Raw genomic sequence first — 72089 nt, forward strand, 5'->3', positions numbered from 1 at the left:
CATACACTAAATTTGAGGCAGTAAGCGTAAACTGCTCTCAGTTCAGTTCAGAGGCGCTAAATAAATAGTCAAATTACAATTTTCTACATGTAGAATATCTGATTTGTGAAGTGGTCTAAAAGCAATAACATGATGATATTACAGTATGATCCTCATACTACCTCCATACTAAAGCATAAGACTCATTGAGCCTATAAGAAATCACATTGAAGGATTATATGTTTCAGATGTGATTTAAAATCAGTTTAAGTCAAACAGAATTATCAATGGGAAAGCTTCAAACACTATTCAATCAATAATTTATAGGCATGAGGTCTGTGTTGTTAAGTGATGACTTCATGCAGCCTATACCAGCCAGAGAGTGACTACTACCTGCATTACTCAGTCAGTTTAGGTATTATTTTGAATAAATGATTATTCAATGAGCACATGACTAATATTACACATACTATATAAATAGATCATATTTACAATAACTGTTATGCCAGAGGTCATATAGGTCTAGAATGACATGAGAGTGACTAAATGATAACAGAATTTTCATGTTATGGTGAAGTACCCCTTTAAATTTACTCACTGATCTAAGCTAAATGAAGAATTATGACAACATTGTTGTTAGCAATGGGCATACCATGAGGTCCTACTGGACATGCAAAAGGTGTATCCTGATGATCCTTCTGCCTCTCTACTTTGCTCTGAATAACTATATAGTTGATTGTACTGAATCAGAATTTGCCATATTTAAATGTTGTTGTTTGTGCCTTACCATTATCATCAATCCTCAGATACTAGGACTGAAGGTGTGGTTATGTATGTGTGGTTGTGTCAGACTCTGCCAGTGTCTCATTTGAGTAACAGCAATAAATGAGATACTAGTGAATTATAAATACTGTGAAATGTAGAATTACAGCAGTATACAAGAAGTGATCATTTAATGGTCGAAATTGGGGTGGCAAGTGGAGTGGTAAAGCTTGTAGTTAGGGTGGCAGCTGCCACCTTTGTGGCCACGCCCCGGCTTGGACCAGCTAGAAACCAGCTTACCAGCAGGGACCCACATTTTTAATTTTTGGAGCATTTTAGTCATTTTTGCCCTGAGTCCCCGTACAGTTCTGACCCTTATTAAAAGATAATAATGAATAAAATAAAATAAATGAAACAGTTTTTCAGTTTCTCTTTCTGAAACGAAATTACCAGAAGGTACGGGTCATCATCCTGCTCCAAAGTCAAGTTTTTTCTCTCTTTCGTTGTTTAACACAAACATCAGAAAGTGCCCACCAAAATTCTTAAGTCATCAGAACACGACTGCCCCACTGATATTCAAATACAGTTTCAGCCAATCACGGTAAAGAAACGATCTTTTGAGCACCAATCAGCTTCTGAATAAACGTTCGAGGGGCGGAGTTACAGACTGGAAAACTCCTGAACGGCGTTCAATGAATAAAAATAAGATTTAGGGAAAGAAAGCCCAATGAATGACAACTTCAGAATACATGTGCTGCAAATAAAACCACGTCATGGCTTTGACAGAAACGGATCACAATGGGAAAAGGACCGGACTGATTAACGCTTTAAAATCTGGTGTCAGAAAAGAGTTTCCAGCGAAGGACGCGGAGTTCAGCACAGAGGGTCTCCCGAAAGCTTTCCTTCACAGTTTGCGGACTTTATTCGATATTCTTGACGATGGACGACGAGGTTACGTTCACATATCGGAGATTGAGAGTCGGTGGCGCGGCGCGGAGGCTCGGGATTTACCCGCGGGAGTTGTGGAGAGTTTGAGGCGGGTCACACCACATCACGGCTGTCTGAGTTTCGAGCGGTTCGTTGCGGGACTCAGAAACTCGCTGCTCACACAGCACTGCCAATCACAGCAGAGTCAATGTAAAGTTCGGCCACTCGGACCGAGTAACGGAATAAACACGCACCACAGCCGGCAGATGGGTCGGAACCGACACCACCAGGGTTCTGGATGTTCCAACAAATCCGCTGAATCTTCTCAAGCATCTCTGGGCTGTGGGGGGTTCGACAGATCCGGGTGTCAGCATCAGTCCAGTCAGATCCGATCCATTGATTCACTCGCTCTCGAATTTCCTCATGACCCAAACACATGTAAGTGTCTCGCTGTTTATGACATGAACATGTGTCAGTACAGACAGGATCACTTTCACCGGACAGGATCTCTTCTCATAGCATCAGGTTTAGAAGAACTCCTGCTGTCAACACATATATAATGTCAGATTTAAGAGCTATAATGTCAGATTTAAGAGTTATAATGTCAAATTTAAGAGCTATAATGTCAGATTTAAGAGTTATAATGTCAGATTTAAGATCAATAATGTCAGATTTAAGAGTTATAATGTCAGATTTAAGATCAATAATGTCAGAATTAAGATCAATAATGTCAGATTTAAGAGTTATAATGTCAGATTTAAGATCAATAATGTCAGAATTAAGATCTATGATGTCAGATTTAAGATCTATAATGTCAGATTTAAGATCTATAATGTCAGATTTAAGATCAATAATGTCAGATTTAAGAGTTATAATGTCAGATTTAAGATCAATAATGTCAGAATTAAGATCTATGATGTCAGATTTAAGATCTATAATGTCAGATTTAAGATCAATAATGTCAGATTTAAGATCAGTAATGTCCGAATTAAGAGTTATAATGTAAGAATTAAGATCAGTAATGTCAGATTTAAGAGTTATAATGTCAGATTTAAGAGTTACAATGTCAGATTTAAGAGTTACAATGTCAGATTTAAGAGTTATAATGTCAGATTTAAGAGTTATAATGTCAGAATTAAGAGTTATAATGTCAGATTTAAGAGTTATAATGACAGATTTAAGAGTTACAATGTCAGATTTAAGAGTTATAATGTCAGATTTAAGAGTTATAATGTCAGATTTAAGATCAATAATGTCAGATTTAAGATCAATAATGTCAGATTTAAGAGTTATAATGTCAGATTTAAGAGTTATAATGACAGATTTAAGATCAGTAATGTCCGAATTAAGAGTTATAATGTCAGAATTAAGATCAGTAATGTCAGATTTAAGAGCTATAATGTCAGATTTAAGAGTTATAATGTCAGATTTAAGATCAATAATGTCAGATTTAAGAGTTATAATGTCAGATTTAAGAGTTATAATGTCAGATTTAAGATCAATAATGTCAGAATTAAGATCTATGATGTCAGAATTAAGAGTTATAATGTCAGATTTAAGAGTTATAATGTCAGATTTAAGAGTTATAATGTCAGATTTAAGAGTTATAATGACAGATTTAAGAGTTATAATGTCAGATTTAAGAGTTATAATGTCAGATTTAAGATCAATAATGTCAGATTTAAGATCAATAATGTCAGAATTAAGATCTATGATGTCAGATTTAAGATCTATAATGTCAGATTTAAGATCAGTAATGTCCGAATTAAGAGTTATAATGTCAGAATTAAGATCAGTAATGTCAGATTTAAGAGCTATAATGTCAGATTTAAGAGCTATAATGTCAGATTTAAGAGTTATAATGTCAGATTTAAGATCAATAATGTCAGATTTAAGAGTTATAATGTCAGATTTAAGATCAATAATGTCAGAATTAAGATCTATGATGTCAGAATTAAGATCTATGATGTCAGAATTAAGAGTTATAATGACAGATTTAAGAGTTACAATGTCAGATTTAAGAGTTATAATGTCAGATTTAAGATCAATAATGTCAGATTTAAGATCAATAATGTCAGAATTAAGATCTATGATGTCAGATTTAAGATCTATAATGTCAGATTTAAGATCAGTAATGTCCGAATTAAGAGTTATAATGTCAGAATTAAGAGTTATAATGTCAGATTTAAGAGTTATAATGTCAGATTTAAGAGCTATAATGTCAGATTTAAGAGTTATAATGTCAGATTTAAGATCAATAATGTCAGATTTAAGAGTTATAATGTCAGATTTAAGATCAATAATGTCAGAATTAAGATCAATAATGTCAGATTTAAGAGTTATAATGTCAGATTTAAGATCAATAATGTCAGAATTAAGATCTATGATGTCAGATTTAAGATCTATAATGTCAGATTTAAGATCTATAATGTCAGATTTAAGATCAATAATGTCAGATTTAAGAGTTATAATGTCAGATTTAAGATCAATAATGTCAGAATTAAGATCTATGATGTCAGATTTAAGATCTATAATGTCAGATTTAAGATCAATAATGTCAGATTTAAGATCAGTAATGTCCGAATTAAGAGTTATAATGTAAAAATTAAGATCAGTAATGTCAGATTTAAGATCAATAATGTCAGATTTAAGAGTTATAATGTCAGATTTAAGATCAATAATGTCAGAATTAAGATCTATGATGTCAGATTTAAGATCTATAATGTCAGATTTAAGATCAATAATGTCAGATTTAAGATCAGTAATGTCCGAATTAAGAGTTATAATGTAAGAATTAAGATCAGTAATGTCAGATTTAAGAGTTATAATGTCAGATTTAAGAGTTATAATGTCAGATTTAAGAGTTATAATGTCAGATTTAAGAGTTACAATGTCAGATTTAAGAGTTACAATGTCAGATTTAAGAGTTATAATGTCAGATTTAAGAGTTATAATGTCAGAATTAAGAGTTATAATGTCAGATTTAAGAGTTATAATGTCAGATTTAAGAGTTACAATGTCAGATTTAAGAGTTATAATGTCAGATTTAAGAGTTATAATGTCAGATTTAAGATCAATAATGTCAGATTTAAGATCAATAATGTCAGATTTAAGAGTTATAATGTCAGATTTAAGATCAATAATGTCAGATTTAAGATCAATAATGTCAGAATTAAGATCTATGATGTCAGATTTAAGATCTATGATGTCAGATTTAAGATCAATAATGTCAGATTTAAGATCAGTAATGTCCGAATTAAGAGTTATAATGTCAGAATTAAGATCAGTAATGTCAGATTTAAGAGCTATAATGTCAGATTTAAGAGTTATAATGTCAGATTTAAGATCAATAATGTCAGATTTAAGAGTTATAATGTCAGATTTAAGAGTTATAATGTCAGATTTAAGATCAATAATGTCAGAATTAAGATCTATGATGTCAGAATTAAGAGTTATAATGTCAGATTTAAGAGTTATAATGACAGATTTAAGAGTTACAATGTCAGATTTAAGAGTTATAATGTCAGATTTAAGAGTTATAATGTCAGATTTAAGAGTTATAATGTCAGATTTAAGATCAGTAATGTCAGATTTAAGATCAGTAATGTCAGAATTAAGATCAGTAATGTCAGAATTAAGATCTATAATGTCAGATTTAAGATCAGTAATGTCAGAATTAAGAGTTATAATGTCAGATTTAAGAGTTATAATGTCAGATTTAAGAGTTATAATGTCAGATTTAAGAGTTATAATGTCAGATTTAAGAGTCTATAATGTCAGATTTAAGAGTTATAATGTCAGATTTAAGAGTTATAATGTCAGATTTAAGATCAGTAATGTCAGATTTAAGATCAGTAATGTCAGATTTAAGAGCTATAATGTCAGATTTAAGAGCTATAATGTCAGATTTAAGATCAGTAATGTCAGATTTAAGAGTTATAATGTCAGATTTAAGAGTTATAATGTCAGATTTAAGATCAGTAATGTCAGAATTAAGAGCTATAATGTCAGATTTAAGAGTTATAATGTCAGATTTAAGATCAGTAATGTCAGAATTAAGAGCTATAATGTCAGATTTAAGAGTTATAATGTCAGATTTAAGAGTTATAATGTCAGATTTAAGAGTTATAATGTCAGATTTAAGAGTTATAATGTCAGATTTAAGAGTTATAATGTCAGATTTAAGAGTTATAATGTCAGATTTAAGATCAGTAATGTCAGATTTAAGAGTTATAATGTCAGATTTAAGAGTTATAATGTCAGATTTAAGATCAGTAATGTCAGATTTAAGATCAGTAATGTCAGATTTAAGATCAGTAATGTCAGATTTAAGAGTTATAATGTCAGATTTAAGAGTTATAATGTCAGATTTAAGAGTTATAATGTCAGATTTAAGAGTTATAATGTCAGATTTAAGATCAGTAATGTCAGAATTAAGAGCTATAATGTCAGATTTAAGAGTTATAATGTCAGATTTAAGAGTTATAATGTCAGAATTAAGAGCTATAATGTCAGATTTAAGAGCTATAATGTCAGATTTAAGAGTTATAATGACAGATTTAAGATCAGTAATGTCCGAATTAAGAGCTATAATGTCAGAATTAAGAGTTATAATGTCAGATTTAAGATCTATAATGTCAGATTTAAGAGCTACAATGTCAGAATTAAGATCAGTAATGTCAGATTTAAGAGTTATAATGTCAGATTTAAGAGTTATAATGTCAGAATTAAGAGTTATAATGTCAGATTTAAGATCTATAATGTCAGATTTAAGAGCTACAATGTCAGAATTAAGATCAGTAATGTCAGATTTAAGAGTTATAATGTCAGATTTAAGAGTTATAATGTCAGATTTAAGATCTATAATGTCAGAATTAAGAGTTATATTGTCAGAATTAAGAACTATAATGTCAGATTTAAGATCAATAATGTCAGATTTAAGATCAATAATGTCAGATTTAAGAGTTATAATGTCAGATTTAAGAGTTATAATGTCAGATTTAAGATCAATAATGTCAGATTTAAGATCAATAATGTCAGATTTAAGAGTTATAATGTCAGATTTAAGAGTTATAATGTCAGATTTAAGAGTTATAATGTCAGATTTAAGAGCTATAATGTCAGATTTAAGAGTTATAATGTCAGATTTAAGAGTTATAATGTCAGATTTAAGATCAGTAATGTCAGAATTAAGAGCTATAATGTCAGATTTAAGAGTTATAATGTCAGATTTAAGATCTATAATGTCAGATTTAAGAGCTATAATGTCAGATTTAAGATCAGTAATGTCAGATTTAAGAGTTATAATGTCAGAATTAAGAGTTATAATGTCAGATTTAAGATCTATAATGTCAGATTTAAGAGCTACAATGTCAGAATTAAGATCAGTAATGTCAGATTTAAGAGTTATAATGTCAGATTTAAGAGTTATAATGTCAGATTTAAGATCTATAATGTCAGAATTAAGAGTTATAATGTCAGAATTAAGATCAGTAATGTCAGATTTAAGATCAGTAATGTCAGATTTAAGAGTTATAATGTCAGATTTAAGAGTTATAATGTCAGATTTAAGATCTATAATGTCAGATTTAAGAGTTATAATGTCAGAATTAAGAGTTATAATGTCAGAATTAAGAGTTATAATGTCAGAATTAAGATCAGTAATGTCAGATTTAAGAGTTATAATGTCAGATTTAAGAGTTATATTGTCAGAATTAAGATCAATAATGTTAGATTTAAGATCAATAATGTCAGATTTAAGATCAATAATGTCAGATTTAAGAGTTATAATGTCAGATTTAAGAGTTATAATGTCAGAATTAAGATCTATAATGTCAGATTTAAGAGTTATAATGTCAGATTTAAGAGTTATAATGTCAGATTTAAGAGTTATAATGTCAGATTTAAGATCAGTAATGTCAGAATTAAGAGTTATAATGTCAGATTTAAGAGTTATAATGTCAGATTTAAGATCAATAATGTCAGATTTAAGATCAATAATGTCAGATTTAAGATCAATAATGTCAGATTTAAGAGTTATAATGTCAGATTTAAGAGTTATAATGTCAGAATTAAGATTTATAATGTCAGATTTAAGAGTTATAATGTCAGATTTAAGAGTTATAATGTCAGAATTAAGAGTTATAATGTCAGATTTAAGATCAGTAATGTCAGATTTAAGAGTTATAATGTCAGATTTAAGAGTTATAATGTCAGATTTAAGAGCTATAATGTCAGATTTAAGAGTTATAATGTCAGATTTAAGAGTTATAATGTCAGATTTAAGATCAGTAATGTCAGAATTAAGATCAGTAATGTCAGATTTAAGAGCTATAATGTCAGATTTAAGAGTTATAATGTCAGAATTAAGATCTATAATGTCAGATTTAAGAGTTATAATGTCAGATTTAAGAGTTATAATGTCAGATTTAAGATCAGTAATGTCAGATTTAAGATCAATAATGTCAGATTTAAGATCAATAATGTCAGATTTAAGATCAATAATGTCAGATTTAAGATCAATAATGTCAGATTTAAGATCAATAATGTCAGATTTAAGAGTTATATTGTCAGAATTAAGAGTTATATTGTCAGAATTAAGATCTATAATGTCAGATTTAAGATCAATAATGTCAGATTTAAGATCAATAATGTCAGATTTAAGAGTTATAATGTCAGATTTAAGAGTTATAATGTCAGATTTAAGATCAATAATGTCAGATTTAAGATCAATAATGTCAGATTTAAGAGTTATAATGTCAGATTTAAGAGTTATATTGTCAGAATTAAGATCTATAATGTCAGATTTAAGATCAATAATGTCAGATTTAAGAGTTATAATGTCAGATTTAAGAGTTATAATGTCAGATTTAAGATCAATAATGTCAGATTTAAGATCAGTAATGTCCGAATTAAGAGTTATAATGTCAGAATTAAGATCAGTAATGTCAGATTTAAGATCTATAATGTCAGATTTAAGAGTTATAATGACAGATTTAAGAGTTATAATGTCAGATTTAAGATCAATAATGTCAGATTTAAGATCAATAATGTCAGAATTAAGATCTATAATGTCAGATTTAAGATCAATAATGTCAGATTTAAGATCAGTAATGTCCGAATTAAGAGTTATAATGTCAGAATTAAGATCAGTAATGTCAGATTTAAGATCTATAATGTCAGATTTAAGAGTTATAATGACAGATTTAAGATCAATAATGTCAGAATTAAGATCAATAATGTCAGATTTAAGAGTTATATTGTCAGAATTAAGATCTATAATGTCAGATTTAAGATCAATAATGTCAGATTTAAGATCAATAATGTCAGATTTAAGAGTTATAATGTCAGATTTAAGATCAATAATGTCAGATTTAAGATCAATAATGTCAGATTTAAGATCAATAATGTCAGATTTAAGAGTTATAATGTCAGATTTAAGAGTTATAATGTCAGATTTAAGAGTTATATTGTCAGAATTAAGAGTTATAATGTCAGATTTAAGAGTTATAATGTCAGATTTAAGAGTTATAATGTCAGATTTAAGATCAATAATGTCAGATTTAAGATCAGTAATGTCCGAATTAAGAGTTATAATGTCAGAATTAAGATCAGTAATGTCAGATTTAAGATCTATAATGTCAGATTTAAGAGTTATAATGACAGATTTAAGAGTTATAATGTCAGATTTAAGATCAATAATGTCAGATTTAAGATCAATAATGTCAGATTTAAGATCAATAATGTCAGAATTAAGATCTATGTTGTCAGATTTAAGATCTATAATGTCAGATTTAAGATCTATAATGTCAGATTTAAGATCAGTAATGTCCGAATTAAGAGTTATAATGTCAGAATTAAGATCAGTAATGTCAGATTTAAGATCTATAATGTCAGATTTAAGAGTTATAATGACAGATTTAAGATCAATAATGTCAGATTTAAGATCAATAATGTCCGAATTAAGAGTTATAATGTCAGAATTAAGATCAGTAATGTCAGATTTAAGATCTATAATGTCAGATTTAAGAGTTATAATGTCAGATTTAAGATCAGTAATGTCAGAATTAAGAGCTATAATGTCAGATTTAAGAGTTATAATGTCAGATTTAAGATCAGTAATGTCAGAATTAAGATCTATAATGTCAGATTTAAGAGTTATAATGTCAGATTTAAGATCAGTAATGTCAGAATTAAGAGCTATAATGTCAGATTTAAGAGCTATAATGTCAGATTTAAGAGTTATAATGTCAGATTTAAGATCAGTAATGTCAGAATTAAGATCTATAATGTCAGATTTAAGAGTTATAATGTCAGAATTAAGAGCTATAATGTCAGATTTAAGATCAATAATGTCAGATTTGAGAGTTATAATGTCAGATTTGAGAGTTATAATGTCAGATTTAAGAGTTATAATGTCAGATTTAAGATCAGTAATGTCAGAATTAAGAGCTATAATGTCAGATTTAAGATCAGTAATGTCAGATTTAAGAGTTATAATGTCAGATTTAAGAGCTATAATGTCAGATTTAAGATCAATAATGTCAGATTTAAGAGCTATAATGTCAGATTTAAGAGTTATAATGTCAGATTTAAGATCAGTAATGTCAGAATTAAGAGCTATAATGTCAGATTTAAGAGTTATAATGTCAGATTTAAGATCAGTAATGTCAGAATTAAGAGTTATAATGTCAGAATTAAGATCAGTAATGTCAGATTTAAGATCTATAATGTCAGATTTAAGAGTTATAATGACAGATTTAAGATCAATAATGTCAGAATTAAGATCAATAATGTCAGATTTAAGAGTTATATTGTCAGAATTAAGATCTATAATGTCAGATTTAAGATCTATAATGTCAGATTTAAGATCAATAATGTCAGATTTAAGATCAATAATGTCAGATTTAAGAGTTATAATGTCAGATTTAAGATCAATAATGTCAGATTTAAGATCAATAATGTCAGATTTAAGATCTATAATGTCAGATTTAAGAGTTATAATGTCAGATTTAAGAGTTATAATGTCAGATTTAAGAGTTATAATGTCAGAATTAAGATCTATAATGTCAGATTTAAGAGTTATAATGTCAGATTTAAGAGTTATAATGTCAGATTTAAGAGTTATAATGTCAGATTTAAGATCAATAATGTCAGATTTAAGATCAGTAATGTCCGAATTAAGAGTTATAATGTCAGAATTAAGATCAGTAATGTCAGATTTAAGATCTATAATGTCAGATTTAAGAGTTATAATGTCAGATTTAAGAGTTATAATGTCAGATTTAAGAGTTATAATGTCAGATTTAAGATCAATAATGTCAGATTTAAGATCAATAATGTCAGATTTAAGATCAATAATGTCAGAATTAAGATCTATAATGTCAGATTTAAGATCTATAATGTCAGATTTAAGAGTCTATAATGTCAGATTTAAGATCAGTAATGTCAGAATTAAGAGTTATAATGTCAGAATTAAGATCAGTAATGTCAGATTTAAGATCTATAATGTCAGATTTAAGAGTTATAATGTCAGATTTAAGATCAATAATGTCAGATTTAAGATCAATAATGTCAGAATTAAGAGTTATAATGTCAGAATTAAGATCAGTAATGTCAGATTTAAGATCTATAATGTCAGATTTAAGAGTTATAATGTCAGATTTAAGATCAGTAATGTCAGAATTAAGAGCTATAATGTCAGATTTAAGAGTTATAATGTCAGATTTAAGATATAATGTCAGAATTAAGATCTATAATGTCAGATTTAAGAGTTATAATGTCAGATTTAAGATCAGTAATGTCAGAATTAAGATCTATAATGTCAGATTTAAGAGTTATAATGTCAGATTTAAGATCAATAATGTCAGATTTAAGAGTTATAATGTCAGATTTAAGATCAATAATGTCAGATTTAAGATCAATAATGTCAGATTTAAGATCAATAATGTCAGATTTAAGAGTTATAATGTCAGATTTAAGAGTTATAATGTCAGATTTAAGAGTTATAATGTCAGAATTAAGAGTTATAATGTCAGATTTAAGAGTTATAATGTCAGATTTAAGAGTTATAATGTCAGATTTAAGAGTTATAATGTCAGATTTAAGATCAATAATGTCAGATTTAAGATCAATAATGTCAGATTTAAGAGTTAGTAATGTCAGATTTAAGATCTATAATGTCAGATTTAAGAGTTATAATGACAGATTTGAGTTATAATGTCAGATTTAAGAGTTATAATGTCAGATTTAAGATCAATAATGTCAGATTTAAGATCAATAATGTCAGATTTAAGATCAATAATGTCAGAATTAAGATCTATAATGTCAGATTTAAGATCTATAATGTCAGATTTAAGATCTATAATGTCAGATTTAAGATCAGTAATGTCAGAATTAAGAGTTATAATGTCAGAATTAAGATCAGTAATGTCAGATTTAAGATCTATAATGTCAGATTTAAGAGTTATAATGACAGATTTAAGATCAATAATGTCAGATTTAAGATCAATAATGTCCGAATTAAGAGTTATAATGTCAGAATTAAGATCAGTAATGTCAGATTTAAGATCTATAATGTCAGATTTAAGAGTTATAATGACAGATTTAAGATCAGTAATGTCAGAATTAAGAGCTATAATGTCAGATTTAAGAGTTATAATGTCAGATTTAAGATAAGTAATGTCAGAATTAAGATCTATAATGTCAGATTTAAGAGTTATAATGTCAGATTTAAGATCAGTAATGTCAGAATTAAGAGCTATAATGTCAGATTTAAGAGCTATAATGTCAGATTTAAGAGCTATAATGTCAGATTTAAGATCAGTAATGTCAGAATTAAGATCTATAATGTCAGATTTAAGAGTTATAATGTCAGATTTAAGAGCTATAATGTCAGATTTAAGAGTCTATAATGTCAGATTTAAGAGTTATAATGTCAGATTTAAGAGTTATAATGTCAGATTTAAGATCTATAATGTCAGATTTAAGAGTTATAATGTCAGATTTAAGATCAGTAATGTCAGAATTAAGAGCTATAATGTCAGATTTAAGAGTTATAATGTCAGATTTAAGATCAGTAATGTCAGAATTAAGATCTATAATGTCAGATTTAAGAGTTATAATGTCAGATTTAAGATCAGTAATGTCAGAATTAAGAGCTATAATGTCAGATTTAAGAGCTATAATGTCAGATTTAAGAGCTATAATGTCAGATTTAAGATCAGTAATGTCAGAATTAAGATCTATAATGTCAGATTTAAGAGTTATAATGTCAGATTTAAGAGCTATAATGTCAGATTTAAGATCAATAATGTCAGATTTAAGAGTTATAATGTCAGATTTAAGAGTTATAATGTCAGATTTAAGAGTTATAATGTCAGATTTAAGATCAGTAATGTCAGAATTAAGAGCTATAATGTCAGATTTAAGATCAGTAATGTCAGATTTAAGAGTTATAATGTCAGATTTAAGAGCTATAATGTCAGATTTAAGATCAATAATGTCAGATTTAAGATCTATAATGTCAGATTTAAGAGTTATAATGTCAGATTTAAGATCAGTAATGTCAGAATTAAGAGCTATAATGTCAGAATTAAGAGTTATAATGTCAGATTTAAGAGTTATAATGTCAGATTTAAGAGCTATAATGTCAGATTTAAGAGTTATAATGTCAGATTTAAGAGTTATAATGTCAGATTTAAGATCAGTAATGTCAGAATTAAGAGCTATAATGTCAGATTTAAGAGTTATAATGTCAGATTTAAGATCAGTAATGTCCGAATTAAGAGTTATAATGTCAGAATTAAGATCAGTAATGTCAGAATTAAGAGTTATAATGTCAGATTTAAGATCTATAATGTCAGATTTAAGAGTTATAATGTCAGATTTAAGAGTTATAATGTCAGATTTAAGAGTTATAATGTCAGATTTAAGATCAGTAATGTCAGAATTAAGAGCTATAATGTCAGATTTAAGAGCTATAATGTCAGATTTAAGATCAATAATGTCAGATTTAAGATCTATAATGTCAGATTTAAGAGTTATAATGACAGATTTAAGATCAGTAATGTCAGAATTAAGAGCTATAATGTCAGAATTAAGAGTTATAATGACAGATTTAAGATTTATAATGTCAGATTTAAGATCAATAATGTCAGATTTAAGAGTTATAATGTCAGATTTAAGAGTTATAATGTCAGATTTAAGAGCTATAATGTCAGATTTAAGAGCTATAATGTCAGATTTAAGAGTTATAATGTCAGATTTAAGAGTTATAATGTCAGAATTAAGAGTTATAATGTCAGAATTAAGAGTTATAATGTCAGAATTAAGAGTTATAATGTCAGATTTAAGAGTTATAATGTCAGATTTAAGAGCTACAATGTCAGAATTAAGATCAGTAATGTCAGAATTAAGATCAGTAATGTCAGATTTAAGAGTTATAATGTCAGATTTAAGAGTTATAATGTCAGATTTAAGATCTATAATGTCAGATTTAAGAGTTATAATGTCAGATTTAAGAGTTATAATGTCAGATTTAAGAGTTATAATGTCAGATTTAAGATCAGTAATGTCCGAATTAAGAGTTATAATGTCAGAATTAAGATCAGTAATGTCAGATTTAAGATCTATAATGTCAGATTTAAGATCAGTAATGTCAGATTTAAGAGCTATAATGTCAGATTTAAGAGTTATAATGTCAGATTTAAGAGTTATAATGTCAGATTTAAGATCAGTAATGTCAGATTTAAGATCTATAATGTCAGATTTAAGAGTTATAATGTCAGATTTAAGATAAGTAATGTCAGAATTAAGAGCTATAATGTCAGATTTAAGAGTTATAATGTCAGATTTAAGATCAGTAATGTCAGATTTAAGAGCTATAATGTCAGATTTAAGAGTTATAATGTCAGATTTAAGAGTTATAATGTCAGATTTAAGATCAGTAATGTCAGAATTAAGATCTATAATGTCAGATTTAAGAGTTATAATGTCAGATTTAAGATCAGTAATGTCAGAATTAAGAGCTATAATGTCAGATTTAAGAGTTATAATGTCAGATTTAAGATCAGTAATGTCAGATTTAAGATCAATGATGTCAGATTTAAGAGTTATAATGTCAGAATTAAGATCAGTAATGTCAGAATTAAGATCAGTAATGTCAGATTTAAGAGTCATATAATGTCAGATTTAAGAGTTATAATGTCAGATTTAAGAGTTATAATGTCAGAATTAAGATCAGTAATGTCAGATTTAAGATCAATAATGTCAGATTTAAGAGTTATATTGTCAGAATTAAGATCTATAATGTCAGAATTAAGATCTATAATGTCAGATTTAAGATCAATAATGTCAGATTTAAGAGTTATAATGTCAGAATTAAGATAAGTAATGTCAGATTTAAGATCAATAATGTCAGATTTAAGAGCTATAATGTCAGATTTAAGAGTTATAATGTCAGATTTAAGAGTTATAATGTCAGAATTAAGAGTTATAATGTCAGAATTAAGAGTTATAATGTCAGATTTAAGATCTATAATGTCAGATTTAAGATCTATAATGTCAGATTTAAGAGCTACAATGTCAGAATTAAGATCAGTAATGTCAGAATTAAGATCAGTAATGTCAGATTTAAGAGTTATAATGTCAGATTTAAGAGTTATAATGTCAGATTTAAGATCTATAATGTCAGAATTAAGAGTTATAATGTCAGATTTAAGATCTATAATGTCAGATTTAAGAGTTATAATGTCAGATTTAAGAGTTACAATGTCAGATTTAAGATCTATAATTTCAGAATTAAGATCAGTAATGTCAGATTTAAGAGTTATAATGTCAGATTTAAGAGTTATAATGTCAGAATTAAGATCTATGATGTCAGAATTAAGATCTATAATGTCAGATTTAAGAGTTATATTGTCAGAATTAAAATCAGTAATGTCAGAATTAAGAGCTATAATTTCAGAATTAAGAGTTATAATGTCAGATTTAAGATCAGTAATGTCAGAATTAAGAGTTATAATAACAGATTTAAGAGTTATAATGTCAGATTTAAGATCTATAATGTCAGAATTAAGATCAGTAATGTCAGATTTAAGAGTTATAATGTCAGATTTAAGAGTTACAATGTCAGATTTAAGATCTATAATGTCAGAATTAAGATCAGTAATGTCAGATTTAAGATCAATAATGTCAGATTTAAGATCAATAATGTCAGATTTAAGATCAATAATGTCAGAATTAAGATCTATAATGTCAGATTTAAGAGCTATAATGTCAGATTTAAGAGTTATATTGTCAGATTTAAGATCAGTAATGTCAGAATTAAGAGCTATAATGTCAGAATTAAGAGTTATAATGTCAGATTTAAGAGCTATAATGTCAGATTTAAGAGTTATATTGTCAGATTTAAGATCAGTAATGTCAGAATTAAGATCTATAATGTCAGATTTAAGAGCTATAATGTCAGATTTAAGAGTTATATTGTCAGATTTAAGATCAGTAATGTCAGAATTAAGAGTTATAATGACAGATTTAAGAGTTATAATGACAGATTTAAGATCAGTAATGTCAGATTTAAGATCAGTAATGTCAGATTTAAGAGTTATAATGTCTGATTTAAGAGTTATAATGTCAGATTTAAGAGTTATAATGTCAGATTTAAGAGCTATAATGTCAGATTTAAGAGTTATATTGTCAGATTTAAGATCAGTAATGTCAGAATTAAGAGTTATAATGACAGATTTAAGAGTTATAATGTCAGATTTAAGATCAGTAATGTCAGATTTAAGATCAGTAATGTCAGATTTAAGAGTTATAATGTCAGATTTAAGATCTATAATGTCAGATTTAGGAGTTATAATGTCAGATTTAAGAGCTATAATGTCAGAATTAAGATCTATAATGTCAGATTTAAGAGTTATAATGTCAGAATTAAGAGTTATAATGTCAGATTTAAGAGTTATAATGTCAGAATTAAGATCAGTAATGTCAGATTTAAGAGTTATAATGACAGATTTAAGATCAGTAATGTCAGATTTAAGAGTTATAATGTCAGAATTAAGATCTATAATGTCAGATTTAAGATCTATAATGTCAGAATTAAGAGTTATAATGTCGGAATTAAGAGCTATAATGTCAGATTTAAGATCTATAATGTCAGAATTAAGATCTATAATGTCAGATTTAAGAGTTATAATGTCAGAATTAAGATCAGTAATGTCAGATTTAAGAGCTATAATGTCAGATTTAAGAGCTATAATGTCAGAATTAAGATCTAGTAATGTCAGAATTAAGAGTTATAATGTCAGATTTAAGAGTCAGTAATGTCAGATTTAAGAGTCTATAATGTCAGATTTAAGAGTTAGTAATGTCAGAATTAAGCGTTATAATGTCTGATTTAAGAGTTATAATGTCAGATTTAAGATCTATAATGTCAGAATTAAGATCTATAATGTCAGATTTAAGAGTTATAATGTCAGATTTAAGATCAATAATGTCAGATTTAAGATCAATAATGTCAGAATTAAGATCTATAATGTCAGATTTAAGAGCTATAATGTCAGATTTAAGAGTTATATTGTCAGATTTAAGATCAGTAATGTCAGAATTAAGAGCTATAATGTCAGAATTAAGAGTTATAATGTCAGATTTAAGAGCTATAATGTCAGATTTAAGAGTTATATTGTCAGATTTAAGATCAGTAATGTCAGAATTAAGATCTATAATGTCAGATTTAAGAGCTATAATGTCAGATTTAAGAGTTATATTGTCAGATTTAAGATCAGTAATGTCAGAATTAAGAGTTATAATGACAGATTTAAGAGTTATAATGTCAGATTTAAGATCAGTAATGTCAGATTTAAGATCAGTAATGTCAGATTTAAGAGTTATAATGTCTGATTTAAGAGTTATAATGTCAGATTTAAGAGTTATAATGTCAGATTTAAGAGCTATAATGTCAGATTTAAGAGTTATATTGTCAGATTTAAGATCAGTAATGTCAGAATTAAGAGTTATAATGACAGATTTAAGAGTTATAATGTCAGATTTAAGATCAGTAATGTCAGATTTAAGAGTTATAATGTCTGATTTAAGAGTTATAATGTCAGATTTAAGATCTATAATGTCAGATTTAGGAGTTATAATGTCAGATTTAAGAGCTATAATGTCAGATTTAAGATCTATAATGTCAGAATTAAGAGTTATAATGTCAGAATTAAGAGTTATAATGTCAGATTTAAGAGTTATAATGTCAGAATTAAGATCAGTAATGTCAGATTTAAGAGTTATAATGACAGATTTAAGATCAGTAATGTCAGATTTAAGAGTTATAATGTCAGAATTAAGATCTATAATGTCAGATTTAAGATCTATAATGTCAGAATTAAGAGTTATAATGTCGGAATTAAGAGCTATAATGTCAGATTTAAGATCTATAATGTCATAATTAAGATCTATAATGTCAGATTTAAGAGTTATAATGTCAGAATTAAGATCAGTAATATCAGATTTAAGAGCTATAATGTCAGATTTAAGAGCTATAATGTCAGAATTAAGATCTATAATGTCAGAATTAAGAGTTATAATGTCAGAATTAAGATCAGTAATGTCAGATTTAAGAGTTATAATGTCAGATTTAAGAGTTATAATGTCAGAATTAAGCGTTATAATGTCAGATTTAAGATCTATAATGTCAGATTTAAGATCTATAATGTCAGATTTAAGAGCTACAATGTCAGAATTAAGATCAGTAATGTCAGAATTAAGATCAGTAATGTCAGATTTAAGAGTTATAATGTCAGATTTAAGAGTTATAATGTCAGATTTAAGATCTATAATGTCAGAATTAAGAGTTATAATGTCAGATTTAAGAGTTATAATGTCAGATTTAAGAGTTATAATGTCAGATTTAAGAGTTATAATGTCAGAATTAAGATCAGTAATGTCAGAATTAAGATCAGTAATGTCAGATTTAAGAGCTATAATGTCAGATTTAAGAGTTATAATGTCAGATTTAAGATCAGTAATGTCAGATTTAAGAGCTATAATGTCAGATTTAAGAGCTATAATGTCAGATTTAAGAGCTATAATGTCAGATTTAAGAGTTATAATGTCAGATTTAAGAGTTATAATGTCAGATTTAAGATCAATAATGTCAGATTTAAGATCAATAATGTCAGATTTAAGATCAATAATGTCAGATTTAAGATCAATAATGTCAGATTTAAGAGTTATAATGTCAGATTTAAGATCAGTAATGTCAGATTTAAGAGCTATAATGTCAGATTTAAGAGCTATAATGTCAGATTTAAGAGTTATAATGTCAGATTTAAGAGTTATAATGTCAGATTTAAGATCAGTAATGTCAGAATTAAGATCTATAATGTCAGATTTAAGAGTTATAATGTCAGATTTAAGAGTTATAATGTCAGATTTAAGAGTTATAATGTCAGATTTAAGATCTATAATGTCAGAATTAAGATCAGTAATGTCAGATTTAAGATCAATAATGTCAGATTTAAGATCAATAATGTCAGATTTAAGAGTTATAATGTCAGATTTAAGAGTTATAATGTCAGAATTAAGATCTATGATGTCAGAATTAAGATCTATAATGTCAGATTTAAGAGTTATATTGTCAGAATTAAAATCAGTAATGTCAGAATTAAGAGCTATAATTTCAGAATTAAGAGTTATAATGTCAGATTTAAGATCAGTAATGTCAGAATTAAGAGTTATAATAACAGATTTAAGAGTTATAATGTCAGATTTAAGATCTATAATGTCAGAATTAAGATCAGTAATGTCAGATTTAAGAGTTATAATGTCAGATTTAAGAGTTACAATGTCAGATTTAAGATCTATAATGTCAGAATTAAGATCAGTAATGTCAGATTTAAGATCAATAATGTCAGATTTAAGATCAATAATGTCAGATTTAAGATCAATAATGTCAGAATTAAGATCTATAATGTCAGATTTAAGAGTTATATTGTCAGATTTAAGATCAGTAATGTCAGAATTAAGAGCTATAATGTCAGAATTAAGAGTTATAATGTCAGATTTAAGAGCTATAATGTCAGATTTAAGAGTTATATTGTCAGATTTAAGATCAGTAATGTCAGAATTAAGATCTATAATGTCAGATTTAAGAGCTATAATGTCAGATTTAAGAGTTATATTGTCAGATTTAAGATCAGTAATGTCAGAATTAAGAGTTATAATGACAGATTTAAGATCAGTAATGTCAGATTTAAGATCAGTAATGTCAGATTTAAGATCAGTAATGTCAGATTTAAGAGTTATAATGTCAGATTTAAGAGTTATAATGTCAGATTTAAGATCTATAATGTCAGATTTAGGAGTTATAATGTCAGAATTAAGATCTATAATGTCAGATTTAAGAGTTATAATGTCAGATTTAAGAGTTATAATGTCAGAATTAAGATCAGTAATGTCAGATTTAAGAGTTATAATGACAGATTTAAGATCAGTAATGTCAGATTTAAGAGTTATAATGTCAGAATTAAGATCTATAATGTCAGATTTAAGATCTATAATGTCAGAATTAAGAGTTATAATGTCGGAATTAAGAGCTATAATGTCAGATTTAAGATCTATAATGTCATAATTAAGATCTATAATGTCAGATTTAAGAGTTATAATGTCAGAATTAAGATCAGTAATATCAGATTTAAGAGCTATAATGTCAGATTTAAGATCTATAATGTCATAATTAAGATCTATAATGTCAGATTTAAGAGTTATAATGTCAGAATTAAGATCAGTAATATCAGATTTAAGATCTATAATGTCAGATTTAAGAGTTATAATGTCAGATTTAAGAGTTATAATGTCAGATTTAAGAGTTATAATGTCAGATTTAAGATCTATAATGTCAGAATTAAGAGTTATAATGTCAGAATTAAGATCAGTAATGTCAGAATTAAGAGTTATAATGTCAGAATTAAGAGTTATAATGTCAGAATTAAGATCTATAATGTCAGATTTAAGAGCTGTAATGTCAGGTTTAAGAGCAGTTTACTGTAAGCATTTGTGGAGGGAATAAACACACGTTTGATTACCTTAATTAGTCTTTACGGACAAGAATATTTAATAAAGTTGAATATTTTGTCAGTTCTGGCTAGGTTTAAAATAATATTCCTGGTCATTTTTGATATAGGGCCTAATGTTGATTACCACAAAAATGATTAAAGCACAAATCTGGGTTACAGTAGAAGTGAATCTCATTTTTTTGTATTAGAGCAATGTCACTCAAAATTGGGCTGTTTTTCTATATATGCTCACAGAGCACTTTATTAGGAACACCTGTACATCTGCTTATTAATGTGATTTTATAATCAACCAATCTTGTGGCAGCAGTGCATAAAATCATGCATATACAGGTCAGGAGTTTCAGTTAATGTTCACATCAACCATCAGAATGGGGAAAAAATGTGATCTCAGTGATTTGGACCTTGGCATGATTGTTGGTGCCAGACGGGCTGGTTTGAGTATTTCTGGGATTTTCACACACAACAGTCTCTAGAATTTACTCCGAATGGTGCCAAAAACAAACAAAAAAACATCCAGTGAGTGGCAGTTCTGTGGATGGAAGTGTCTTGTTGATGAAAGAGGTCAACAGAGAATGTCTAGACTAGTTTGAACTGACAAAGTCTACGGTAACTCAGATAACTGCTCTGTACAATTGTGGTGAGAAGAATATCATCTCTGAATGCACAACATGTCGAACCTTGAGTTGGATGGGCTACAACAGCAGAAAACCACCGTGACAAGTGAGTGTATACAGAGACTATTTAACAGAGATGGGCCACTTCTTTTTAAATTAATGGGAGAAATTGGAACGCTCAACCAAAGCCATCTTTCCACTGCCAAGGTGGCACAGAAGCTGCATTTAAACTGGCATTTAGATGTAATTACACAGACTGTTTAATGCTGCTCAGAGCAGGCATAAATGCATTTACACATAAATTACAATTTCATACATAATATGAGATTTATGTTTTAAATGTTGAATATAGAAATATGAAATGAATGAAAATATTAAATTATACCTTAAATATGAAACTAAATTCTGAAATATAAGCTCTATCATGACAAAAACAAAGTTTAAGGCTGCTCTGGGGCTTCATTTAGACTGGCTTTTATGCTGCATTGCATCTTTACACAGAATTTTAAGCAGGCACGGAACAGGATTAACTCTGCTGTGTAAAGATGCCTCTAAGAAGCTCTAGCGCCCAATGGTCAACGGAAGTATAAAGGAAGTCCCGCCTTACAACTAAAAGAGCCAATCACCTTATAGATATAGACATCGCCTGTCAATCAACTCGAGAGCGCGCATACGAATTAGCTATACAAGACGGGAAAATTTTGTGTTTTAGCGTAATATGAGGTAAAGAAACACAATTTATGTTACCAGTGTTGTCAGATTTTATTGCTGATTTCAAATATGTTCTTTGATCGTAATCTTGACCAACCATATTTGAGATTTTGGTCTTTCTCCATTCAAGTAGAAAGGAGCTGCACTAGCATGACTGGAAATATCCTCCCAAGAGCGTTCCAAAGATCACCGACAGTGGACTGACTTGCTAGAAAGACTTCGGTGTATATCATTGTGTAATTTTTGAACAATGACAACTGAGCTCTACAGACAACAATATTAAACATCACAGATGAATCTTGGATTACAAAAGGAAAACTTCTACTAACACAGGTGTTGTTGTCAGACATAATAACGTTGCATTTGTACCAGTTGCATACCTACAGTGCTTCATGTTATAAATGGCCCAGTGACGAATAAGGTTTTCAAATTACCAAAAATTAAAATTGGTTAAAACTGCACATCAAAGTAGTTTTTGCTTTTATGAGGATGTTATTGCCTTATTACTAAAATCTTATTTTCAAACAATGTATTTTAAGTGTTTTAATTGAGAATCATGTGATGACACCAGTCAAAATGTCATACGTGATAACGTTAACGAATTTTCAAAATGTTATCATATTAAAACTTTTTTAATCAATAATACTTAATGAATATATAAAGTGAGGCAGTAACCAATATTTAGAGCTCGGAAAATAAAACTTGCACAATTATTTTTTCTCATTATAATGTGTTTGCTTTAAGCAAGGGGAGGGAATATGTCCACATTTTGTGATTCAGTTAGCATATTGGCTAACAACAAACTGGGACTAGCTAACTAGCTGGTCTGGTTGTTGAAGAGAATTTGGTGTAGTTAAACGTACATATTTTGCAAAAATGTTATTCTAATCACTTCTGGCATATTTTATGCCGACAGGTTTAACATGTTAAGCTTGGGCAGAGCAAGCAAGTAAGCAAACCTATGGAAAAGGTTTGTCAGTAGGAAAGTAAGCTACTCACTCACCTCAGGGGCTGGTTGCACCAGCTATACGTAAGTTTCAAATTAGCCTAGTTGTGGTGTAAATGGGCACTAAGTCACAACTTACAAACTACTAAATATGTGAGCATTGCACCATTAAACTTAGGTAGGACGTAACCCTATGAATAAACTAAATATTTACAGAAGCCTCCGACCAGGAGTAACTGATGGAATAAAAAAGCAGAATGATATTTACTGACATCAGTGAGCTCATGTTTTGGTTGACAAGCTTCAGTCCTTTCAACATATCCTATATGATGATGTTGGCATTTACACTCGTTAATATTTACAGGAGAAAACATTACGTAAAAAAACTTACTTCTTCAGCATGAAACCCATCTAACAGTGCACTTTCCTGTGTACGCCGCCCGGTGTCAAGTTTCAACATATACGAAATAGATATTAAAATGAATAAATATCTGTTGTATTAGTACTTATTTATTTATTGCCCCTTGTCATTTTAGATACAGTTGTTAAATATTGTAATTTACATAGGCTAAATATACCATTAATTAAATCTTGTTTTATTACGTATCATATTTTAATGGGGAAATGAAATTACAGCTGACAGTTACGTGAGAAAACAAGGTTTGAGCATCAACTGTAACGAGATAAAACAGAAATGTACGGCTTTTTAACACTGTTTATTGGATCAATACAGGTAAATGTCATATTATGCGACTACGCATTACTTTACAGAGAGCTTATGAACTACTGGTTAAGTCTTGCCTTAAGAACAGGTGGTGCAACCAAATTAAGCACTGGCTTAGTTACAGACTAACTAGTATTTACTAAGCCCTTAGTGTGAACTTTACGTCCTAAATTACATGTGAACTTACGCACAGCTTGTGCAACCCTACCCAGTTGAATTTCCCACCACTGAAGAGAGAAAAAAACTGCATCGTGATGTCACTAGAGTGGATGGCATTTACTTAAAGGGGCGGATTCACCAATATGACAGGTTGGACAATCATTTAATTTAATAATTAAATATTATTATCAATATATAATTTATTAGTATTTAACTAAACAATGTTCTTTAATGTGTTAATATCACAATAAGAATGGAAATTATACAAATAAAAGCTGAAAACTGTATAAAAAGAATATATTGTCAAACATGTGTCATCCGGGATAACAGAAAAAAAACGTATCCTATATGACAAAATTGTTATCCGGTATGACAAAACTCAGTTTGAACCTTAATCAGGCAGTTGTTTTGGCTACCTATAGAAATCTGCAACCTTGACCTTTGTAGGGCTTTACTGGTTGTTTAGATCAGTGTTACTATCAGAAATGATTAATAATTATTTCTTTAGTTATTAATTAATATTTAAATTAATTAATTGAATCTAACTCATTAAAAGTTATGGGACTCCAGTAAATATAGTGCGCTACATTTAGGAGCGGGTTTGGTTATTAGCAATAATTAATAATTATCAAAGACAATTATTAATTATTGAAATCAATAGAACATTGATGAGAATCAATGTTAGCTTTTTTAATCCTTTAAATCAACAATTATCAAAGATAATCGTTAATGGTTAACATCGATGAAACATTAATTAAAATTAACACTAGCTTATTGATCATTCAAATTCAACAATCATCAAAGATAATTATAAATTATCAAAAATCAATAGAATATTAATAAGGATTAACATTGACGGGGCACCACCCTGGAATCAGGGACTAATAACCAGATAGTAAAACAGTCTCAATATTAGATTGTTTTCTTAGGAAAATTGACATCTGAAGAATATCGATTTTCGGGAAAAAAAAACAATGAATGAAGGCTTGAATCCGAGCACTGACATCCCGTCAGCATGACACAGGCGTATGCAAAACAAACCAAAACAGTTCTCTTTGTAATATAAACAAAGTTTATTTATGCAGTAATATCAATTAATAATTAATACAATGCAGTCAATAAACTTCCGACTTACAACTACAAACTAAACAGTGATATGATTAGATATGGAAATCAAAATAATCCTATAACACATGAGCGTGTGTGTGTGTGTGTGAGAGCGAGTGTGTGTGTGTGTGTGTGTGTGCATGTGTGTGTGTAAGGAGGGACGTGCACAAAATGGCGGACGTGACTCTCGTGGAGAGTATGTCATGCGAGACTTCCGGCCAGGGAATATGGCCGCGAATGTGGGCGGAGAGAAACCAGTCAATGGCGTCTACCAGTTACCATGTGTATCCGCTTGTACGATAGCTTAGGGACAAAGCTGAGCTTTAGCACGAAGCTATCTACGAGCCAAAAATGTGTGCCAGAATGTTTGTGAGGGGTCGTGTGTGTGTGTGTGTGTGGTTAGTACGAGAGAGACAGAGAGAATTAAGTGATGGCCCCATAGCCGATTTCACGATCGTGGGAGAGAAACCAGCTGTTAGTTTATCACTCAGAGACGCGGTGGACGGCTCGTAAACAGTCCCACGTTCTTTGATTCTTTAATGGATAAACTCAGTTTGCCGGTCTCATCCGCAATGGCGAAAATGCACAACAGTCCAATTTGGTTGGACCACAATACAGCAAATCAAATTCGTGATAATTAATACCCTGAGTATTAATAAAGAGCGGACATGGCTGTCCGTAAACTGTACAAGCAAAAACCTTGAAACACAAGAATAACACACTATAATATTCTATCTCTGCCCAGACATAAACCTCTTACTTGAATGGCATGAGGATGCAGAATGTGTGTTCATCCATCCTTTAACTCAGACTCGGTTCCTCGAGGCTCGGGTGATGACGGGAGGCCTTTTCCTCGCTCTGTCGGTGGGCGGTACGGCTGCTGATTCTCGGCGGGCTGGCGGAGAAATCAGAAATGTCGACTTGATTGAAGATGGAAGAGAAATCTTTAATCTCTTCACTTCTGCAGGCAAACGGATGAAGATGCGGATTGCTCGGCGGTCTTCTCCGGATCCGTTAGAGTGTTTGGTGGAACACAGAGTAATCTCAACTCGTCCAGCGAGATGGAGATTGTATGGCCACAGTTTCAAGTCAGACGTTACTTCCTTCTGCCACGAGGTTGCACCTGAGAGCAGCGATGAGCTACATCTATACACGGCGAACAAAGTTGCTGGAAGCAAATCCCGGAAGCATTTCAGAGGTATTTCTACTCCAGATGATGTCATGGTTGAGGGACGTTCTGTTGTGTGCCTCATCCAATAGGAGTTGAGAGTTCGATCCTTTAGTGAGCAAGGCTTCATGGGATTTGTAGTCTGTTTTGGACTCCCTTTGTTTGATTTTGGCGCAGTTTTTATCAGTAAGATTTACGACCTGGTATGTGGGGGCCTGAGTTAGGTTTTACGACTGTGTTAGGCATGCCTTTGTCTTCTATCTGAATACATGAGGCCCAACATTCCCCCCTTTGGTCTGAAGAGTTGGTTGTTGTCCAGCACCTTTAGAGCAACTGAAGGGCGAACAGTTCTTGTCGGTTCACAGTAACCTGTGGGTTACGCCATCCATGTATTCCTGATAGGAAAGAAAATGGTTGAACAGTTCATACAGTTCATTAGAGTTCACAGAGGCTTTATCGTCTGGACAGAGATTGAGGCACATCTGGGCATAGAACTTCTAGCTAAATCTAAAACTACATTCATCACACATAAACATTTCAAGTTATTGGAAGGCACAGCATTAACCGTAACAATCCTTTGTTATTCTTTGGTCATAACACAAAATTAAAGTAGAACCTGACATTGGTTACTAGGAACAAAATGTTAGAGGAAAGGAGGGTTAAAGGTTAAAAGGCTTATCCTTGGAAATGATTGGGGTTAACCAGTGGGATGGTCTCAGACTGGTGTGTAAAATGCGGCTGTACGAGGAGTGAGTCCAGTCTGGCTTGTAGGTTTTGAATGTACCTGTACATAGCATGTGCAATAATTGCGAATGATGATCCAACCATTAAGGAGGAGCCAGAGGGCAACCAAACTGATAGGGTGTTCTCGGTAAGCTGACAGTCTGCTCTGTGACTAGGAAATATAGTGGTCAAGCCAGTCGGTTTGAGACTGAACTTCACTAATTTCGTCCCTTCAGCCTGAAGCTGCTGTCGAAGGGTGTCATCAACGGTGAGGCTGTGACCTCTAAATGCGTCCATGATCTCAATTTCTGCGTCATGTTTGTTGACGTTGAGATGATGGAGGACAATATCATCAATGTGCACAGTGGCTCCTTGGGGAACCATTAAGAACACCGTTTGGTTTGGTAGCCTTAGTTTAGTGGCTGTATCATGACAGTCGTATGACTTCGGTGGCTGGTGTGTTAACGAGCCAGCGATTGCCTGCTCGCTCTACCCTTGTCTCTGTTCCTTCATCTTTGATGGACATGCTACCATGACACTTGTTCAGGGAATTCAGCTCTTAGGCCACAGAGGTAGTTAGTCACCTCTCTAAGGGTTGCGTTTTGACAAACCCAATGAATGTACTTTGTCTTGGTACACATGTTTAGGTTAGGGATTAGGTAGAGCGAGGGGTCCTCATCATGGTATTCGAGTGTTGGTGGTGTTTTGAAGTGAATGTGTGCATTACCTCTCTGAAAACCAACATTAAATACGGACTTTAGTCTATATATATTCTGCCTATGATGGTAGATTGAGGATAAATCCTATTTTGAGGATCTGAGGATTTACATGGATTGGAATTTCAATGCCAAAACTATATGCCAGGTGTATCTATGAAGGTTGCACAATGGAGATAGAAGCAGATCTAAGGATTTGTTCGACAAGGTCTAGGGAGACCAAGTAAGCTGGAATCCATCCACCACTCAGACTGAGGAGCTAATTTTCTTGAGGTCCTGCATTAGATCTCTAACGATACATGCATAAGTTGTTTTCTCTGACAAAGTCCCTAGAGTGTGCAAAGTGTTATTGATAAGAACGGATTGCAAATGTACAGTGACTATAGTACCCTGAAGGGTTTTATTCAGGCCCTGTAATTGTTCTTATTGGAGTCGTCGTCTCTGCTGGATTTTTGGACGATGGCGACTTGTCCATCTGAAGCTGGCGAACTGTTTTCTGGACAAAGTGGTCTCAGTATGTCAACCTGAGCCCACGTGTGTCCACGACGGCAGTCAATGAGCGGAGCCAATCGATTCAGTATGTCCTGGCTAATTAACAGTGGTTCCGTATTAATGAGACATATGTAAACAGGGTCTATTAGCATCATCCCTTGAAAGGTGTCAATCCAGGCCCGTTTTGTGAAAGACGACCTATCTTGCGTGTAGCTTGTGATGCTTACGTTGCAGGTCTCTGTCTATAACGGTTTGCCAAGGGAGAGCTTTGCTCTAGCCACCTCTGCGAAGGTGTTGGAACCCATTAGACTATTTCGGAACCGGTGTCGAGTAGAGCATGGGAGTTGAATGACCCATGTGTCAGGCGTTGCCCTTACGGTACAGATCACCCAAGAAGGTAAGAAAGGAGGGTGTGGCATGTTAGGAGTGACTGTTTTGGGGAGCAACTTGGACACTGTTCCCCTTTTCCCGACCTACAAAGTAAACTTTGGCGTTAACGGGAGGGGGTGCATCGTCTAGTCATACTGACGGGGTTTCAGGGCCATGTTCCTTTGAGGAGGTCGGCGGACCTGGTGAACAACGGAGCACGTCAAGCTTTGTTACTAACTCAGTCAAGCATCTCCTTATGTCCTCCATTTCTTTTCTCAAATCTTGATCTCTGAGGGGATTTGAAACCTTGCCTACCCACCCACCTTCTTGTTTGGGTTTTCGTTCGAACCACGCCTTTCGTTTCTGCCGGCGAACATTTTGTTGTTTAGGCCTGCCTTGACCCTGGGGGGGTGTCTGGTTACCACCCCCCTGGTTCTGTTGCCTGCCTTGCTGGAGGAGTGATAGGCGCCTCTGGGGTCCTGTTCTAGCATTCACCTTAACGCGAGGCATTTCGTTGCCTTCAAGCGCTAGGTCTGCATATGAGGCTTGGATCCCCAGGACTCTGGCGTCACCTTCGTGCTCTCGACAGAGCACACGCGTGTCTCCCATGCCTGTTGCGCGTACCTTCTAATTTCCTGCATGGTGGGGTTCCCCATTCTGCAGTGCATCGTGACGTCATATCGCATACACTCATGGAGGTTGTGAAGGAAAAGAGACTTGAAAGCTCGTTCCTCCTCCAGACCTGGTGCGTTACTTCCTTTGAAGTACGTGGTTCTCAGGCGTCTGTAATACTCACGCGGAGGCTCGTGCCTCTTCTGGGTGATGGCGAAAGCAGCTATGGTAGCGGAGGCTTCGTCGATATATAGCGAATACTCCTCGCGTAGGGCTTTACAGAGAGCTGAGTAGTGGTTTCATGTACCATTCGGTAGCATTTCCATGAACGCATGGACACTCCTTACCGTGGTCTTCCATATGAGCTTGAGTTTTTCACGTGACGAAGCATAAGGCAAGTCATGCAGGCAGTGCTCAATTTCTCTGAGATAATTGTTGATGTTTGAACCTCTATTACTTTTGTCAAAGCGTTCTATGTCCCCTGTGAGGGACTCGAGTTGTCGGATGCTCAGGCGTTGGTGTCGATATGACCACAGGTCGTCCGAGTCATCCGAAACGCCATAGTCACTCGGATCGCTATAGCGATGAGGACGACTTCCTCCCCTTCGTGGTGGGGAAGGACTCTAGTCGACGCCTGGGGGTGGACCCCGGGTTGCATACAGCTCCCTGGCTAATGGGATCTTCGAGCCGCTTACACCACTCTGGGCTTAAAAATAATTGTCCCCCCTCCGTGGTGTGGAGTCAGTCGGTTTGAAATGCACGGTGGCGTGACTGAAAACTGACTGGGGGGGCAACTATAAGGAGGGGCACCTGCATCCAACCAGCGGGCTTGAAATGTGTCTTTGAGGACGAAGTCAGAGTCTGTACCACTAGGGGCAGCTCGGCTCCTAGCGTGTGTCCCTGGGTTTCTCAGGGGCACATTCCTACGCGTATCGCTAAAGAGGGGGCCCTCTTCTATGTCAGATGTTGTGCTTTGTGTTTCAGCTGCACTTACCTGATCTGACTCTACTTTTAGCTGGGCAGCTTGAAGCTGCCTGTGCAGGGTTTCATTTTCCTCCTGCATCCGGGCATTATCTTCCTGTGCCTGGACTTTCTCAGCTTGGGTGCACCTAACGTCTTGGTGCAGGCTGAGATTTTTCCCTCTGCATCGCTTGGTGGCTGCTCTGCAGCTGGGCGAGCTGGGCCTGGTGCTCTGCGGTTTGCAGTTGGGTTTTGCGGTGATGAAGAAGGAACATTTGGCCCACTAGGTCCGGGATTGTGCTCTTTGGCTTCCCGACCGGGTTGTTGACGTGATCAGCTAGTTCCTGCAATGCTTCATCACAACGACTAATATTGTAGCCGTTAAGGTTATCTCTCTCCTCTACGGAGAGACGGAGGACAGCAGCGACTTTGTGATGAAGCATTATAGGAACTAGTTGATTATGTCAACAACCCGTTCGGGAAGCCAATGCGCACAATCCTGGACCTAGTGGGCCAAATTTTCCTTCTTCACCACCGCAAAACCCAACTGCAAACCGCCGATCACCAGGCCCAGCTCGCCCAGCTGCAGAGCAGCTACCCAGCGGTGCAGAAGGAAAATCTCAGCCTGCCCGGATGCAGGAGGAAAACGAAGCCCTGCGCAGGCAGCTTCAAGCTGCCCAGCTAAGAGTAGAGTCAGATCAGGTAAGTGCAGCTGAAATGCACAGCACAACATCTGACATAGAAGAGGGCCCCCTCTTTAGCGATACGCGTAGGAATGTGCCCCTGAGAAACCCAGGGACACACGCTAGGAGCTGAGCTGCCCCTAGTGGTACAGTCTCTGACTTCGTCCTCCAAGACACCTTTCAAAATCCTCCAGCGGCCCGCTGGTTGGATGCAGGTGCCCCTCCTTATAGTTGCCCTCCTCAGTCAGTTTTCATTCATGCCACCGTGCGTTTCAAACCGACTGATTCCACACCATGGAGGGGGGACAATTATTTTCAAGCCCAGAGTGGTGTAAGCGGCTCAAAGATCCCATTAGCCAGGGAGCTGTACACAACCCGGGGTCCACCCCCACACGTTGACTGGAGTCCTTCCCCACCACGAAGGGGAGGAAGTCGTCCTCATCGCTATAGCGATCCGAGTGACTGTGGCGTTTCGGATGACTCGGACGACCTGTGGTCATATCGACACCAACGCCTGAGCATCCGACAACTCGAGTCCCTCACAGGGGACATAGAACGCTTTGACAAAAGTAATGGAGGTTCAAACATCAACAATTATCTCAGAGAAATTGAGCACTGCCTGCATGACTTGCCTTATGCTTCGTCACGTGAAAAACTCAAGCTCATATGGAAGACCACGGTAAGGAGTGTCCATGCGTTCATGGAAATGCTACCGAATGGTACATGAAACCACTACTCAGCTCTCTGTAAAGCCCTACGCGAGGAGTATTCGCTATATATCGACGAAGCCTCCGCTACCATAGCTGCTTTCGCCATCACCCAGAAGAGGCACGAGCCTCCGCGTGAGTATTACAGACGCCTGAGAACCACGTACTTCAAAGGAAGTAACGCACCAGGTCTGGAGGAGGAACGAGCTTTCAAGTCTCTTTTCCTTCACAACCTCCATGAGTGTATGCGATATGACGTCACGATGCACTGCAGAATGGGGAACCCCACCATGCAGGAAATTAGAAGGTACGCGCAACAGGCATGGGAGACACGCGTGTGCTCTGTCGAGAGCACGAAGGTGACGCCAGAGTCCTGGGGATCCAAGCCACATATGCAGACCTAGCGCTTGAAGGCAACGAAATGCCTCGCGTTAAGGTGAATGTTAGAACAGAACCCCAGAGGCGCCAATCACCCCGCCAGCAGGGTAGGCAACAGAACCAGGGGGGTGGTGACCAGACACCCCCCCAGGGTCAAGGCAGGCCTAAACAACAAAACGTTCTCCGGCCGAAAAGAAATGCATGTTTCGAACAAAAACCCAAACAAGAAGGTGAGCGGGTAGGCAAGGTTTCAAATCCCTTCAGAGAACAAGATTTGAGAGAGGAAATGGAGGACATAAGGAGACGCTTGACTGAGTTAGTAACTAAGCTTGACGTGCTCCGTTGTTCACCAGGTCCATCGACCTCCTCAAAGGAACATGGCACTGAAACCCCGTTAGTATGACTGGACGATGTACCCCTCCCGTTAATGCCAAAGTTTACTTTACAGGTCGGGAAAAGGGGAACAGTGTCCAAGTTGCTCCCCGAAACAGTCACTCCTAACATGCCACACCCTCCTTTTCTGACCTTCTTGGGCGATCTGTACCGTAAGGGCAACGCCTGACACATGGGTCATTCAGCTCCCACGCACTACTCTACACCGGTTCCGAAATAGTCTAATGGGTTCCAACACCTTCGCAGAGGTGGCTAGAGCAAAGCTCTCCCTTGGCAAACCGTTATAGACAGAGACCTACAACGTAAGCATCACAAGCTACACGCAAGATAGGTCGTCTATCACAAAACGGGCCTGGATTGACACCTTTCAAGGGATGATGCTAACAGACCCTGTTTACATATGTCCCATTAATACAGAACCACTGTTAGTTGGCCAGGACCTACTGAACCGATTGGCTCTGCTCATTGACTGCCGTCGTGGACACACATGGGCTCAGGTTGACATACCGAGACCACTTGGTCCAGAAAACAGTTCGCCAGCTTCAGATGCACACGTCGCCATCGTCCAAAAATCCAGCAGAGACGACGACTCCAATAAGAACAATTACAGGGCCTGGGTAAAACCCTTCAGGGTACTATAGTCACTGTAAATTTGCAATCCGTTCTTATCAATAACACTTTGCACACTCTAGGGACTTTGTCAGAGAAAACAACTTATGCGTGTATCGTTAGAGATCTAATGCAGGACCTCCTCAGGGAAATTAGTTCCTCAGTCAACAGTCTGAGTGGTGGAAGGATTCCAGCTTACCAGGTATCCCTAGACCTTGTCGAACAAATCCTTAGATCTGCTGCTATCTCTGTTGTGCAACCTTCACAGATACACATGGCATATAGTTTTGGCATTGAAATTCCAATCCATGTAAATCCTCAGAACCTCAAAATAGGATTTATCCTCAATCTACCATCATAGGCAGAATATATATAGACTAAAGTCCGTATTTAATGTTGGGTTTCAGAGAGGTAACGCACACATTCACCTCAAAACACCACCAACACTCGCCTACCATGATGAGGACCCCTCGCTTCAGCTTCAGCCTGAAGGGATGGAATTAGTGAAGTTCAGTCTCAAACCGACTGCCTTGTCCACTATATTTCATAGTCACATGAGCAGATCGTCATCTTACCGAGAACACCCTATCAGTTTGGTTGCCCTCTGGCTCCTCCTTAGTGGTTGGATCATCATCGCAATTATTGCACATGCCATGTACAGGTACATTCAACACCTACAGGCCAAACTGGACTCACTTCTCATACAGCCACGTTTTACACACCAGTCTGAGCCCATCCCACAGGTTAACCCCATCATTTCCAAGGATAAGCCTTTTAACCTTTAACCCTCCTTTCCTCTAACATTTTGTTCCTAGTAACCAATGTCAGGTTCTACTTTGATTTTGTGTTTTGACCAAAGAACAACAAAGGATTGTGTTATGGTAATGCTGTGCCTTCCAAATACTTGAAATGTTTATGTGTGATGAATGAAGTTTTAGAATTAGCTAGAAGTTCTATGCCCAGATGTGCCTCAATCTCTGTCCAGACGATAAAGCCTCTGTGAACTCTAATGATCTGTATGGACTGTGCAACCATTTCTCTTTCCTATCAGGAATACATGGATGGCGTAACCCACAGGTTACTGTGAACCGACAAGAACTGTTCGGCCCTTCAGTTGCTCTAAAGATGCTGGACAACAACCAACTCTTCAGAACAAAGGGGGGAGTGTTGGGCCTCATGTATTCAGATAGAAGACAAAGGCAGGCCTAACACAAGTCGTAACACCTAACTCAAGCCCCCACCTTCTAAGTCGTAAATTTTACTGATAAAAATCACACCAAAATCAAACAAAGGGAGTCTGAAACAGACTACAGATCCATGAAGCCTTGCTCACTAAAGGATTGAGCTCTCAACTCCTATTGGATGAGGCACACAACAGAACGTCCCTCAAACATGACATTTCAACTCCTGATGATAATTCTGAAATGCGTCCAGAATTCGCTTCCAGCGACTTCGTCCACTAAATATAGACGTAGCTTTTTTTGCTGCTCTCTGGTGCAACTTCGTGGCACAAGGAAGTAATGTCCGACTTGAAACTGTAGCCATACAATCTCCATCTTGCTGGATGAGTTGAGGTTACTCTGTGTTCAACCAAACACTCTAACGGATCCGAAGGAGACCGCCGAGCAATTCGCATCTTCATCTGTTTGCCTACAGAAGTGAAAATCAACAGCCCGCTGAAAAATCAACAGCCGTACCGCCCGCCGACAGAGGGAGGAAACGGGTCAAAGTTAAACGACGGAGGAAAACACATTCTACCTGTGTCATCATGCGATTCAAGTAAGAGTGTTACGTCTGGGCAGAGATAGAATATTATAGCGTGTTATTCTTGTGTTTCAAGGTTTTTGCTTGTATAGTTTACGGATCGCCATGTCCGGTCATTATTAATACTCAGGGTATTAATTATCACAAATTTGTTTTGCTGTATTGTGGTCCAACCAAATTGGATTGTGCAATTTCGCCATCGTGGGTGAGACAGAAACTGAGTTCATCCATTAGAGTCAAATAACGCAGGACTTTTACGAGCCCCGCTCGTAAAACCGCGTCTCTGAGTGATGAACACGGCTGCTTTCTCTCCCACTATCGCAAAATCAGCTTTAGGGCTGTCACTTAATCATCTCTGTCTCTCTCTCTCTCTCTCTTTCTCTCACTAACCACACTGACACACACACACCTTATGTGTTATAGGATTATTTTTATTTCCATATCTAATCATATCACTGTTTAGTTTGTAGTTGTAAGTCGGAAATTGACTGCAATGTATTAATTATTAATTGATATTACTGCATAAATAAACTTTGTTTATATTACAAAGAGAAGTGTTTTGGTTTGTTTTGGTTTTGCATACGCCTGTGTCATGCTGACGGGATGTCAGTGCTCGGATTCAAACCTTCATTCATTGTTTTTTTTCCTGAAAATCGATATTCTTCGGATGTCGACTTTCCTAAGAAAACAATCTAATATTGAGACTGTTTTAATATTCGGTTATTAGTCCCTGATTTCAGGGTGGTGCCCCGTCAATGTTAATCCTTATTAATATTCTATTGATTTTTGATAATTGATAATTATCTTTGATTGAATTTGAATGATCAATAAGCTAGTGTTAATTTTAATTAATGTTTCATCGATGTTAACAATTAACGATTATCTTTGATAATTGTTGATTTAAAGGATTAAAAACATTGAGAATAACACTGATTCTCATTAATGTTCTATTGATTTTAATAATTAATAATTATCTTTGATAATTATTAATTATTGCTAATAACCAAACTTGCTCCTAAACGTAGCACACTACATTTACTGGAGTCCCATATGAGGTTTTAATGAGGTAGATCCAATTAATTAATTTAAATATTAATTAATAACTACAGAAATAATTATTAATTATTTCTGATAGTAACACTGATCTAAACAACCAGTAAAACCCTACAATGGGCACTTGCGAGTATTTGAGAAGATTTGATTCCTTTAGTAGATTAAAAAAATGTAGGTATGTAGATTAAAAGATGTAGGTACATTTGCACCAGCTCGCTAATAACTCTGCACATCGATGTGTTCATGTTGACTCATTTTGACTCACTGAAGAAGGAAAACAAAATAAGCCATCAGCCTCAAGGTAGGTGGAGCTCCAGGTCACACCTACCGATGACGTGGACCAATGGCAGTAAGACTGTGTTTAGCAGCTGGTAAGAATTTTTCCTAAAAGTACGCCCCAGCATGCTGTTACGAACCACCGAAACGAATGCAAAAAACCTTCTTTTAGGCCAGATTTTGTAGTTAATGATGTCACACCCGTTTGTTCTTCAATTTTGTAAGAAGTACAGGTGCATCTCAATAAATTAGAATGTCGTGGAAAAGTTAATTTATTTCAGTAATTCTACTCAAATTGTGAAACTTGTGTATTAAATAAATTCAATGTACACAGACTGAAGTAGTTTAAGTCTTTGGTTCTTTTAATTGTGATGATTTTGGCTCACATTTAACAAAAACCCACCAATTCACTATCTCAAAAAATTAGAATATGGTGACATGCCAATCAGCTAATCAACTCAAAACACCTGCAAAGGTTTCCTGAGCCTTCAAAATGGTCTCTCAGTTTGGTTCACTAGGCTACACAATCATGGGGAAGACTGCTGATCTGACAGTTGTCCAGAAGACAATCACTGACACCCTTCACAAGGAGGGTAAGCCACAAACATTCATTGCCAAAGAAGCTGGCTGTCCACAGAGTGCTGTATCCAAGCATGTTAACAGAAAGTTGAGTGGAAGGAAAAAGTTTGGAAGAAAAAGATGCACAACCAACCAAGAGAACCGCAGCCTTATGAGGATTGTCAAGCAAAATCGATTCAAGAATTTGGGTGAACTTCACAAGGAATGGACTGAGGCTGGGGTCAAGGCATCAAGAGCCACCACACACAGACACAGATTTGGCTACAGTTGTCGTATTCCTCTTGTTAAGCCACTCCTGAACCACAGACAACGTCAGAGGTGTCTTACCTGGGCTAAGGAGAAGAACTGGAGTGTTGCCCAGTGGTCCAAAGTCCTCTTTTCAGATGAGAGCAAGTTTTGTATTTCATTTGGAAACCAAGGTCCTAGAGTCTGGAGGAAGGGTGGAGAAGCTCATAGCCCAAGTTGCTTGAAGTCCAGTGTTAAGTTTCCACAGTCTGTGATGATTTGGGGTGCAATGTCATCTGCTGGTGTTGGTTCATTGTGTTTTTTGAAAACCAAAGTCACTGCACCCGTTTACCAAGAAATTTTGGAGCACTTCATGCTTCCTTCTGCTGACCAGCTTTTTAAAGATGCTGATTTCATTTTCCAGCAGGATTTGGCACCTGCCCACACTGCCAAAAGCACCAAAAGTTGGTTAAATGACCATGGTGTTGGTGTGCTTGACTGGCCAGCAAACTCACCAGACCTGAACCCCATAGAGAATCTATGGGGTATTGTCAAGAGGAAAATGAGAAACAAGAGACCAAAAAATGCAGATGAGCTGCAGGCCACTGTCAAAGAAACCTGGGCTTCCATACCACCTCAGCAGTGCCACAAACTGATCACCTCCATGCCACGCTGAATTGAGGCAGTAATTAAACCAAAAGGAGCCCCTACCAAGTATTGAGTACATATACAGTAAATGAACATACTTTCCAGAAGGCCAACAATTCACTAGAAATGGTTTTTTTTATTGGTCTTATGATGTATTCTAATTTTTTGAGATAGTGAATTGGTGGGTTTTTGTTAAATGTGAGCCAAAATCATCACAATTAAAAGAACCAAAGACTTAAACTACTTCAGTCTGTGTGCATTGAATTTATTTAATACACGAGTTTCACAATTTGAGTTGAATTACTGAAATAAATGAACTTTTCCATGACATTCTAATTTATTGAGATGCACCTGTATATCGAGGCCTTTAATCGGTGCCAGTGGATGTTGGTCCCCTCAAGCCTTGAAAGCATTTAAATCATCTTATAATTTGCACCTTTGACCCTACAGAACCATATGTAAAATGTCCAGATTGTAAAGAGAGTGCTTTTCCCTGAGTTGTAGAATGAATCTTCAGCCCAACATGAAAATGGCCGTTCACTATTTTAAGCTCTTCCAAAAGCCAGCGAGGTGAAGCGCCCTCATGTGTCCATTTAACAAACTGCTGGAGTAGTTTTTACTCTGCTCAGATTGAATTTAGTCATAATTTAAGTTTACTCTGTTTCTTATGTTATCTCTCTCTCTTTTTCATGTTGGTAAGTTGACAGTGTCAGTCTGCCTCGATCACAGAGTGAAACTGCAACAGGGTTCATGAGGTCACGACGGCACAGGAAGAGCCGCGATGAACGGAGGCGCCACACCATCACAAACGGAGTGGATTATGGAATGGTAAAGAAATAACATCACTGTATGGACATTCTGCTTAAGTTTGACATGAATGATCTGTGGTCTTCTCAGTAAAGGTTTACAGTGAAGTAGATCTGCTATTGTATTTGTTAGAATAGAAAAACATGTTTTATATTTTTAATGGACTGAACTGCAAGCTGTGCAAATCATTTTCACAAAATATGAATATCCACTGCTAAAAGTTTAAAAATATCACAATTTACATTTACATTTACATTTATTCATTTGGCAGATGCTTTTATCCAAAGCGATTTACAAAAGAGGAAAACAAAAGCAAATCATCTTAAGGAGACAATGGTATGAAAAGTGCCATACTACAAAGTTTCACTAGCATCAGAATAGTATTCAAAACAGGTTAATGTGCAACAAGAATTTTTTTTTATTTTTATTTTTTATTGTTATTTTTTTAATTATTATTAATGACTGGTAAGTGCTCATGGAAAAGATGTGTTTTTAGTAGTTTTTTGAAGACAGAGAGTGAGTCAGCTTCACGGATGGAGTTGGGAAGGTCATTCCACCATCGTGGTATGATGAAGCTGAAAGTCCGGGAAAGTGTTTTGGTGCCTCTCTGTGTTGGTACAACAAGGCGACGTTCCTTAGCCGACCGCAGGCTTCTAGTGGGCACGTAGCTCTGCATAAATTATTTGAGGTATGCTGGAGCAGACCCAGTGACTGTTCTGTATGCCAGCATCAGAGCCTTGAATTTGATACGTGCATCAACCGGCAGCCAGTGGAGAGAGACAAGGAGTGGTTTAACATGCACTCTCTTTGGTTCATTAAAGACCAGACGTGCTGCTGCATTCTGGATCATTTGCAGGGGTCTAATTGCACATGCAGGGAGGCCTGCAATGAGAGTGTTACAGTAGTCCAGTCTAGTTATGACAAGTGACTGAACAAGAAGTTGTGTGGCATGTTCAGAGAGGAAGGGTCTCATCTTCCTGATATTGTAGAGTGTAAATCTACATGATCTTGCGGTCTTTGAGATGTGGTCTGAGAAATTTAGTCTGTTGTCGATGGTTACCCCTAGATTTCTGACCGTTTTGGATGGCATTGCTGTAATTGAACCCAGCTGCACAGTGATGTTGTGTTCAACAGCAGGGTTGGCTGGAAAGACAAAGAGTTCAATCTTGGCTGGGTTGAGTTGCAGGTGGTGTTCCTTCATCCAGGCTGAGATGTCTGCCAGGCAGGCTGAAATTCGATCAGTCACTGTGGTGTCATTGGGCTGGAAAGACAAGTAGAGTTGAGTGTCATCAGCGTAGCAGTGGTAAGAGAAACCATGTGCCTGAATGATGGGTCCCAGTGATGTTGTGTATATAGAGAAGAGAAGTGGTCCAAGCACTGATCCCTGAGGAACCCCAGTAAGTAGCTGATGTGGCTTGGATACCTCACCTCTCCAGGCTACTTTGAAGGACCTACCTGAGAGATAGGAATTAAACCAGTCAAGCACAGTTCCTGTGATGCCCAGCGAGGAGAGGGTAGAGAGTAAGATCTGATGGTTGACTGTGTCAAAGGCTGCAGAAAGGTCCAGCAGAATCAGGACGGTGATCACGATTCAGCTTTCACCTGTCTCAGCGACTCAATGACAGACAGCAGGGCAGTCTCGGTGGAGTGTCCACTTTTGAAGCCTGACTGATTGTCATCCAGCAGCTTGTTCTGTGAAACATAGGCAGAGATTTGATTGAAAACTACCCTTTCAAGTGTTTTTGCCATGAATGGGATGAGAGAGACTGGTCTGCAGTGTTCTATTTGTGTGGGGTTAAGTGCGGGTTTCTTCAGCAGCGGGGTTACTCGAGCCTGCTTAAATGTAGTGGGAAAAGTGCCTGTAAGTAGAGATGTGTTAATTATGTGTGTGAGTGCAGGTAGGATGGACGGAGAGATGGCCTGGAGAAGGTAAGAAGGAACGGGGTCAAGGGAACAGGTGGTGGGGTGGTTGGAGAGGAGTTTAGAGACCTCAGTGTCAGTCAGAGGAGAGAACATAGAGACAGAAGAGTTGCATACAGGAGACAGGTGTTTGACAGGGTGTGGTGCTGAGAATGTATTGCTGATGGTTGTAACCTTATTAGTAAAAAATGTGGAGAAGACATCTGCTGTCAGTGATGTGTCAGGTGGTGGAGGGGGAGGGCAGAGAAGTGTGTTGAATGTTCTAAACAAGCTGCAAGTGTCTGTGGTGCTGTTGTTCTGGTAATAGGAGGTTTTTGCAGATTTAAAAAAAGTTTTTTTTCTGAAAAAGTTGCAAGCAGAGACTGATATTTACTTAGATCTGCTGGATCTTTAGATTTCCTCCATCTCCCCTCAGCTGCCCTGAGGTCAGTCCGATGTTCACGAAGGACGTCAGACAGCCAGGGGCTGGGTGGTGTAGTACGTTGTAACGTTTTCCAACTCTTAGTTTGGGTTGTTTTGTATGCTGGGTGCCAGACAGGATTTCTGTCATTAGTTCAAAGTAAAAAAAAACGTACAAAGATCTTGTGTCTTACACAAAACCCATAACTTAATGAGATGAAGGTTCACACACCAGTAATCAATGCAATAATAACCACTCTTGCTCTTAAATAGGAAAAAAAAAGAGAACATTAAACACAACAGGACTCAGATAAGGATTTGCATTCCAATCTGTATATTCAAAATTTAGCAAATTCAAGTGTCTCAACATTGCCTTTTTATTTAGCAAGGAAAGAAAGAAAAAACAAAAATCAATTCAAAATTGTCCAGCCACAAAATAGGCTAAAAAAAAAAAACATTAGTCCAGTTCACCAGGCAATTAGTTAGTCCAAACAGTAAATAATCAGCAGTAAAAGACAGTTCAAATAGTCGTAGTAGGGAAGAAAAGGAAAAAATATTCCCCCTATCAAAACCAGTCAACAGTCAAGTCAAACAGTAATCCACAATTGTACTCACGACTCCTTGTTTAATAGTCTGGTACATATTATCCGGGACTTCTTAGGCATTGTACAGGGCTGGAGGCTCCCACTCCGTAAATCCAGTTCAGGTTTTGGAAGTTTACACTCGTCTTACAGTTTTCCCTGCAGCATCTCAACAACTGTCAGCTAGTCACATAATGACGAGGATACTTTCCTTTGCGAAATCCAGAGTGCGCGATTGCAGTATAATGCCGACGGTAAGCACGGATAAAACAATAAATCGCTACGGGAGACTTCACCAGGAGCTCCGCGAAGTACACGGTACCGACAGCCACCGCCATCTTGCCGTGAGTGACGCACGTCAGCCAAATAAAGGTAACTAGGGGATGAACTAAAAACGTCACCATCTTGATTCGGGCCATATAGAACGATGACTGTAAATCCATAGAATATTTACATATCTGTGATATTTGTGGATAATGATCACAGATTAATTTTACAGATGAATGATGACTGATAAATGCAAAACAGATGAACAATTAATTGCAATTAATTTAATGATGACATCATCACACTTCCCCCTCCTTAAGAAAAACCGGCCATTAGGGGAAAGGTGTCAATCAGATGTCTTCAAATGTTTTTCTCAGTAAATCCAAGAAACTCTTCCTCATCACTGTCCTCCCTGTTAAAGATTTCTAATAATCAACGCTGTTGTTGTGCCTCAAGTTCTTGTGCAGAGGGAAAGCAGGGTTTGAGCCTGGAGACGTGTACCACTCTTAAGTCTTCTCCAGTGTCCTCCAGGACAATTTCATAGTTCAGAGGTCCTAACTTCTGGACTATCCTGTAGGGCCCTTGCCATTTTGGAGCAATTTTTGCGGAAAAATATTTCTCTGCTTTGGAATAAAGGTGAGTCCGCATCCAGACTCTGTCCTTCTCCTCAAACACAACTTCTCTCCGATTTTTGTCATAGTTGCGTTTTTGACGTTGACGAGCGGTATGTAGTTTCTTCTCAACATACTCCTTCATTTGATTTAATTCTGTCAATTTGTCATAGCAGGAATTATCAGGAGAAACATCTCGTGGTTGCAATAGCACATCCATGGGCCCTCTGAGTGAGCGATTGAGGTTTAACTCTGCTGGTGTTACTCCTGTGGACTCATGGATGGCAGAATTAAGAGCAAACCTGAACTCTGGTAGAAGCTTGTCCCATTGTTTATGATTGTCACTGACATACGAGGCCACCATTGTTTTGAGTGTGCGGTTCACCCTTTCAGTGAGATTTGTTTGCGGATGGTATGCAGTTGTCATTTTGTGTCTGATGTTCCAATGTTTACAGAGTTCCTGGAACACGGAGGAGACAAACTGTGATCCTCGATCAGACAAGATGTAATCTGGGACCCCCCATCGGGTAAGTATTTCTCTGATGAGTATTTGTGAGACAGTCTCAGCTGTGGCTTTGCGTAGGCTGAAAAGCTCCACCCATCGAGAATAGTAGTCCACAAAAACTATCAGAAAAACATTCCCAGATGAGCTCCTGGGAAATGGACCCATCAAATCCACTCCCAACATTTCCCATGGATGTCGTACAATGGTTTGTTGCAGGGTGCCGGGAAGTTGACGACATTCAGGCTTGTAACGCTGACAAATTTGACAGTTTTGTACAAACTCTTTGACATCTTGGTTCAAGTTAGGCCAGTACACCAAAGCTTGCAACCTTTTGAAAGTTTTGAATCTGCCAAGATGACCAGCAAGAGGGTCTTCGTGAAGAGACTGGAGTAGTTGAGATCTGAGAGCTTTTGGTATGTATACTTGGTACACAATTTTGTGTGGAAACTGGACAACTCTGTAGACTTTGTCCTCCAATATGGAAAATTTTGTAGAGGAATTAACAGTGATTTCTCCTGATTCTACTATTTGTTCGTACAGATGATGAATGTCTGGATCCGTCTGCTGTGCTTTCCAAATGTCATAATTGGTGATTGTCAGATCTTCCGTTTTTTCGGATTTCACATTTGACTTCAGAGATAGAGCAGTGGAACAAGTCAGAAGGCCCGGTTCATTAACATCCACAGGGGCTCGGGACAAAGCATCAGGAACCGTATTATACTTCCCCTTCCTGTACTCCACTGTGAAGTTGAATTCCTGGAGTCGAAGTGCCCACCGAATTAGACGAGTGTTAGGTTTCTGTGTTTTGAAGACCCACATCAAGGAAGAGTGATCAGTGATGATGGTGAAGAATGTTCCTTCCAAGTAGTACCTCCATTTTTCAAGAGCCCACACGACTGCCAAACATTCTTGCTTGGTGGTCGTATAATTTCTTTCTGCCGGATTCAAGGTACGACTGGCAAATGCCAAGACTTCCTCAGTGCCAAGTCCTGTTTGCTGCACCAGGACAGCTCCTAAGCCAACCTCACTTGCATCAGTGTAGACAACAAATGGCAGATTCAGATTAGGATGTCCCAACACAGGTGGAGACACAAGGAGCTGTTTTAGAGCTTGGAAGGAAGCTTGACATTGCGAAGTCCAAAGGAACCTAGCACCTTTCCTTTTTAAGGCATTCAGGGGTTCGGCCACTTGAGAAAAGTGCGGTACAAACCAATGATACCAACCAGCCATGCCTAAAAATCTCTGGACTTCCTTTATATTCTTTGGCACAGGAAATTCTTGAACTGCTCTGGTTTTTTCTGGATCTGCCTTGATTCCTGTAGCAGTCACAATGTGACCAAGAAACTTCAGAGAGGTACGGAAGAAATGCGTTTTCTTCATATTAACAGTCAGGCGGGCCTCTTTCAATTTGTCCAAAACAGCCTGGATGTCCTGGAAGTGCTGTTCCATTGATGGAGAGTAGATAATTATATCGTCCAAATAGACGAAACAGTTCTTTCCCTGTAGCTCTCCCAGGACTCTCTCCATTAACCGCTGGAAGGTCGCTGGTGCATTTTTGAGGCCAAAAGCCATGACCTTGAAATGGAATAGCCCCTGACTGCATATGAAGGCAGTTTTATCTTGACTGTCCTCTTCCATTCGAACCTGCCAATATCCACTGTTGAGGTCCAGGGTGGAAAAAATGACAGCACCACTCAAGGACTCAAGAATTTCTTGGATGGTAGGAAGCGGATAGGCATCTGATTGAGAGACTGAATTTACCTTCCGATAGTCCACACAGAAACGGTATCCACCAGTTTTCTTGGGAATCAGTACCACGGGGGAGCTCCATGCTGATGAGGAATGCTCGATGACATCAGCAGATAACATCTCATCAATGAGCTGTTTGATAACCTTCTGTTTCATAGGAGAAACACGATAAGGCTTTTGTTTTATAGGGACATCTTGGGTAACATAAATTCGGTATGTCAAAACACTTGTTTTACCCAAAACATCTGTGCAGACATCAGAGTTCTGTTTGAGTTGTGTTAGAAAACGTTCCTTTCCTCTTTCATCTAGGCAGGTGTTTTGGCATGCTACATGCAGATGGTTTGGTTCTTCCTCTATTGTACCAGGGGGAAGAGCAGAAAAGAGAACAAGAGGGGAAGAATTATGCCAGTCATGGAAGTGAGCATCATTTTTCAGAAAATAATATTTTTGATCAGGTTGAAACCAGTAGACATTGTTCCGGATGTCCATTTGCAGCCCACTGAAGAAAAGATAGTCTAAACCCAATAAAACAGGAAAAGCAAGCATCTGTGGGGCAAGGACAACCACAGGTAAGGTGACTGTTAATGTTTGCACTGCAAGTTGTACTTCACCCCATCCTAATGGTTGCCGGGCTCCTCCATCAGCCAGATAAATGGGACCCTTGGTCCAGGGTCTGAGCTGTTGAGTATGATAACCCATGTTTAACCACAATTTCTCATTTAGCAGTGTATATGAAGATCCTGTGTCAACCAAAGCTTGGCCTTGCCAAGAGTCGATGTTTACAGGAACAATCAACTGCTGTGGTAGAGATGAGGAGAAAGAATGAGTAGGTGGGTATACAGACTCCATATGAGTGACAATGCTAACAGTAGGATGATTACCATGGTTATCTTTAACAGGATGTGAACTTTGCTGACCTTTATAGTTTTTGTTCTTACCAGAACCACCCTGAGGGCAAGAATTCGGAGAGTGAGGGCCCTTACACCTCCAACAGAAGGGAGTTTTAGAGGAGTCCTGTGGTACTGCAGCTGTTACTGGGTTATTAAACTGAACCGAAGCAGGACCAGTTACTTTGAGTTTCCAAGGTTTTTTTCATTGTTCATATTGTAGCTGGTTTTCCTTGTCCTTTTCCAGCTGTTGCCCAAGACGGACTAAACCATCAACAGAAGTAACTCCATTACTTAGAAGTTGACTTGCCATCTGAGGATTGATGTTCTTCAAGATCAGCTTAATGACTACATCCTCTTCAATTTGTGGCTTCCAGCATTTGCACAGAGCTCTGTACATGTAAGCATATTCTCTTATGCCCTCACCTTCCTGCTGTACACGTGTTCTTACTCTCTCCGCTAACTCATCCTCATAGTCTTCTGACAAGAATGCAGCAAGAAACTTAGATTCAAACTCTTGCCAAGTGGTTGTTTCAAGTCGAGCAACATCCCACCAGTCTCTAGCGGTTCCATGGAGCACATTCCTGAGTGTTGCTATTAATTCTTCATCTGAAAGGGGGTGGAGAGCCATGAAATCATAACATTTCTCCAGGAAGATCAAAGGATCATCACAGTCATCTAGTCGACCAAAGCAAGGGAACTGGATTTTAATGGGCTGTTTCCCCAAAAAACGTCCTCTACCCTCAGTGGTGGTAACTGATTCATTTGTGGGATTAAGCTCAGAATCTCCCAGTCCACATTGAAATGTTGAATGGAGTTGCTGTAATCTGGTATTCACTACCGGAGTTTCCACCACAGTAGAAGGGAATGGTGATGTAATTGTTTGCACAGAAGCATTTGCTTTTACTGAACTCTGCTGTGATGACTTGAGAGCTTCAATGTCCAGAGCTAATTGATGAAAATGTTGCGTGCACTGGTGGAATTCATCCTGTAAACTACTATTTGAACTTGTCTGAGCAACAAAGGTGTTTATTTGTTGAGTACATTTATCAGTGGCCTTTTGAATGAGCTCCAGAGAATTAGCCATGGGTTCCAAGACAGTATTGAAATCCTTCAGTACCTCCGCATGATGATTCTTTAGTCGCCAATGCAACATGTTATTAAACTCCTTCCTGAAATGCTCAAACTGATTACTCATAAGCTGTTTTATTTCTGTTGTTTGTTTCGCAGATGCAGTATCCACATTCAAAGTGAAAGTATCTATGGCATGTTTCAACTCTCCAATTTCAGTAAAAAAGGTGTCTTTCAGACTCTGGTATTGTGTTCTGGTCATTTCACTCAATTGCTGAAGTGTCAGAGTGTCCATGAATCCAGTTACTCCTAATGAGGGCTGAATTGAAGGTGATATTGGGGGTCTGAGATCAAAACTTCCTGTTAAATCCATATCCAGCAAAGTATGTTGGGATGAAAGAGCCTGAAATCCTTCCAATGTACTAGGAAGAAGGGATTGAGTTCCATCCTGGTCCGAAGCCATTATGTCCATAAGATCCTCTTTAAAGGCCTTGGTTGGGGTTTGGTTTTGATCTCCCTCCATTTCATGGCAAGACTTGCTTGGAGATGCAGCCATTTTGTTTGTAGAATTGGTTGTTGTGTTTTAGCCGTTTTGAATGATGCAGTGTGGTATTATTTTATTGAGTGTATTATCCTCCTCACAAGTTTTTAATATTCAGGTCCCTGTTTGGGCGCCACTTTTATGTAACGTTTTCCAACTCTTAGTTTGGGTTGTTTTGTATGCTGGGTGCCAGACAGGATTTCTGTCATTAGTTCAAAGTAAAAAAAACATACAAAGATCTTGTGTCTTACACAAAACCCATAACTTAATGAGATGAAGGTTCACACACCAGTAATCAATGCAATAATAACCACTCTTGCTCTTAAATAGGAAAAAAAAAAGAGAACATTAAACACAACAGGACTCAGATAAGAATTTGCATTCCAATCTGTATATTCAAAATTTAGCAAATTCAAGTGTCTCAACATTGCCTTTTTATTTAGCAAGGAAAGAAAGAAAAAACAAAAACAAAAATCAATTCAAAATTGTCCAGCCACAAAATAGACTAAAAAAAAACATTAGTCCAGTTCACCAGGCAATTAGTTAGTCCAAACAGTAAATAATCAGCAGTAAAAGACAGTTCAAATAGTCAAAGTAGTAGGGAAGAAAAGGAAAAAATATTCCCCCTATCAAAATCAGTCAACAGTCAAGTCAAACAGTAATCCACAATTGTACTCACGACTCCTTGTTTAATAGTCTGGTACATATTATCCGGGACTTCTTAGGCATTGTACAGGGCTGGAGGCTCCCACTCCGTCAATCCATTTCAGGTTTTGGAAGTTTACACTCGTCTTACAGTTTTCCCTGCAGCATCTCAACGACTGTCAGCTAGCCACATAATGATGAGGATACTTTCCTTTGCGAAATCCAGAGTGCGCGATCGCAGTATAACGCCGATGGTAAGCACTCTTGCCGCGGATAAAACAATAAATCGCTACGGGAGACTTCACCAGGAGCTCCGCGAAGTACACTCAATGCCACCCGACAGCCACCGCCATCTTGCCGTGAGTGACGCACGTCAGCCAAATAAAGGTAACTAGGGGCTGAACTAAAAACGTCACCATCTTGATTCGGGCCATATAGAACGATGACTGTAGATCCATAGAATATTTACATATCTGTGATATTTGTGGATAATGATCACAGATTAATTTTACAGATGAATGATGACTGATAAATGCAAAACAGATGAACAATTAATTGCAATTAATTTAATGATGACATAGTCACAACGTGCTGGCCTAGAGGGGATAGGACAGATGTTGTCTAGACAGGTTGTTAAAGTAGAGCTTAGTGTGTCTGTGGCAGTGTTTACATCAAGCATGGAAAATACATTTAGTGTGGGAAGAGAGGTAGAGACAGCAGTGGAAAGGTGTGAGGGTGAAAGAGAATGGAGGTTACGGCGAAAGCAAACCAAAGGTGGAGTCTGTTTTAATGTAGCTGGGAGAGTCATGTTGAATTGAACAAAGTAGTGATCAGAGACATGTAGAGGAGTAACAAGAATATTTGAGTAGGTACAGTTACGTGTAAAAATGAGGTCCAGCTGGTTGCCCGTTCTGTGAGTTGCTGTGGTGTGTAGTCTTTCCAAGACAAATGAGGCCAGAAGAGTATTCAGTTCAGTGGCCTGGGGCTTGTCTTGGTGTATGTTGAAATCACCAAGAACCACAAGTGGCGACCATCCTCTGGCAAGGACATTCAACTCCTCAAGAAAGTTTGTCAGCTGACCTGAAGAGCGATAGATAATAACATGTATTTTTGTGGGTTGCATTGTAGTAATAGCATGGAATTCAAAACTAGTTTTGTTACATAGTGAAGAGTGTGGTGAAAAAGTCCAGTTGTTATGAATGAGCAAACCTGTTCCCCCACCCCTACCGGTGTGTTGAGGTGTGTGAGAGAAGGAGAAGTTGTTGGAGAGAGCAGCAGGTGTTGCTGTATCCTCTGGACGTATCCATGTTTCTGTCAGTGCCAGGATGCTGAGGGTGGACTCTGTGGCAAAGGCTGGAATGAAGTCAGCTTTGTTCACAGCTGACTGGCAGTTCCAGAGTCCCACTGAGAAAGAGAATGGAGCAGGTGCTAAAGTGCAAAGTGGCCGTAGGTTGTGTGGTTTGCGTTTGGTCTTGCATCGATATTGTGTAAACGGTCTGTAACAGATAACAGGGATGTGCTTGAAGGCATGTGTTATTCGTGAAGTAGACATGTTAGTATGTACAAGGGAAATAAGTAAAGAGATAAAAGTAAAAGATATTTAAGTGCTATGGTGAGTGGCGCCTTGTCGGTGTCTCGGTGGACTCGCACAGGTAGACTCGCTGGTCTTTACACAAGGAGGGCTTTACACGAGGAGGGCTTCACACGAGGGCTACCAATTCCGCTGCCACTTCCGCGTCAGCATTCAAGTAAAATATATAAATGATGTTAACAAGCCGTTCAGTGAAAAAAGCAGGACACGCCTTAATGCTACTTAGCACAACAAAGCTAGTCACGTGGTCAACTGAAACTAAGGGTTGCGCGAGGTGACAAGCACGTGTACAAACGACACTGGACAACCAACTCTAAATCTAGCAGTGAATACCCTGGGACAAGTCAAAACAATATAGCACACACCATCACACCTTTAAGCGACGCGAGTTCAAGACCGTAAACAAACAGCACAAGTCTAGCAATGAATACCACTCTACAACAAAGTAAAACAATGAAATAAACACACTTACACGCATCTGCAGACTCCTGTAGATAGATCGCTTCAATACATTTAGTTTAGCTCCACTAAGGGATGACTTAGTCACTTGGGATGACGTGACTTGTGCCACAAAAGACCTTTTTCACAGACTGTGATGATGCGTTTCCACCTTGTTCAGCTGCAAAAATCTAGCAAACTTTTTAACATTTTCTGTAAGTATTTAGTGTATATTTATAACATTATGTTTTTCGTTATACCACCCTGGAAGTAGTTTAAAAGAAAAGTATCACAGTCGTGATGGGGTTTCTAATGTCGCTCTCTATTGTTTTTCTCTCATGGAATGTCCTGGAATCATAATAGTGGATTTTTTTCTTTTGCTGTTGGAACAAATGGGTAGGTGAAAATAATATATGCTGTGTTTTCCCTTTAACTTGTATAGACGTTTACACTGCAATACTGACACGTTCCAAAACCCAGTAATGTGAAAAGGGTCAGTTAATGCTGTGTGACCAGCGGCCAGTGAATAAAATTACCTGGTAATAGTAATGAAACTACCAACAATCACACATTCACAAAACATATGTGCTACTCTGTCTTTAATTTCATTCAGTTTTTTCATTATCCAGAACATTGTAGTCAGTGTGAATTGAACTGAATTCCCAGAAAAGGCCTAGCTTGTGTTGCCACTGATAAACTCATTCACATGGAGCTGGATTTGGCCCGTGGACTGCTCCACACATCATACATTTATTTGACTTGTGTCGCATACCAGCATGAATTTCACAGCCCATCATTTGAGAAACAGGTTTTCTTTAGAACACATACTTGACCTACACCCAACCCCTACTTCAATGTCAGATCAAAATAGAGTGTAATGGATACGACTGTAAAAAGACTGTATATTCAGGGTTCTCATGCATCCTGAAAAACCTGGAGTTTTACAATGCAGTTTTCCAGTCATGGAAAGTGAGAAAAATACCTAGATGTCCTGGAAAATAATTATTTGTCCTGGAAAATATTTTAGTATAATAAAACTATCTGACTGTGTCATTAATAGGGCCGAACAATAAATAAAAAAAATAAATAAAAAAACTGAAATCGTGATACGACCTAGTGTGATTATCAAACTAAAAGGGCTGCGATTAAATTAAATACATAATTGGTTTGGATGAGCTGCTCGATGTGCTCACACAAAGACCCTTTCCATGCAAGTCAATCAATTCGACAGCTACCTTTCTAATGGTCTTGGGCAGCTATTTTTTATAAAAGTGCAGCTCCTATCTACTTGAATGTGCAAAGACCAAAATCTGCAAAAGAGTTGGTCAAGATTATGATCAAAGAACATATTTCAAATCAGTAAAATCTAACAACACTGGTATCATAAATTGTGCTTCTTTCCCTAAGTTGTGCTAAAAAAAGGAAATTTTTCTGGCTGGTCCAACTAAAGTGCATACACAATCTTGAGTTGATTGACAGGTGATGTCTGTATCTAAAAGGTGTTTTTGTCTCTTTTACCTGTAAGGCAGGACTTCCATTTTTACATCCCGCTATATGTTCTCCCATTCATTTTAATATCAGTGCTCTGTATTGGGCTAAATAGTCTCTGGCCTGTTGTATATTCTCTGTAGTGTATCATACATACTCAAAGCACGCATGACACCCTGTCTACACCAGACACGGGTGTCATGTCAAAAGCAATGGAACCCATTATAATCGAAAATGCAGTCTACACTGGAAGTGTGCATTGCGGTGCATTGTGCAGAGAGTAAACGAGTATCCCGTTCAATTTTGCGCTGCATGTGCTGGCGCTACTGCTGCCATCAACACAAATTAGTGGTTTAGAATGTTCAAGTCGGCACGTCCAGTGTAGACAGCCTAAAACTGTTGCGTCACATCGCGTCAACTGTCTACGTAGACAGGGTGTTAGGCGCATGATAAATTGGTTTTAATCATTTTAATCAGAGTTTGCTTATACCGCTGTTACGACATGTAGGGACATGATTTCTGCAATGCGGAAACACAGACTCACTGAATCCATTCATAAAAATGGCATTAGGTTTCTTGTGGAGTATTGAAGACTTTTCTTCCCTCTCAGTAAGAAAACTCTCAAAGTTAGATTTATTGAGCAACAAACCCGAGATATCAGCTGAGATCTGAGTTACTTGGTCCAAACCCTCAATTTTTATACAGTTTGTTATCTTGCATTACCTCATGCCCACGCCTCTTTATTATATTTCGTAGTCAATGGGTTCCATCCGCCACCATTATTTCTCAGATCTTTTGACTTCTTTTTAATGGTGGAAACCTGTCTTTTAGTTTATTTTTTAAAAATAACCTTTTAAATACATTTATTATGAAAGTATACATTTTAAGTAAATAGAATATAACAGTCTGAGCATAATACAGTCACTTTGACCATTGGCTGTGTTAATCTTTAACTCTTAGCTGTGTCTCTCGGTGTGTTCTCGTACCATGGTACCTTTGTTTCTGCTACAGCTGAGTGCACTGTGTGTTTCTTGCAGCATAAGCACTTTTTAGACCTCACATGCTCTCTCCTGGGTCACATAAAGTCCAGGCTATTCTAAATAAGTACTTTTCTATGTTTGATATATAAAAATACACTATGATATAGAAAAATATACTATATATCCCCTATTTTGAGACTTATTAAAAGTCTCACCTCTATTGCCCTTACCCAGAGTGCAACCTCACAAGCCAGTCTCCTTCATTCCTTCCAAGTGACCAATGTAAGTCACACATTCCTCTAACAATGACTGCCCTTATGGAACTGCACTCCGGAGGAGAAATAAGACCAAACATCTCCCTCCACATTTGGCTAGGAGGAAGTAAAAGATCTCATCTCCCTAACTAAATTCTTTCTGGAGGGTAACAGCAATCAAGTTCTTGTATAAAGCATGTGTGTGCAAAGTTGGCTTTGCGTTATGTAGAGTACATCAGTGATTAGACTCATTTCAGTAGATTAACATACTTCAGTGATTGAACAATATCAGTAGACTACTCAGCATATGATACGGCCCACGGTGCCAGAGGAACTCGCAGACATTTCCGGTAGCCTGGAGTGCTATCTGGTGGTGTTGGAGCAGACAGTGGGTTTTTAACCCTCTGGGGTCTGAGGGTGTTTTGGGCCCTGGAGAAGTTTTGACATGCCTTGACATTTGTGCTTTTTTCAGTTGCTTAAAAACATATTAATGGCTAAAGTCTGATAACACTGTATTCAGTACAAACTGGGCTACAATAAAATGAGAGCAACGTGTATGTACATGTTTGTATTTTTGAGAAAATAACGTTTATGCGTGGTTTTTGAAAAAATGAAAATTGTAAGTCACTGAAATAAGGCCATATAACACATACTAAACATTTGTTCATAAGACTTTTGAGAACTGGATCTTGTAGCCTAGAGTTTTTGCTACAAAAATTATGTGAAAACCATCCTGATCACTCATTCATACAAAACAATATAGTCATTTAACTTTTGTAAGACACTTTTAGTGTTAGAAAGGCCATATGAGAGGAGGCGTGGATGATCATGAATATTGATGTGATTCACACCTGAGGAGAAAAAGACCCCTCCCCTGAGAGAGAATGAATGTGAGGAGACTTAATGATTGAATGTATTGTTTGTAGCTTATTCACAAAATCAAGTTTAAGTTAAAGGAAGTAATCTGACTATACATTTTCTTTACATAAAGACTTTACTTTAAAACTTTAAACCTACACTACCGTTTTAAGTTTTATATCTGTAAGATTTAAGTTTTAAAAGAAGTCTCTTCTGCTCACCAAGACTGCATTTATTTGATCCAAAATACAGAAAAAACAGTGATATTGTGAAATATTTTTACAATTTAAAATAACTTTTCTATTTGAATATAATGTAAAATTCCTGTGATCAAAGCTGAATTTTCAGCATCATTACTGCAGTCTTCAGTGTCACATGATGCTTCAGAAATCATTCTAATATGCTGATTTTCTAATATGGGTATATTTACAGCACATTTTACACATTTACACCCGAAAAGATATTTGCAAGCACAAGCTTCGTTGATGATAATGAGGCACCATAAACACTAGTTAAAATCTAATCTAAACATTCATAATATTTTTATATCACATTACGGTTTGGAGGTGATCTCCGATCACATCGGAGGTGAGTTTCCCTCCCTCCAGGACATATATACCAGGTGGTGTGTGAAAAAAGCTCGGAGGATCATCAGAGACTCCAGCCACCCGAGCCATGGGCTGTTCTCACTGCTACCATCAGGTAGGTGGTATCGCAGCATCAGGATCCGCACCAGCCAACTCCATGATAGCTTCTTCCCCCAAGCAATCAGACTTTTGAACTCTTGATCTCCCACGATCAAAATTCATCAGCACTGCACTTTATTACCCTTACTCTTATATCTCACACCGGACTGTCATAAATTATATTATTATTATATTATATACTCTCTTAACAACTTACTATCAACTGACAGCCTGAATGTCAATACAGTACAATACAACCTACTGTACATTCTATATATACTACTATATATACTTTTTTTTAATATATATATTTTTTAATTGAATAATGTGTATTCCATATTGCGTGTATTGTATACTGTACAGTGTATGTTATTATTTGTATATTGTTGAGTGTAATTATGTGTATATTAGACTTTAAATTGTGCTGTGTTAATTTGATGTTATTGTAAATTGGTATATGTCTCATCACTGTCACGACTGCTATGTTGATCGGAACTGCACCCAAGAATTTCGCACACCATTGCACTTGTGTATATGGCTGTGTGACAATAAAGTGATTTGATTTGATATCATATTTATATCATACAGCATACAATTTAAATACCTGCTTTAGTCGAAACAACATTTAAATGTAACTAAAACTTGCCTATTAGGACATATTTCAAATTTCAGTACTTTGAATACTGGCTGGCAAGTCTGGAAATAGTCCAACTAGTAAAATATGTCCATGTTTATATAAAAAGCATGTCAACTAATATGTAAGTAAAACTAAATGACTTACTCATCCGAAATTGCATCCTCAGCTGGATCAAATCGCTCTTCAAAATGCAAATGTTCATCGTCAGAGTCCCGCTCTTCTTCTGAGGAAAATGTGAACTCTTCTTCACTATCCAGGACCATCTGTAGAGTATCCTCACCTGTGTAGCTTGCCATCTTCCAAACGTGCAGGAAAGTGAATGAACTTGATGTTTTTTAAGGCACTGTTGGGGGCGTTTACCATTTGCATTGATCGCCTCAGCACATTACCGTATGAATAGCGCGCTCTGCTGGTGGGTGTGATCACATTAGGGATAATGAGCTGAGCCAGGAGAAACTGTACATCGCTTTAGTTTCATACAGAGTACATTGCAGAAGAATGTTTGTTTTAAATTTGAATTGTTTTATTTAAAAGTAGACATTTTAAACTTTCTTTAGACATATGTTTCATGTTTGTCTGATAAATATTCTCGGAGTTTCAGTTCATTTTTGTGACGTGTTTCAGAAAGATGCTCGTGGAGACAGAGACGGCTGAAAGCGCATCCTGTTTATTTTCTTTATTTTACAAAAGCACAAGGTTTTGTTGTTATTGTGAGTGTACACAAATAAAAGTAGACCCTTTATAGTCTCTAATGATGTCTTACACTTATCTGTATGCCCAAAAATTACGGAGTATTTTAAGTTGTTTCCGCTGTTATGAGGAAAAAATCCAGCAGGACGTGCCGGCGCATCTGTCGACCCCAGAGGGTTAAACCACCAGTTGAGTCTTGCTCTTGTTGCTAAGCACTGAGGTGTTCGTCGATCCTTTATTTTGTGATGTTTTATTCTCTGGCCCTCCAGTGGCACTTCCAGTGTTTCTTCAGAGTTCATAAATGCATACTATATTTCATTCTACAGCAATATGCTTGGTTAATAGTACCTTCAGAGATGATTCAAACAATAAATGATACTTTTAAAACATTTAAGAAGTGCATATAATCAAAATAAACCTTACCGTTCTCTTCTAATTCTGGTTACATTACCTCGTAACAAGGATAATGATCTGCTTCAGACCTTCATCATCCCTTTTCATTCACATGACTTGATTAGACAACAAACATCATTTTAAAGAAAATATTATCTTCAGGATGGGGTATATGCTAAAATAATAAACATAACACCCTCTATCTTCCTGCCTACTCTACCCAATCTAAAGTTCTACCTAATTTTGTGATAAAAGAAAATACAATGACTATACTGACTCCATTACTATCCAGAAACAATAGAAAAGTGAAAATAAAGAGTCAAAATAAAAGGCTCCTCCTCCCTACCACTCTTGTGTAATTCCAGGTTTTTTTCTAGAATTCGTCCAGGGCCTATGGTACACATGGTGGCCCCATTATCAATTCCAGATGGCTTTAAAGAGACATTGATCATCTGTTTGGCTGCAGCATTGGCCAGCATTGATCTGAGGAGAGGCACAACACAACAAAACAGCAACACAAAAATAACAACAGCTACAGCTATTATTATTATTCCTACTTTAGTAAGCCATTCTCCCCAGGATCCAAATAGGTTTTCAAACCAGTTTCCAATATGTTGATCTCTCCCTGCATTCGTGGTCACCTCTTCCCCTAGATTTTTCAGCTTTTTCATTGCTGAAGTAAAAGATCCATCAGGAGCTGTATTATTTGGGATATAAGTACAACAGTCAGCCCCAAACATCACACAGACACCTCCTTTTTTCTGCCAGCAGCCAATTTAGTCTATTTTACCATGCCATTTTACTTGTAGGTCCTAGTTGTTCTCCTAAGGCCTTTAATGCTTCATCAGTATAATTAATGAATCTTTGCTGATTGTAATAAATGTAATTGATCCATTCTGTATTCTTATTGAGCGTTATTCATACTAGCATAGACTCAAAACCTGATTTTATTTCATCTCTAGCTTTAAATTCCTGTGGTATTCCTCTTGGATGACCTATTGCATCTATTTTTACATTAGAGTCAGGCTGATATGCTCTTTTTACTCTATGCGTTTTCTGTGCAGTTTCTCTAGGTTCATCCAGGTTTTCAGATTCTTTTGGATTCCAATCTAGCATCGTTATTTCTTGCACTAATCTCACTCTAACACATATCCCTTTCCACCCTTTGGGTAATATGGTGTGCAGTTGCTTTTTTCTACAAATCCAAAAGTAGTCTGCTATAGCTGCTGTTTGTTCCTCATATATTTTTATCACAGGGGAAACTAAAGTTTGTATTTTGCAATTTATAAAGCATCCTTCCCCCAACTTACCCATGCACCTTGGGGCTTCTATTAGTGTAAAATGTTCCTTCATTGTGGCTGTTGCAAATATCATTCTGCTAAACTTTAAAACTCCTTCCTGATCATACATTTTGTCATCCAGATGCCACATTTTTGCACCGTTACCTTGAAATGTTCCCATATCTACCTCTCCTTTGGATTGATTAAAATACTCATATTCAAGAGTACGGTTTATTACATATGTTAAAGGGCTTTCTCTGTTTTTGCATCTATTTGGATATCTAGATGTTTACAGTCATCTCCCCATTCTTCTTTGTCGTAATATTGTTGAAATTTTGGATGTCCTAGAAATGCCAGGCATTCAGCTGGACAAAAGGGTGCCTTTTCCCTTTTAACACAATTTTGTGAGTAATATTGAGCACAGTGCATATAATCATATTGGTTGGGCACTACTGTAAGCTTTTTCAAAGGTGATGGTGTACACAATGCGCAATTAGACATTCCTGATTGTTTAGCTGTATGCCCATTTGAACCAATCATTTTGATGTGCATTTTCTAGCAATCTTTCCTTTTTCAATGATGAGTTAACTTCATAGTCTGTATCATCATAAGTGGTCATTAGTGACAATTTTGTAGAAAAGATCTTTAATGACAATTTTGTAGTCTGATAATTTGTATCATCATGAGAGGTCTTTGGTGGCCCTTCTGTGATAATCTACATCATAAGTGATTTTTGGTGGCAGTGTTATAGATTGGTAGTCTACACCACCATAAGGATCCTGATAGTCTTCATAGTCATCATAAGAGGGGCTAGAGGTCGAAATGCTAAAAGACCTCTTTTTGATAGATTTATTTACTTGAGTACCTTGTGTTGAGCTAGTGAAAGTGGATATCCTCAAGTTCTGAGAAGTCGATTGTGAGAAATTCTCCCGGCCCTGGTGAGATGTTAGGTTGGAGAGGCCCTTCCTGCTCGGAGTCTGGGGAGTGGTTTCTGGAAAGCCTTGGGGATTGATATTTGGGAGATCTTGGGTCTGGGGTAGCTGCTGCATCAGGTGTACCAACATCAGTATCCATATCAGAACCTCTCACCTTCCTGTCCTGTCTCCACTGGTTGCGGTACATCCTCCTGAAGCTGTATTTCATCTCTTGCTTCAGCATGCTCAGCTGCCCTATAATGAGGTGTAACAGCGTCACTACTCTCTCCCTCCTGCTCTGACCTTTCCTCTCCTTGTTCTGCTCTGTCTTGGTCATGGGCTTCAGGCTCTCCTTCAGCTTCAGGTGACTCAATGTCTAAATCTTCCTGATCTTCTTCTGCTCTATCTATTTGATCTTCTGCTCTTGGTAGTTTCAGTTTAGGCACTCTAGTGCAGTGATTTAAATGATATCACGTTGTGCTACCTTCTACCCGCACTGATGTTGGGGTTGCTCTCTCTACTTTATAAGGTCCTTGCCTTCTAGGTTCATTCCTTCTCCTCCTAAAAACTCTCAGGTAGACTTGATCGCCAGGAACTATGGGACATGGCACTTCTTCTTGTCTGGGTTCCCTGTTCTGTTTCTGTGAATAAATGGCTTCATGTATAGCAGTTAATTGTGTCATGTAAGCCAATAGCTCCATCTGTATATGTTCAAGTGGGCCTTCATAAGGACCTCTCAAATATGGTACTGGCATAGGACTGCCTGTTAGTATTTCATACAGTGTTAGATTGGTGATTCTATTGGTCTGCATGCGGTATTTCATCACTGCAAGGGGCAGAGCATCTACCCAATTGAGTTTAGTATCAGCACAAATTTTGTTGAGCTTAGCTTTGAGAGTTCCAATCTCTCTTTTATTGGTATTATTGGATGGTAGACACACCCTAGTGTTTGTTTTATTCTCAACTGTTGTATCACTGTTTTCACTATTCTTTGAATGAATGTGGAGCCGTTGTCGAGCTAATTTGAGATGGTATGCCAAATCTTGGGATGATCTCTCTGGTCAAAAATGTGATCACAGTTTGAGCTCCCTGGTCTGCTGCTGGAACTGCCTCTACCCATCTGCTGAATCTGTCTGTTATTACCAACATGTATCTTTTTCCTCTTACTGATTTAGTCATGTCTACATAGTCCATTACCAGGTGTTTAAATGGTCCTTCTGGGATTGTTGTGTGACCTGTTGGTGCAGATGTACCTTTTCTGATATTATTTTGGGCACAAATTTCACATTCAGCCAAAAATACATCTACCATTGCCTGTAGATATGGGGACAAATATCCCTGTCTTTTTATTTTTCTAATCACCTCCCCCCTTGCGCAATGGTCAAAATCATGTGCATCTGAGATTAAAATAGTAAGGAGTGCTGTTGGAGCAGTCATATGTCCTTCATGAGATCGCAATATACCATTTACATCTCTACTCGCACCTCTTTGCTGCCATACCCTGTGTTCATAAGGGCCAGCTTGATGTTGCATACGTGCAATGTCATCTAATTGGGGTTGAGGCTGAAGCAAAACTAATACACTTGCCATTACTGCTACTTGGCATCCTGAGGCCTTTTTGGCATGTATGTCTGCAGCATTATTACCCTGAATGACAAAATCATTGCTTTTTTTGTGTGCTTGACATTTGATGATAGCCAATTTCTTTGGATGCATCATGGCTGAAATAAGCTTGATTATTTGGTCACCGTGCTGAATTGGTGTCCCATCACTCTTTTTGAACACTCTTTGTTTCCAAACTGCTTCAAATAGATGGCACACTCCATGTGCATATACAGAATCTGTATAAATATTAACAGTTTAATTTTTAGCCAGTAAACAAGCCTCAGTCAGTGCTTTTAATTCAGCCAATTATGCTGAGCATGGCTGCTCACAATGCTGCAACACAATTGGGACAAATAAAAAAAATCTTCTCTCTTGACAATATCCTGCATATAATAAATCTGGTCTTAGATGAGTAAAAGCTAGGGAATCCACTACGCATTCATGAGGTGTTCCCTCTCCTTCTAGAAGAATGTAATTGGCTGAGTTTATTGTCGTACATCTTTTTATGGTGATGTCTGGGTAAGTTAGCAGTGTTGGATATGTCAAACACCTGGCTTGAGTTAGAACAAATCTGCCTTGCTCTAATAGTTCTGTTACTTTGTAATGAATGTAAATTATTATTGGATAGCTCATTGTCACAGTAGAGGCTTTATCATAAGCAAAATACACTGCTGCAAGTCCTTGATAGCATGGAGGGTAGCCTTGTGCTACATTGTCCAATTTGGTGCTATAATAAGCTATCGGTTGCTTTTTTCTTCCACTACAGGTTTCCTGCATTAAGACTGCTGATGCATATCCATCTCTTCTATCTGCTACATACAAATGAAATGGTTTGGTATAGTCTGGGGTTGCTAAAGCTGGAGCTGTCTGAAGCTCTTTTTACAATGATTCAAAGGCTATCAATGCATCAGTATCCCATGTTAGTCCTGTCATGCCTAAAAAGGTCATCATTTGTCCCACTGTTTGTGGTTGGTTGTGCTTTACTTATGCCCTCCAATTGGCTTGGTGATATAGCTTTAGTTTTAAGCACAATGATTCATCCTAAGTATTCTACCTGTGGTAGGCAGTACTGCAGTTTCTCTTTTGAGACCTTGTGGCCTCCTTCAGCTAATTTAGTGAGCACTTTGATAGAATCTTGATGACATTGTTCTAATGTTGTTGAACAAATCAACAGATCATCTACATATTGTATCAATGTGCTATCCAATCTAAGATCTTCCAAATCAGTTTTCAAAACTTGATTGAACACATGTGGTAAATGTTTGAATCCCTGGGGCATTCTGGTGTATGTATACTGTTTACATTGATAGGTGAATGAAATAAGGTGTCTGCTTTCCTCTGCTAAAGGGATGCTGAAAAAAAGCAGAGCACAGGTCAATAACAGTAAAATAATTGGCAGCAGAAGGAACATTAGTCAACAGCGTATGTGGATTTGGAACTTCTGCAGGCCAGTCTTCCACCACCTCATTAACTGCTCTCAAATCATGCACTAAACACCATTTTGATTTGTCTGCCTTAGCAACTGGCAATATGGGTGTGTTGCAGTGACTTACTGTTTCAATTAACACCACTGCCTTAATCAGTCCCTCAGTAGTCTTTAATTCCTTCTACAGCTTCCTGTTTCAACGGATATTGTTGTTTTCTTGGTAGTTGTACTCCTGGTCTAAGTTTAATTCTAATTGGATTAGCAGATTTCACTAAACCTACATCTGTATCATGTTGAGACCACAGTTCAGCAGGTACATGTTTGTCATTCAGCCATTTGTTTGATTCCACTGTTGTTTATGTATATTCCTTCTGGAGAGCACCATATCTGCAAATTAATTTTACATATAGCATCCCTCCCTAACAGGTTGACAGGTGTTTGTTCTGATATTAGAATGGGAATTTTTATTTCTGCATCATTTACTTTTATGTTTATTGGAGCTGTCATTGGAATTAGCTGCTTATGTCCCAAGAATCCTACTGTCTTGACATATTTTCCAGACTTGGGGAGGTGAGAGGCATAATTTGGATTTATACATGTAAACGTAGCTCCAGTATCTAGCATAACTGGTGTTATCTTGCCCTCTATTTGAACCTGCAGCATAGGTTCTTGATCAGCATCAGATGATATCATTAGAAGCTGATCCCTCCCCGTAGGATCCTCTGGGCAGCCCTAGTAGCCCTGTTGTGGTCCACGACATGGATTGAGTAGACCTGGTGCTTGAGCTTGGTATTCTTGCTGCCATGGAGCACTGCTTGGACTTGGGGGTTGGTTATTTTGCCATGGATTAGTAGGGCAATCTCTTCTGTTGTTTCCAGGCTGATTACATCCCCAACATATTCCTGGTGGGCCATTATTCCTAGGTCCACTGTTCTGTCTAACTTTTCCTCTTCCTCCTTGTTGTGGTCTGTTCCAGTTTCTGTTGTTTGGTTGTTCTGGTTTTACGTAAATTACAATTGGTGCTGGTGGCTGTGAAACGTTTCCAGCTGGTGACATTGCATTCTGGACAACAGGTACAGGTGGTGCCAGGGTAGACTGCACAGCACGTGCAGGCATGTTTACAGGAACCATTACTGCTGATTGTTCTTCTTTCTCTTTTACTGCAGCTTGAATCTTCTTCTTTTTTCCAGTTAGTTCTTCGAGTTGTAATTGTGTCAGCTTTCTCTGTAGTTCTCTTTCCTGGTGTTTTAGTCTCAACTCATTCTTCCTGTGTTGTTCCACAGCATGAGTCACATGTTCACAGAACTCTCTGTGTGACTTGGAGTTCAGTCCAACTACATCTTCTCATTTTTCCTTCACTGGGGGTGGCATAGCATCTACTATGGCTGTTCTAAATAAAGTAGTCATTACTGGGTCTGCTTCTGGGTTTCTCTCCAACTCTTGTTTCCATCTTCTCAATTGTCTTTGAATGTAACTAGTAGGATTTTCTGCTTCACTTATTGGTTCTCCTCTCAGGGATTTCGGGTCCATTTGTGTTGGATACCCTTTTCTCAATTCTTCCCACATGTCAGTGCGATATCTGTCAAATGCAACTCCATCCATTCTTGTGTTGTCAATCGCTCCTCTTAGTTATACTTTTCTAAAAATCTCATTCATCTTGGATCCCCCCAGACATTTGGCCAGTAATGCTTTGACGTCGCCAATTATGAGTAATTTTCCCATCGTTTCTTCTTCGACCATTCTGATCCATTTTCCTGCCCCCTCATGGATGTCTGGAAGGCGGGCTATCAGTCCATCAAGATCCTGATTGGCCCATGGCACATACTGTCCTTGTGTGCCTTTGATTAAAATTGGACACTGTTTATTCAGATACTTAATGGGCATCTCTGCGTCACTCATGGAATATTGTTCCAGTTCCTCACTGTGTGGATGCATTTCTCTTGGATATCTTCTGGGTTGATGCATATGACCTGAATCTTCATCAGACATATCCGTGTCATTTGGATGCTCATCAGGTAGACTGAGGCTGTTCAAAAATTAATTGGTTAGATGCACATTGCTTGGACACTCACTTGGTAGATGCATGCTTGTTGTTCTTGTCAATCTTCCTTGTGGGCTCCTTTTCCAGCATGGCTTTTCTTTTGGGACATCTTCAAGGACCAGGTTGCCTGTAACATTTTTATATTCTCTTTTAGGGCTGTTTGAGCATGCTCTTGGAGTTAAGAGTCTGCGTTTTTCTCTAGGTTCCAATCTTGTCAGGTCTCTACTCCTTGTTTGCTTCTCTCTTGATACTTGTTCCCCAGTCTCTATTATTTCTTGCTCTAATTCCTTCAGCATTTTTGTTAAATCTCTTTTGGGTGTAATTTTACCCATGACCTTTCTTCCCATTCTTTTTCCTGTTAATTTCTCAGTTCTTCTTGTATTTGTGACATATCCTGTTATTCTTCTTGTCTTTCTCTCATCCCTACTAGTGCTGATGTCACATTCTGATGTCACATTCTCATAATTTCCTAATTCCTCTCTATTACTTACCCCTTCACTGTCTTTGTCTTTATTTTAATCCTTTATGTCTATATTCCCTTTTGTTGATACTTTTCCTGATATGGCAGGCATTTGTTTTGCAGGTTGGTCAAGAGGCAGTGCATAGGGAGGTGGTCTTTCTGTTTTTTCAGTTTTATCATCCAATAATCTTTTTGCCTCTGTAACCCCATCTCGTGTCTGTTCTTAACTAGTCTTCACTGGGCTGGTCAGACGAGGATCACTAAAAGTATCCAACCCCTGACTTCCCCTGGGCTTTTGCTGGGTTGAGGACTTGTCACAGCTTCCTAAGATATTTTGTTAGTCTTCCTCAGATATTTCAGAACAGCATTTATTTGTTTCCTGGTATTTTATTTATTTGTTACAGGTAATTCCTCTGCTCCTAACCAATGTAAATTGTTCTGCATCCAGATAATGTCTCCTCTTAGGCTAATTATGTCAAAACTCCAAAGTTCATCTTCAGTAAACCAGCGGCCTGTGGCAGCTATTCCTCCTGCCCAATGCATAAAAGTAAGAGATGGGGTTAATTCTACTTGACACCCTCCCCATAGTACTACAGAAACATTTAATTCACTTCTATCACAATATTCTAGATGAAAAGGTTCAAGGAAGTCAATGAGGGCTTCCCTTTCTTCTTTATTTAAAATTCCTCTTCCTCCCTTTCCTCTCTTTCTCCCTTTTCCTCTTCTATTTCTATAAAAATCACTCATTATTTACAATGGTTGATTGCTAAATATGTTACTTCTTTTTATTTTAACACCCATATATTTCCACCCACATCTGTCGCATCCGCCCTGGGTCTCTGCTCAAAACAATTGCTACCCTCACCTTTCCTATAGTTCCGTTTGTCGTGTATACTGGTGTTATTTCTCTACTACTGTCTCTATGGAATAGCACCTTACATTTCCACTGCACTGGTCATATATCTGAGCTTATCATAAGGTAGCCATTTCTTAGAATTGTTGCTCCTCCTGTCCCCTTTGGCCATCGGCTCCTCGAATTCCTTTTGACATAAGGCACATACACTGGGCCAATGGGTATTTCTGCTGATGATAATAATCGCCCCAGTAGAGTAGGACTCAGCATATAAAGTCCCTCCAATTGTACCAATGGCTCAAAGGTCAAATGTTTATTCACTATAGCTCGCCAGTCCACACGTGGCCATTCCTGTTCTATTTTCTTCAAATTAGTGATTGTAGTCAATTTATTCATAAATTCTAATTCAGCTCCCTTGTCTGACCTAAATAGTCTACGTATTCAAACTTCCTCCAAAAATTATTACTAATCCCCTGTGTCTGTATTAATATTATTTCTAATTCTATCTCTTCTGCTTCAGCTATTCTAGCCGAGCATGCTCTGTCAAACTCGGCAGTTGTTTGATTCCATATTAGCCTTGCATTCTTCACCCTCGCTGTGTGAGAAAGAGAGAGAGAGAAACAGGTGCTTTTTCTTAACTTTAATTTCGTTTCTTTATTAACAATTGTGTTTCTTTATCTGGATCACACCGACTACAATTTGGATGATGTCCAAATATTCGACAAAGCCAATATCTTGGAACGTCTTTAGTTCTTGGAATGATTTTTCTAACTTCTTTCACACTTTTTTCATCATTCATTTTATAACTATCAAATACTAAGCCTAATATACCCATTTCTTTATATCATGGTTCTCATGAGAAAAACAATTACATGGATATATATATATCAGCACACTTTACCACACACTCACAATCTAATCTCATACACATGCAACATAGCACAGCGCAGTCACAGCACAGTTAATACAAACTATACATACAAACAATGCAGTTAGTTTTTCAAGCAACTCAACACAGACAACACATACATGTATAGACAAACCAGACAAACGAAACATTTACACTCTTCAGCCTGGGCAACTTGCCAGTCCAGCCCTAAATGTAGTGCTATTTTGAAAACCAATGCCAACCATCAAATTGTGGGCTCGTTGTTTCTCAGCCAGCTCAAAGTCCACCATTCAAAACAGGCTCCTCGTCCTTTGCTGGTGTCACTATAGATAGCAGTATCTGCAAGATTTCAATACACCCTTCTCTGGGTGAACACGCCTCTTTGCATGACCTATCAATTCAGCCTATTCCCTCCTAGGAATGCGGTATCCATAGGATTTTTAAATCTGCCAATCCAGCCCCCCCAGTGGCACTATTTTGAAAAGCAGTGCCAACCATCAAATTGTGGGCTCACTGCTTCTCTGCCAGTTCAAGGGCCTCTTTTCAAAACAGGCTCCCTTTCTTCACTGGGGCCACCACTGAGAGTGGTATCCGCAGAGTTTTGCGCACTTCGACTTATTTACAATGCTTATTTACATTTGCATGCACAGTTTTTGAAACCTGGAACCCAGTTCTCTAATTTATCCAATTAGTCATTTAATTAAGTTTGAGACTGAAGAGGCCTCTAGAGTTACCACCGTCTGGGCCAAACCCAAAACAGACTACACAAAAACACTATTTTAAGCATAATTGCTTACCTGAGATTTTGTCGCCAGTGATTTTGTGCAGTCAGTGCAAGCAAGCCCGCAGTGGCTCCCCTGGCCCCGTGCCAGTCCCTTTGTGGTCGCCAATGGTATGTTGTGGAGTATTGAAGACTTTTCTTCCCTCTCAGTAAGAAAACTCTCAAAGTCAGGAGTTCCTGGTGTCAAAGATTAGAGTTTACTGAGCAAACCAACAAACCCGAGATATCAGCTGAGATCTGAATTACTTGGTCCAAGCCCTCAATTTTTATACAGTTTGTTATTTTGCATTACCTCATGCCCACACCCCTTTATTATATTTTGTAGTCAATGGGTTCCGTCCGCCACCATTTTTTATGATTAACATTTTTATTTATTAAAACACAGGAAAACAAAACATAATTATAAATACACAAAATCAACTTTTAACACCCACTACCACCCCTACAATCCACTCTGGCCAGCAGAAAGGGGACTTGCCAATACGTAATCTTGGGTTCTGCCATATACTCGAGGCAACATTTAAATAAGTGTCCAATTTAAACAATCTGGACACTTTAGTCCATACCGAGTGTAAATGCAAAATAACGGGGTGTAACTTAACTTTTCCGATTAGTTTGATAGAGATGCTTTGTAATGGCGAAATAGGGGCAATAACTGCCTGTTCAATAACAAACCAGGGAGGGGCTCTCTCAGGTGGAAGTGACCAATGAGCCAAATGTCTGAGACTGAAAGCATTGTAATAAAACAAAATCTTGTGTAGGCCTAGCCCTCCTTTATCAATCGGCCTATCTAACTTATTAAAATGCAATCTGGGACGTTTACCATTCCAATTGAAGGACTTCACTATGCTATCAAATTGCTTGAAATAAGAGAGGGGGACATCTACAGGGAGAGACTGTAGCAGGTAGTTACATTTTGGAATACAATTCATTTTAATAACATTAATCTTCCCAATCATCGATAAATGTAATGAAGCCCACCTGCCCACATCACTCAGATCTTTTTATTAAAGGGTCAAAATTAACATGAACTAAATCAGACAAATTTGCTGGTAATAAAATCCCCAAATACTTAATGCCCTGTTTGGGCCACTGCAAGGTGCCTGGCTGGAAAGCCGTTACTGGGCAGTACGCTGTCAGAGTCAAAGCTTCGGATTTAGACCAATTGACTTTGTATCCTGAGAACTTGGAAAAGGAATTAATAATTCTTTGGAGGCAAGGCATAGATCTAGTAGGTTCAGAGACAAATAATAAAATATCATCTGCGTAAAGCAGAAGCTTATGCGCCACACCTCCCGCCGTCACCCCTGGAAAATCATCCTCCTTTCTTATTGCTGCTGCAAATGGTTCCGGGGCAAGACAGAACAATAATGGGGAAAGAGGGCAGCCCTGCCGAGTGCCCCTATTCAGAGTAAAATAATCTGAAATTAATCCATTTGTTTGTACCGCTGCTACAGGGTGTCTATAAAGTAACTTAATCAAACCAATAAATGTACTCCCGAACCCATACATTTCCAAAATCTTAAAAAGATAATCCCATTCTACCATATCAAATGCCTGTGAGATGGCAGCGACCGGAGACTGATCATTCGCTACTGACCACATGATATTGATGAGACGCCTAATGTTATTAGAAGAGCTACGGCCCCGAATAAACCCCACCTGATCTATATGTATAAGAGATGTCATAACATTACTTAATCGATTAGCCAAAATTTTTGGATCAGGGAGATTGGACGGTAACTTTTACACTCGTTGAATCTTTGTCCTTTTTAAAGAATCAAACTGATCCGGGCTTGTGTCATGGTTGGAGGAAGCTTTCCATTCTTTAATGATTCCGTATAAACTTTTAACAAAAGTGGAGCCAATTCTGCAGCAAAACCATCTGGCCCCGGAGCCTTGCCAGTAGGTAGGGACTTAATTACCTCGTCAAGCTCCTCCAAGGTTATCTCAGAATCATCAGTTTTTTTCTTTTTAATAAATTTGCAGTTATCAAAAATCTGGTTTTTGCTGTGACATTATGGGTTATTGAGTGTAGATTGATGTGAAAAAATAATAATTTAAAGCATTTTAGCATGAGGCTGCAACATAACAAAATGTGGAAAAAAATGAAGGGGTCTGAATACTTTTTGAATGCACTGTATATAAATTGAACCTATTTTGTTGAATAAACTTTTGTGACTAAAACATATACACCATAGCTCAATGTCGCGCGCTTTACAAGAAAATGACATCATGCAGCTGTTACATTCAATTGCATACTTTGAGGGGAAAAAAGAGGCAGTCAGCAGTTAGAGATGGACAGATAATGCTGGGGAAAGGTCTGTTTTAATTGAGATTTGAAGGTGGAGATACTATGAAGGATGAGTGGAAGTGAATCCAGAATTTAGGAGATTTTACACAGAGGAGATTCATAATTTCAGAAGACTGGAGGGTAAACAATAGGGCTGCAACTAACAATTATTTTCATAAATCGATTAATCTTCGATTATTTCTTCACTTAATTTCTTCGCTTAACTCAACACCAGTTTCATGTACAACAGTAAAGAGAAGACTCAGCTGTGCAGGTCTTATGGGAAGAGTTGCAAAGAAAAAGCCACTTTTGAAACAGAAAATCAAAAAGAAAAGGTTAGAGTGGGCAAAGAAACACAGACATTGGACAACAGATAATTGGAAAAGAGTGTTCTGGATCTTAACCTCATTGAGCTTTTGTGGGATCAGCTAGACTGTAAGGTGCATGAGAAGTGCCCGACAAGACAGCCACATCTATGGCAAGTGCTACAGGAAGTGTGGGGTGAAATGTCATCTGAGTATCTGGACAAACTGACAGCTAGAATGTCAAGGATCTGCAAAGCTGTCATTGCTGCGTGTGGTGGATTTTTTGATGAGAAATCTTTGAAGTAGTTTAAGAATTTCTGGATTTGTTCACGTTATTAATGTCCTGACTATACATTGTGATCAGTTGAATGCCACTTTCGTGAATAAAAGTATAAATGTCTTTCCATAAGAGCAAAATCTGTACATTATTCCAAACTTTTGGCCCCCAGTGTATGTATGTATATATGTGTGTGTGTGTATGTATGTATATATATACGTGTATATACTTCACTGTGTGTATCACTCCACTTGTGTCTGTGCCGTTCTAAATTAAAGTGTAAGAGCAGTGCAGATGTGTTAAGAGCTATATGTCTCTTTACATTTATTTTTTTTTTTTTACATTACATATGTTAGCCAGCAGGTGGTGGCAAAAGATCATTTTTGTGTGTAATATGAGCCAGTTGGTGACGTGAATTGAATCCGCGTCAGCCACTGTTTACATTCACGGAGTGCTCTGTGATCGCTGCTACACTACTAAAGCTAGGAAATAACTTTAAACGGCTTTAAACGAACAACTTCAGCATTACGGCTCATCACAGCTGAGAGACACAACAGACTAATTAATTGCACAACTCAAGGCGCTTGCCTCTTACCGGACTTTCCACATTGGAGAGGACGTACTGTTTAAAATGGTGGAGGACATTGCGGTTTCTATAGTGAATGACTCTTGTGCACCGGCTACCGCGAAATAGAGGAATACCCCCACTTTGACGGCTATTTTACCACTGAGAAAGCTGATCTTCAGAAAGCTGACAGCATCTCTGCTTGGGAGTGGCAACAGGTGATCACACATGCTCTCTCTCTCTCTCTCTCTCTCTCTCTCTCTCTCTCTCTCTCTCTCTCTCTCTCGCAATTGTGCTATATGGCCCTAAATCAGCACTGCTGTGATTACCTATGGCTGAATCACAGCAGTGCTGATGTAGGGCCATATCGCACTATTGCTCATGTGATATTGCTTTATATATATATATATATATATACAGAAATAATAAAGGATGTAAGGATTTGATTCGATTCAATACTAAATTCACGATTCTATACTCGCACAAAACTTTAAACAAAGCCTGAATCGTGAAAAGTTACGTTTGAATAATTGTATTATTATTACTTTTAAGACAAATGCAAAACAGTTCCTTTACTTGTAAAACTTAACAAAAAGTACTTTTCATTAAAGAGTAAAATGATTGGTTGTGGATGGAGTGGGACTAAAAATCAGCCCAGAAGAGGCAGAAAAGAAATACTAATAATTGTGCCCAGCTGAAAATTAATATGCTGATTACATACATTTAAGTATGTTAAATTAATATTTTTTGTTAAATTAATTATTATTGTTAATTGTTAATACATTTTAAAATAGGATTGTCACTGATAACATGTTTCTCAACTTCTTTTCAGAAATACATTTTAACGGTAGTGTATACTTGTACAGTAAAATTATATTTGCCATAGTATGAATTTAATGGTGAAATCAGACTTTACATTTGGCATTATCAGGAGGACTATCAAATATCAGGACTCTTTGTATATAGGGATATCATAAAATATCGATATATTGATTATTGATCAGCACGTTATTTTATCAGTATATTTGTGAGGCATCGGTATATTCAAATTAACTGACATTTAAATTAGAAGCCCAATTTGCGTGCTTTCCAATTCACTCAGTTGGCCTCTGTTTAACAGTCTGGCGTAATAGCATTGGCAGACCACCAAGAGGGCAATATACCATTTACTGAACCCGGTCTCAGTCACAATCTCACACACACACACTCTCCCAGGATGAGCTGAAGCCAGTTATGCTGCCTTTCCATTCAACTAGGAAAGTTGGATTTTCCAACTTCCTACAAGAAAAAGTGCAATGGAATGCCTTTATGGACAGAGATGTCAAGTAGGAATATCCTACATCTGAGCTGAATGGAAGCAGCAACTAGAGTAAATAATTGTTGTCCTTTTGATAATGATTTGGGTCGAATTTAAAGGAAAACTATGTGACTTGCACTCCTTGGCACTTCAGAATGTTGGTGGTGTATGCAAATCTTTGTAGAGAAATAATTGTTTTTAATTTTGGAACGCACCATGTCATCTGCCAGACGCGTCCGGTGTGCGACCCCCTTTAACCCTGCCGCTCACAGTTAACCAAATTTGTGTTGAGAAATATGTCTGAAGAGACAAACACTATTGTGCAATGTGCAGCCCTATTTTTATCAGTAGGGCAAGACAGTTTTTCAGATTTTTCAGATTAATTCAAGTTTGCGTTTTGACAAAAAACATTTTTTAATTGAGATTTTACATGAAAATATTGCAAACACTACAATTAGATACATTGTAAATCCACCAAAGGCTGAATAAGGAAGAGAAAAATAATTCACAGCGCTTGTCTTAATGCCGCTCCCGATCTGATCAACTGCACATGTGTGGCGCTCCAAATGAACGTGACAGGTTAACAACACGGAGACTGATATAAAAGACACCGGTAATATTAGACTCTGGTTTGGCACAGTTTTATACCATCTTGCTGTTAACATTTTATGACACTTCTGTCACTTGTGGCATTTCTAGAGCTGATCTACTGTAGTGAAAACCCACCTTACAGTTGAATTGCTTTATGAAAACTGTCATCCATTGACAACAATGCTGGTGGAACTTCGATAACCCTGCTAATAAGAGCCGAATGTGATGAGATCCTCTCCCTGTTGCTGTTGATCAACAACACCCGATGGCTCCACCTAGTGGTGAAGCCTAGTAACAGAGAGTAAGATGATGCATCCGCACTTTACTGCTTTTTCTGCAATGCCAGGATATACAAGGTTGAATTTCCAACCAAATTTTAACCACTAAATTTTAGTGCTGAATTTGCAAAGCAAAATATAATGGACCGAATATTACCTGTTGAATAATAAAGATTTTTTGGAACTGAATTTTGGAAGGTGAATATTTATTATTGAATTTTAAATGATAATTTTTTTTGCAAAATGTCATCAATTAAAATATTCACAGCGTAAATATACACCCATATGAAATTGCATCCCCACAAAATGCAAGCACTGTTAATGCAATGCCATTATTTTTCAATTAGTGCAATTCTGTGTGCTTTTGTGTTTCAAAGACATTTGTCATTAATTTACTTCCATACACCTTGACCTCATGAGACATCAATGTATTTATCCATGAGAGCTGCACAACTGATTACATTAAAACAGAAATCGAGATATGATGTTGCACAATTACTAACCACAAAGCACGGTTTATTCAAAATGATGACGCTCCCTTTCTCCAGTGAGCTTGCTTGCTCAGTGAAGTTTAACGGAGACGAAATAAGCAGAAATACGCACCTGAATTTTAATTCACAACTTGTATACATTATAAAATAGAAAGCAGCAGTAAAATGTAAGTTATGTGCTGGAGAGAAACAACTTTTAAGCGCATCAAACAGCACAATCACTCTGTCAATGCATCTGATGCAGCAGCTGCTCCACATTCAATTACTAGTGTTTATTAAGTGCTCTCATGCGCTGGATAAATTAGGTCATGTTTTTTCCACTTCAGCTTGTCTCCATTGTTTTTCAAACGAGTTTCATCATGCAACACATTCTTCACAAGGC

The 72089-nt window shown here is 36.8% G+C and overlaps 1 protein-coding gene across 1 annotated transcript; it reads left to right on the forward strand.

The window, feature by feature from the left end:
* The first annotated feature begins 1445 nt into the window (after positions 1-1445).
* On the forward strand, positions 1446-38203 carry LOC127435331 (suppressor APC domain-containing protein 2-like). The gene is made up of 2 exons (XM_051688745.1): positions 1446-2106; positions 38064-38203. Exons 1-2 carry the CDS (start codon positions 1515-1517, stop codon positions 38201-38203), a joined length of 732 nt encoding a protein of 243 aa, XP_051544705.1. The 5' UTR covers positions 1446-1514.
* Positions 38204-72089: the final 33886 nt, after the last annotated feature.

The sequence above is a fragment of the Myxocyprinus asiaticus genome, chromosome 4 (genome assembly GCF_019703515.2).
Source record: "Myxocyprinus asiaticus isolate MX2 ecotype Aquarium Trade chromosome 4, UBuf_Myxa_2, whole genome shotgun sequence".
NCBI lineage: Eukaryota > Metazoa > Chordata > Actinopteri > Cypriniformes > Catostomidae > Myxocyprinus > Myxocyprinus asiaticus.

Coding starts and splice junctions, on each gene's coding strand:
- LOC127435331 (XM_051688745.1), top strand. CDS start 1,515: ATGGCTTTGACAGAAACGGATCACAATGGGAAAAGGACCGGACTGATT. Junction 2,107..38,063: donor TCCTCATGACCCAAACACAT/GTAAGTGTCTCG, acceptor CATGTTGGTAAG/TTGACAGTGTCAGTCTGCCT.